The sequence below is a fragment of the Nannobrachium achirus genome (assembly GCF_963921795.1).
Source record: "Nannobrachium achirus genome assembly, chromosome: 12".
NCBI lineage: Eukaryota > Metazoa > Chordata > Actinopteri > Myctophiformes > Myctophidae > Nannobrachium > Nannobrachium achirus.
Genome location: NC_137832.1, coordinates 6,310,905 through 6,382,993, shown reverse-complemented (window position 1 = coordinate 6,382,993; position 72,089 = coordinate 6,310,905). Strand labels below are relative to the sequence as shown.

The 72,089-nt window shown below is 42.6% G+C and overlaps 2 protein-coding genes and 1 long non-coding RNA gene across 3 annotated transcripts; 1 reads left to right on the top strand and 2 right to left on the bottom strand.

The window, feature by feature from the left end:
* The first annotated feature begins 11,888 nt into the window (after positions 1-11,888).
* LOC308295975 lies at positions 11,889-15,970 on the top strand. Its single transcript, XR_013962597.1, has 3 exons — positions 11,889-11,974; positions 12,210-12,334; positions 15,853-15,970. It is a non-coding gene; the product is annotated as an uncharacterized lncRNA (long non-coding RNA).
* A 19,711-nt stretch (positions 15,971-35,681) lies between these two features.
* Positions 35,682-37,352, bottom strand: LOC308294924 (zinc finger protein RFP-like; the record flags this gene model as incomplete). The annotated part of the gene is made up of 1 exon (XM_080737864.1): positions 35,682-37,352. The coding sequence occupies one exon, from the start codon at positions 37,350-37,352 to the stop codon at positions 35,682-35,684; it is 1,671 nt and encodes a 556-aa protein (XP_080593990.1).
* Positions 37,353-55,979: 18,627 nt separating this feature from the next.
* Positions 55,980-70,336, bottom strand: rorb (RAR-related orphan receptor B; the record flags this gene model as incomplete). Its single annotated transcript, XM_080739115.1, has 10 exons — positions 55,980-56,144; positions 57,223-57,335; positions 57,560-57,670; positions 58,016-58,123; positions 59,790-59,922; positions 60,789-60,910; positions 65,348-65,809; positions 67,124-67,265; positions 69,161-69,246; positions 70,318-70,336. 10 exons carry the CDS (start codon positions 70,334-70,336, stop codon positions 55,980-55,982), a joined length of 1,461 nt encoding a protein of 486 aa, XP_080595241.1.
* Positions 70,337-72,089: the final 1,753 nt, after the last annotated feature.

Here is a 72,089-nt window from a genome sequence, read left to right as displayed (position 1 = left end):
GTTCCTGGCCGGGTTGGCGCTGCGCTGCCACCCCCAGCCCTACCTGCGGGCAGGGCACATCGTCTACTGTCTGGACATCATCTTCTGGTTCGTCAGGGTGCTGGACCTGCTGGCGGTCAACCAGCACGCTGGCCCCTACCTCACCATGATCACCAAGATGGTGGGTAACAGACACGTGCACACATAGACATCCAGGGACATGCTGGGCCCCTGATTCAGCCCAGGAAAGGCCCTCATTGCGCGCTATAGAGAGAGATCTCTCTCTATAGCTCTGCTGCTACTCAAAGAGTTGACATTTCAGATCATGACAAGTGACAAGCCAGTGGGCCAATTCCATGAGTTATATTTCATTGCTGTCGGGTGGAAACCTTGTATGTCCAAAACCGTTGTATTTATCATTTTGAAAATGATTTAAACTAGTGAAAACAGCCGATGTGCAACAGCCTTGTATGATGAAGCAGGGCTTTGCTTTGCGAAAAAATGTATATATTTGAAAATTGGAGATACAAGGTTTCTGCCCGATAGTGACGATTTACTTTGTTGGCTGCCCAGCCCCCAAAATGGAAAGAAGGCCGACATTTTATTTTAAATTTTTTCCTAATGGCCGGCCTGGACCGGCCGGGAATGAACCGGCTGTTCGGGAGTTGTCCCGCTTTTCCCAATGGCCAGCACGTCCCTGTAGACTTCGAAGGGGGCTTGAGCCCCTGCCCTTTTATCTGTCTGTGAAAAAGTGCCCTCTCCAGAACATCAATGCAGTTTTCACTATTATGGTGAAAGAAACGCCATTGCCCTCTTTCCATGCCATACCTGAAGGCAGCATTCAAGAGAATTTCCTTGTCCAAACTCTCCTGAACTTGAATGCAGCATATTGCATTCAAGAATTGCCCTCTCTGTGTAGAAATCCATGCCGTTACGCCACTCGCCACATCTCTAGTATTGACTTGATTATCCTTAGTTCAGTGTGGTATCGAGTACCGAAAATAGCTGACTTCCAAGATCACAAGCTCACAAGTTGTGAGCTTGGAGTTCTGCTATTTTCGACATTTCTACCAAAAGGCCCTTTTAGAAATTTCAGCCCCTGGGTTAGGGGCTGTTAACCCTCTCTAACATTCTCTGCACGTCCCTGGTGGGTAACGTACAACTTGTGGACATGGTGGTACTAGGAGGGTAGTGGGGGTGTAACGATAAATAGTTACTGAATCGAAAGATCTATTTTAATTTGCAACGATCTACTATATCGATATGCAAACGGCACAATATCGTACCATTTGGTATCGCTTTACAATGCAAATAATCGGTATCGAATTGTTTTGCAATGTAAATAATGGATTGCATGGATACTAAGTGCTTGTGCCTTGTATTTAGCAATTTTAAGACCACATATAACCACAGTCTGGAAGAGGTAAGGTAAGGTAAGTTTATTTATAAAGCGCTTTTCAAAACAACTGTTACAAAGTGCTGTACAATAAGCAATAATAAAAACAACATCACACATGAAATTGAACCACTAGAATACACACAAAGAGGCATTTCTTACCACGGTGCATACGTACCAACATCTTAAGGATGCCATTATACAGCTTGCTTACAGCTTGTGTTCATATTGGGAAGCCTCTGTAATGTCCATAAATCAGTTGTGAGAAGCCTGCAGATTGCAGGAATGCCCAATAAGCCAAGAGCTGATAAAAGGCATTGACAAAATTCTGTTCAGTGTGTGTGTTGTTGTCAGTGGCCATATATGGAGTTTCCCAAGCTTGTGCATCTACCATTGTTTGTGTTCAAGAATCTGTCGTGAAATGTGAACGGAAATAATGACGATAAGTTTGTGTGTGTGTGTGTGTGTGTGTGTGTGTGTGTGTGTGTGTGTGTGTGTGTGTGTGTGTGCGTGTGCGTGTGCGTGTGCGTGTGTGTGTGTGTCCACACACACACCATCCATCCATCCATCTGTCCGTCCGTCCGTGCGTCTGTCCAGACCAGGAACATGTTCTTCATCGTGGTGATGATGGCCATCGTGCTGCTGAGTTTCGGGGTGTCCAGGAAGTCCATCCTGTCCCCCCAAGAGGAGCCCTCCTGGACCCTGGCCAGAGACGTCCTCTTCCAGCCCTACTGGATGATCTTTGGAGAGGTCTACGCTGGAGAGATCGATGGTGAAGTTACTGAACTATATTTATATCTATATGACAGGTTTACGCTGCAGAGAGATCCATGGTGAAGCACTGCAGCATATTTGTTCAGTATACTGTGGTTCAACTGAAACATTCACACGTTCATTTATTTACTCGATTTAGTTCATTCAAAGCTGAGATCAATTAAGATCTGTGGACGATTGTACAAAATGAATGCCTTCTAAAATCACACCTAGTGTGAAGTGAGCGGTGCTAAGTTAATTTCACGTCCCGTGAAGATTGGCCAATGTGACCCTGGACGTACAACATACTTTAAGCACTTTGTGCAAAGATGTAAAAAAGAAGAAAACAGGGTTTCTATCACACAAAGATTTGGAGGACCCAGTGTAGTGACTCTGAGGACCCCCTAGGGGTCCCGGACCCTCTGTTGAAGACCCTTGCTTTAAAGGACAACTTTGTTTTTTTTACAACAAGGGCTCATATTTTAGATTGTTATAAGAGAAAAGAAAACACGAGTGCTAAAATGTTTTCTTTTACTTTGCTCTATCGTTTTAGCATGTATAGTCTTTTTATATAGTCTTTTTAGACACAATAAGCCTTTTTTTTTCTAAAACCACTTTTCTAAATGCTGAAATGAAAAACTTCTAAAATCTGTGTGTGTGTGTGTGTGTGTGTGTGTGTGTGTGTGTGTGTGTGTGTGTGTGTGTGTGTGTGTGTGTGTGTGTGTGTGTGTGTGTGTGTCTGTCTGTGTGTCTGTCTGTGTGTGTGTGTGTGAGCAGTATGTGCTGAAAACGAGGCTGACCAGCCCTGCCCCCCCGGAGCCTTCCTGACCCCCTTCCTCCAGGCTGTCTACCTGTTCTTCCAGTACATCATCATGGTCAACATCCTCATCGCCTTCTTCAAGTAAGAACGGAAACAAAACAGAAAACTAAATGTATTCATGAAGTTACAGTTTTTAATTTGATATTTGCATGTTTGAGTGAACCATTTAGCTCTTCAAACAAGTCGGTGTAAATTCACACCACTGTTTAGTTCAAAGTTCTAAAGAGCAAGGGTCTTCAACGTTCTCTCTGACCAAGGACCCCTTTAGCTGAGAGAGAGAGAGAGATATGAAGCAGTACAGTAAGTAAGCCTTGCCGAGCCATGGGCCTGTTAAGTCTGACATCATTTTGTTGGCAGAGGAGAATTTTTGCCCCCAGTGCCCATGAATCTTTTTACTATTTTTACTATTTACAAATTTTTCTTCTTTTTGTTGTTGAAAGGAAAGTGTTAGAATTATACTTTAGTCGTTATTTTTGTCTCGGATCTGTTGAAATAGCGAGGAACAGATATTGACAATAAATCTGCTTGGAGGTCTGACTACAAAATGATGTCACGGCTTAAAAGCCCCATAGAGCAAGAGCCTATCTCCTGATTCCCTAGCCTAGTGTGAGGCCATTTGATGTACCAGTACTGTAGGCCATGTCACAGGGATTTATCCCCAATCTAACCCTTGATGCTGAGTGCCAAGCAAGAGGCACTGGGTCCCTGTTTTATAGTCTTTAGTATGACCTGGCCAGAGATTGAATCCATGCTCAGGGACCTAAATTATCTTTTCTTGGATTCATGTTAATGTGTATTTTCAGACAGTTAACCTTTGAAACAAAGTCAACCTGACCGTTGGCTCTGTACTTGGTCTGCTCTTTTTCCCCTCTACGCCACTTCTGAGAAAATAGCAGATCTACAAGCTCTGCAATCGATCTATAAGCTTGTGAGCTTGTAGATCTGCTATTGTTTGGCAAATGTTCCAAATCACACAAAGATTGCCAATGTAACTCACTTGATGTAACCACTATTCGCCACATGGTGGTGCCAAACTACCAGACATAAGCAATTTGTGAATTGTGGACCGACAGTGTGGACTGAAGCAGTACAGTACACTTTATACTCAGACTCCACTACATCTCAGAGACAAATATTGTACTTTGTAAATTTAGAGTATCATTACCAGTAAGGGCGAAAAGCGACCTCGCCCCCTAAAGGGAGAGGTCGTGCAGAGGGCGAGGTCGCGCAGGACGGATTTCGCACATGGGCGGAATTCCTTATTATTATATACTAGAAGCTGCCCAGTGTCTAGTCGGCGACCTGGCCAACTCGGAACAATGTAAATAGGGAATGAATGCCCCGCCCTTTAATGCAAACCCCATTATACCTGTTTTCATAGGACCCGTTTTGACCATCTGTCTGCCTGTGTCTATTTATGCCCATATATGGAGATATCTGTCTGTCTGTCTGTCGGCGTCCATTTTATGTCCATATATGGAGATCACTGCAGTTATAGTTCTGGGTCCATTTTATGCCCATATATGGAGATATCTGTCTATCTGCGTCCATTTTATGCCCATATATGGAGTATCTGTCTGTGCCTCCAACTGTGTTGCAGACACAGTGCCGGTTCCCCCTTTAATGCAAACCTCATTATACCTGTTGTCATAGGACCCGTTTTGAACATCTGTTTGCCTGTGTCCATTTATGCCCATATATGGAGATATCTGTATCTGTCTGTCTGCGTCCATTTTATGCCCATATATGGAGATCTTTGACCATCTGTTTGCCTCTGTCCATTTATGTCCATATATGGAGATATCTGTATCTGTCTGTCTGCAATCCATTTTATGCCCATATATGGGGGCATTCATTTTATGCCCATATATGGAGAACGCGCGTGCCCGTGGGACGAACGGTTCTCGAGATACGCGGATTACATACATAATACATACACACACACTCACAGAGATTTTTTGTTGACTCATGTGGCGTACGTGATGTCAGAGCCTTTTATGAAGTGATGTCACAATGAGTCAGAGCTTTCGCCGATTTCCTCCGGAACAGCCTGATGTCAACAATCAACCCCGCATAAGGAGATTCCGAACGTTTCGCGCCGGTTCGGGAAAACCGCGCGTCGGGTCGGGTCGAGACCCGGCACTGCACTCCGTGCCGCGGCGGGGAACGCGCGTGCGTAAATCTGAAGCCGGTGGGACGAACGGTTCTCGAGATACGCGGATTACAGACAGACAGACACACAGACAGACAGACACGCAGAGACTTCTCGCATTTATAGATAGATTGGACCAGTTACCCATAAATGAGTATTATATGGAGATCCTTGTATATGGAGATATGGGCATATTGGTTGGATTGGCGGTTCTACAAAACAAATTGTTTCTTACAACTGTACATTGTGGAAGTACAGTAACGGCAGGGGAAGCAGCTAAGAACATAGGCAAAAATCTGAGCTATCCGTGTGCAAAAATTGGAGTCTGTAGAACCAACTGCGTGCTGTGAGACCCCTGACATGCTTACTCGGTTGCTCGTTATGTGAAAGTCCTATGGTGTCTGACATCATCCCTTTTATGCCCATACATGGAGATTCCTGTCTGTAGAGCCAACCGTGTGCTCTGAGACCCCAGACATTCTTCCGTGCGTGTCAGTATCTGTCTCTCAGTCCTTGTACCCTTTTATGTGCATAAAAGGGATTCTATTAGTGTGTTGCCCTAACAGGGCATCATCTGGGAATCAGATGATAGAGGTCAGCTCCATGTATGGAGATCCAGGGTTTGATCTTTGATGAGGTGATGTCAAAGTGTCAACAAGATGTGCCGGTTTACATAGTTAACTTCGGTCGCAAGTAAACATACACATAGCCTACATTAACCAATTAGAAGACGCACCCCTTCAGACTCCACCTAAACCCATAGCATTTTATTTTCTAGATTTTTTTTATGCATTTGATGTATTGATGTACCTTGCTTATTTGTATTGATGTATTATTAACTTGCTTATTGTAAGTTGCTCTGGATTCATTCTGTGCCAGATGCCAAAATGGCTCCAAGGTAGCTGTGCCGAGATTTTGTATGTTTTTCTTTACTATGCAATGAAAAAAAATGATTTTTTTTTATAAATTTTTTCCCCACAGAAACAGACACAGTTGTTGTGATTCAGTGGCAAAAATAATTTTGTCAATCGGACAAATGGTTCCAGAGATAGAGCTGTTTGAATGAAAAAAAGTGTCCATCCACTAGAATGGACACACATGAACACACATTTTCTCAATCAGCTAAACGAGGGAGCGAACACACAAACAGAGAAAAGCATCTCTCTGATCTCAGGTCATTTTGATATCTTAAAAAAAAAAAAAATGAAAATTGTTTTTTTTTTTTTTTTCTATGTAAAAAACACAAAAACCGTCATAAACCGTCATTGGCACACAGGGCTATTGAAAAAAAAACGTCAAAACCGTCATCTGGCACAGAATGAGTGAGCGTCTGCTATAAATGCCTAAATTGTAAATTGCTCATTTTATTTGAGTAAAAATTAAATAAATACATATTTCCCCCCACCCAGTAACATCTACTTTGACATGGCCTCCATGGCCAATGAGCTGTGGCGATACAACCGCTACCGCTACATCATGACCTATCAGGAGAGGCCCTGGCTGCCCCCGCCCTTCATCATCCTCAGTCACCTCAGCCTGGCCGTGAGCGCCATCTGCAGGCGACAGAGGGGAGAGGCGGAGCTGGAGGAGAGGGCCACCGGGCTCAGTGAGTTTACTTCATTCATCCCTTTAAAGCAGGGGTCCTCAACGTTTTCAGGCCGAGGACCCCTTAGTTGAGAGAGAGATGAAGGAGGGACCCCCTCCTTCATCTCAGCACAATCATCAGTGTATTTTGGATTCATGTCAATTTGTGTTTTCAGATATTTAACCAATTGAACTGTCAATACTGCTGTGAGGCATTGTGAGCTTGTAGATCAGCAATTTTTGCCTAAAGTTCTCAGAATATGGACACTAGTGTTCAAGTGGTTAATGTAAAAAAGAAGAAAAAACGTTTCTATCACACAAAGATTTGGAGGACCCAGTGTAGTGACACTGAGGACCCCCTAGGGGTACCGGACCCCCTGTTGAAGACCCTTGCTTTAAAGGACAACTTTTTAACTTTTTTTTTACAACAAGGGCTCATATTTTAGATTGTTATAAGAGAAAAGGTGAGTGTTAAAATGTTTTCATTTACTTATTTGACAATTTGGCAAATGTTTAATTTGTCATTTTAGAGGTATTAAAAATCCACTTTAGCAGATACCCTGCAGATACACTTAAACTTTATGATGTTTTTTTTTACTGTTGAGTGAGAGAACAATGTTGCACATTAAGATAATCATCTGGGGACCCCCCCAAAATAATTTGGGCACAGGTTGAGAACCACCGCTGTTATGGACGAAATGTGTTTGCTTCCCATCTTTCCCAGAGCTGATTCTTGGCCCAGACGACCGTAAGCGTCTGCATGAGTTTGAGGAGAAATGCATCGAGACCTACTTCGACAAGCAGCGGCTGCAGAGGGGTCACGTCAACAGGATCAAAGCCACCGCTGAAAGGTTTTACACTGAACATCATCTCAAGTCACAAACATCTTTATTGACATCTTAGACTGGCAGAGACTCCACATTTGGGCATGCCTGACACAGAAGTCCATAATGTGGCTATAAAGGGGTCGCAAACAGATACAGAAAGCTCCATTATGGGAATGAAAGGGACACAGACAGACAGACAGACAGACAGACAGACAGACAGACAGACAGACAGACAGGCTATTGAATAACTTGCTGGAGCATGCATTCCCAACTTGCATTGTTAGTAAAACAAATAAGATATTTATTTTGAGCTTGTAGATCGGCTATTTTGTGACACCGTTATATGCCAAAGGAAAAAAAAGAAAGGAAAAAAAAAAGTTTGAAATAGATAGGAGGTTTGTTGCGACCGTAGGTCACATTTACTACCAAAACCTTCACAGGCTGTCCGTGAGTGAGTCAGTCCGTCAGTCACACGTCACACGTCACACTCTTGCCCTGCTCATATCTCCGCAACCGTTGCCCCGATCCATGCCAAATTTTGCACACACACTCCTTACCTGCCAAACTACAACCTCCAAGGACCCCCGGAGCTCCAGGGACCCCCAGGTCCCTGGGGGGACCCCCAGATGTAAAAAATGACCAAATGTGCTAAACTGACCAAATGACCACCCCAACGGGGCTGCTCACGGGGAATTCCCGGGGACCACCGACTCCTGGTGCTCCAGAACGGATGCAAAAGTGGTGGCGCCCCCAGTGGAGGACCCCCTACACTGCAGCTCACATAAAATGCCGTTACTCCGGCTAGGAGCGACCGGGACAGCCGGGGCCGGTACCTATTCGTCCGCCTTGGCGGCGCGGAGACCCCAACCCTCATTTCTCACATGGCCCTCTTCTAGCGCCACCATGAGGCCGATTCTTGCAAAACACATTTTTGGACACTGCTCCTACAATTTTTGCCCTAAAATCATGCAAATCGGTACACAGTATGTCTACACTCATCCCATCAACATGAATCTCTCCCATATAGCGCCACCTCCAGGCCGATTTTTAAAAACACATTTTTGGACACTGCTCCTACAGATTTTGCCCTAAAATCACGAAAATCACTACACAGTATGTACACTCATGTCATCAACATGGATCAGGAAGATTTTGGCAAAACACATTTTTGCCCTATTTGCTACGGTCGCTTATCTCCCGATTAGGGAGTCTTACTGGTGTATGTGTGCCTTTGAATGTAAATAGAAAATGTTGTGACCCCCCCACCACCACACCAGGGCAGAGGAGATGTCCTCCATGGCCAGCGAGGTGTCAGAGAAGGTCCATTCCATCCAGGACAGTCTGGTGGTGTTAGACAGCCAGCTGGGACGGCTGCAGGACATGTCCGTCCTGGCCGTGGACACCCTGGCGCTGCTGTCCGCCTCCGACAACCTGCAGCACGAGGAGGCCCGCCTGGCCCGCTGTGGCTCCGCTGCTCCATCAGACAACCTGCTGCACGAGGAGGCCCGCCTGTTCCGCTGTGGGTCCGCTGCTCCGTCAGACAACCTGCTCCACGAGGAGGCCCGCCTGCACGAGGAGGCCCGCCTGTTCCGCTGTGGGTCCGCTGCTTTCTCGGACAACCTGCTGCACGAGGAGGCCCACCTACATGAGGAGGTATTACATTATCTGTACAATGCAACTATTTGCGGATTATAGGATGCCAGGTCTACAAATGAATCTGGCATCTGTCTAAATATCATTTTTTATCAAAATGTCGTTTTTATTTTTGCTAAAGGCCCATTCCCACTGGGCCAGATAACAGATAAAAAAATATATTTCTCCATTCAAGTGGATGGTAAGATACAGATAAAAATAATATATCTGTCACAGATAAAACATTATCTGTGACAGATATTTTTTTGTATCTGTATCTTACATCCACTTGAATGGAGGAAGAGATTTTTTTATCTGGAGAAAGAGATTTTTTTATCTGTTATCTGGCCCAGTGGGAATGGGCTTTAAGCCTGCAAGGGCGTCAAGGGCAGGGCAAGTGCTTTGATCAAGTAGGGCGTTAGTTCATTTATCAAATACACAAGAATATGGACAGGAGAGGTTTCTTCCGGCAGCAAAGTTTAGGTAACTATGTAGAAAAAAAGCAATTCTGGGAGATTGCAAGTGTGATTGCCGTTTTAGCATTTTCCCATTCAGTCAATGGGAAAATGTATTCACCAATAAATGATCTCAACTCATCTCTTAGCAAAAAGCAAGCATGTGATTTCCGATGATGCCTGTCGATTTGACATGTGAGTGTGTGCCGCCAAAACTGTGGGAGGAGAAGTCCGGTAAACTTTATAAAGAATGCATTTGGACTAGTACCACAGTGTGAACCACACTATATCAATCTATATATGCGAGAAGTCTCTGCGTGTCTGCGTGTGTGTCTGTAATCCGCGTATCTCGAGAACCGTTCGTCCCACCGGCTTCAGATTCGGCACACGCGTTCCCCGCCGCGGCAAGGAGTGCAGTGCCGGGCCTCGACCCGACCCGGCGCGCGTTTTTTCCTGAACCGGTGCGAAGCGTTCGGAATCTCCTTCTGCGGGGCTGATTGTTGACATCAGGCTGTTCCGGAGGAAATCGGCGCAAGCGCTGACTCATTGTGACATCACTTCATAAAAGGCTCTGACATCACATACGCCACATGAGTCAACAAAAAATCTCTGTGAGTGTGTATGTATGTAATCAGCGTATCTCGAGAACCGTTCGTCCCACCGGCACGCGTGTTCTCCATATATGGGCATAAAATGAATGCCCGTATGCGGAGCTGATGTCTGACATCAGAGTTTTCCGCAACCGGTACTGTGTGTGCAGAGATCTTCATATATGGGCATAAGTGGACAAAGACAAACAGATGGTCAAAACGGGTCCTATGATAACAGGTATATTGGGGTTTGCATTAAAGGGTGGGGCATTCATGGGGTTTGCATTAAAGGGTGGGGCATTCATTCCCTATTTCAATTTCGGCACGCGCGTTCCCCACCGCAGCAGGTAGTGCAGTGCTCGGCCTCGACCCACCCGATACACGATTTTCTGGAACCAGCACGAAAGGTTCGGATTCTGATGTCTGACATCAGGATTTTCCGGAACTGGCACTGTGTCTGCATAGATCTCCATATATGGGCATAAAATGGATGCAGACAGACAGATACAGATATCTCCATATTGGCATAAATGGACACAAACAAACAGATGGTCAAAGATCTCCATATATGGGCATAAAGTGGACGCAGACAGACAGATACAGATATCTCCATATATGGGCATAAATGGACATAAATGGCAAACAGATGGTCAAAACGGGTACTATGACAACAGGTATAATGGGGTTTGCATTAAAGGGAGAACCAGCACTGTGTCTGCAACACAGTCGGAGGCACAGACAGATACAGAGATCTCCATAATGGGCATAAAGGGACACAGACAAACAGATGGAGGAGGAGACAAACATAAGACAAGCAACAAAGAGTGTGACTGGGAGGACATCGATGATGCAGATTTAAATTACTTTACAGCTTTTGCTGAAGAGAACAAGGATCAGTAGTCGAGATCTGGGTTGGCTGAGGTGCAGACGGAGGAGACAAACATAAGACAAGCTAAATCAACAGCACAAGACTGACAAAAAACAAGTTCTCCAAAAAAACTCAAGCTGAATTCACTCTCCCGCTCCAAAAAAGAAAAAGAAAATAAAAGAGACAAAGACAAACATAAGACAAGCAACAAAGCGTGGGACTGGGAGGATGACTTGAATGATGCAGATTTAAGCAGGCTGCGTATTCTGCTTAAAGAAGAAACAAACAAAAAGCGAGAGAGATCTCATATATGGGCATAAAATGGACGCAGATAAACAGATATCTCCATATATGGCATATATGGGCATACAATGGACGCAGAATCACAAAGATCTCCATATACGGGCATAAAAGGGACACAGACAGACAGATACAGAGATCTCCATATATGGGCATAAAATGGACGCAGATAGACAGACATCTCCATATATGGGCAGAAAAATTGACCCAGAACTATATCTGCAGTGATCTCCATATATGGACATAAAATGGACGCTGACAGACAGTCAGATACAGATATCTCCATATATGGGCATAAATGGACACAGGCAAACAGATGGTCAAAACGGGTCCTATGACAGGTATAATGGGGTTTGCATTAAAGGGCGGGGCATTCATTCCCTATTTACATTGTTCCGAGTTGGCCAGGTCGCCGACTAGACGCTGGGCGGCCGAGCTTCTAGTAGTTCTAATACTAAAACTATAATATGGTCATCATTCCCCCAGGAGGAGGAACCATCCAGTGAGGACCACCACCGCTGTGAGGGCTGTGTTGTGACGGAGGAGACCCCAGGCTGGGAAGATGAAAGATCACCTTCTGGATCACCTTCTGGTTCCCCTCTCAGCCTCCACACCAAGGTTACTAGAGTTCTGACCGGTTTAGTGCTAGTTAAAAAGAGTTAAACAATGTGACGTGAGACTTTTCCTAATATTTTAGTTATTTTATGTAGTTTTGTAAACCCATAATACAGTATCACTTGGTTAAGGTATTTGTAAAGCCTCATTTTAGTTTTTATTTCAGTTTAACTAAATCGTTTACATTCTAGTTGTCACTAATTCATTGCTTTTATGATCTATAATAACCTTGCTCCAGACATATGTGGAAGAGGATGATGAAGAGGATGATGAAGATGAGGATGATGAAGAGAAGATCAAAGAGTTGATGGATCTAGAAGTGTCCAGAAGCTCCAGTCGTATGGTCCTACTGTCTGAACCCAGGTAGGCCTACAGATTGACCTCTGACCCCAGGTAGACCTGTCTGTGTGTCTGTTAGTTATCACTTCTCCCATAGACCAGGGCATACGAGCGGAGTGGAGCGCGAGCGGTGCGGGGAGTGGAGCGAGCCGTTTTTTAGTTGAGCGTGAGCGAGCGACTTTTATAATGGGTCTGAGCGCCGACCCTCCTCCGCTCCGAGCCGATCCTGTTGGGGCCACACACTGCTTGTTTCCAACAAAACAGTGGCGAGTGGACAGCTCTCCAAGTCTCCATCAAAGCCGAGGCTTACGTTACCGCAGCCATTTGTGTTGGGAACACACTGGCAAAGGAGAAAGTGTTTCGGACATGGTAGCAAACTACTTTTTTGACTCTGATTGACGACCCTGAGCGGAGCGTGGAGCGAGCGCGGAGCGAGAGATGCGAAAATCAAGTTGAGCGACGGAGCGGCGGGGAGCGGAGCGGCCCGGTGGCCGACCAGAGTGACGAGCGAGTGGGACAAGAGCCCTCTGGAGTGCAGAGCGGCTTTTGTCACCGCTCCACTCCGCTCGTGTGCCCTGCCATAGACAGGCGAGAAGTGAGAGCATGTATAGTCAATACATTTCAATTGTATTGACTATACTTGTACTGTTTTCCATTTTTGTCTAATAAAATATTCAGTCAATCAATCAATCAATGTTTGACCCATACAGGTAATATATGGGTGGGTGACGTGACGTAACGTTTTCGCTGTCCTCGGTGTCAAACATGTATAAATAAAAAATATATTTGTCAAAAACCTTCTGAATATTGTGCAGGACATTAAGCTTTATGTGAACTTACTCAAGATTAAAACATTTCATTCCTCATTTCTTCAGAATCTTCAACCAAACATGGCAAAACTCATATGGTGTGACTGTCCTGACCTTGTTTCTCAAAGTGGGAACTTGAATAAAACTAAGAAAAAGAATTGCTAAAAATCATTTGAAAATGAATTTAGGCTAAAAAAAATGTCTATTTTGAGCCTATATCTTTTCAAAGTCAAAGCATAATGTTTTCAGTCATTTCTGATCAAAAACATTTTGTCCCCCAACCCAAAATCATTTGGTGTGACACTAGTTTGGAAAAATTAAACAGGCAATTATTTGGACACCTATTGGCTAGAGAGGTCCTTCTTCTGTAAGGCTATTCAGCACTCCCAGCACAACTGCAAGACAGGTGTCTGAGGTGAGTTATGATTTTAACATTTTCATGAAATGCCATCTTGTTGAAACGTTGACAAACTCACCATTCTGGATGTCTTTTGGTGTGACACCTTTTCTTTAAAAAAAGCTTAAGTTATTTGAAGTTTTGGTCATATTTCCATGTAGATCTAGGCTGCTTTGTTATAGCTAGCATGCTGTTAGCATGCTAATGTGTACATAGTAGCCTCAAGGTAAACCTAAATGGAGAAAACAGTAATATGGTGTGACACTTAATCATATGGTGTGACATGTCTGCTTGTCACACCATATGACTTGACTGTCACACCATATGATTTATACTGTATTTAACTACAGATATAACAACAAATAACAAAGTTCCATGTTTCTTTTGTACATTTAAACATTTGTTTTAAACATTTTTACATAAAATGTAATTTAGCTTCATTCAGTGATACTTCAAATTCATCAGACAGAGCAGAAACCCCTTCACAGAAACCTTAACATATTGTTTCAATCTAAACAATATTTTCTCTTTGTCTTAAACTATACATTCCATTTTCTTTTGTCAGCTGGAAAATGACAAGTGCTGAGAGAACGAGAAAGTACAGGGAGAAACTAAACAATGACCCAGCAAGGAGAGAGGAGCCAAAGGGGCGAGACTGCATTTTCTACGAAGAGCAGGAGGTTGTCTGTGGCATAGCAGAACCTCAACAAGGCAGCCGGTTTGCTACCCTCACCAAATACGACTGGCTGATGTACAAATAATACAGTCTAAATGTATAATCTAATCTGATCTAATACTGTTGTACTTTCACTCACTGGACTGGACAGTGGACAGTGTTAAGGTAGGACCCGAGACAAAACTAGCGAAAATAGCTGATCTACAAGCTCTCAACACGTTGTGCTGCGAGAGCTTGTAGATCAGCTATTTTCAGAGTTGTGCAACCCAGCACTCTTTAGCTAGTGGAGATGTGGTGTAATGTCATGATTCCTAATTACATTTGTTCAACACAAAATGCTGTGTTCAAGTTCAGGAGACTTCGGAAAAAAAGCAATTTACCTGAATGCTGAGTTCTGTTTCCACTAATTGGTGTTAATAAAATGTTGCCTTCAATGCCTTGGCTCCAAGTGTGGCTATGCGCCTTATTGTCCCTTTAGGATCCTTCTGCCGTGGGCCGGCAGAAGACTTAGGTGTGCGTAGCATTCCTGTGCACATCCTCATCATCCATCTACTACTACAATTCTTTCTTATCCCATGTTAAAGCCCTACAATAATATCCTGTTCAGAAATATTAAGGCCATGTTATCCTGGGTAATTGTTTAATCAATCAGTAAAGTTCAGTACTCACTAATAGGTAGGTTAAAACACAGTTTGCTTTGACACATGAAGATATGATCATACGGTGTGACACTAAATCATTTGGTGTGACATTCCAAATAGTGAGAAATCATACCTTTATTAATGATTAAACCAAAAAAATGTTTATGGATTACATAGAGAATATTATCAGGAAGAGTCACAAATATTTGTGTAATTTTAGAGAAAGTTTTGACAGAATACATTTAAAATATGTTGTAAGATCATGAACATGGGCCTCACACAGAGTGTCGATTATGAAAAAAATATACAGATATAATTAATTTTCAAAAAACTATAGTGGATCACTGGTTAGTTATGATAAAGGACTTTGATAAAGTGAGTAACTTAAGAAAGATGTACTCCATTTTCATTTTATGAACAATTATTTTCATGTCACACCATATGACGATTTTAGGCACAAGTACAACAAACTGCTGAATAAAGTCTGATTCCAATAAAATATCTAAAAACAAAATGTATTTCCATAAGGTTGAGAGTGAGTAGAACAAAAGTAAATAACTTTTATGCCTGCAATTTAAAGTTTTTTTTAAAAACACATTTTTTGGGGCGGCACGTCACTGACCCATATAATAGAGAGTGGACGGCCCTGCCCCCAGCTATTAATTTCAATGCAAGTCCATTACATTTTGTTTGACGGTTAATTGATTAATGATTTAATTTGTTTTTGGCATTGAACATTTCTTGACATCTCATCACATTGACAAAGTACCAATAATCACAATAAATAATTTTACTGTATGGCCAATAACAGGCCGTGCATTTAATACATTCATACTTTCAAAAATCTGAAAAAATTGCTGATCTACAAGTTCACAATGTGTTGTCTCACAAGCTTGTACATCAGCTATTCTCACAAGTTTTCAGCAGATTCATTCATACAGGAGATGACGAATGGAAACGATTGTGACGATTTATGCAAAAAATAATGGCGATAATCCTGACTGGCCTATCACCACCAGGGACATCTCTGTGGGCGTGGTCAACCCCGCCTTCTCCCTGGACAGCCGCAGCCAACCGCAGTCTCTGCGAACACTCTCCTCCAGCCAATGGGGACGCGGCAGGAAGTGGGCGTGGCCGGCCAGGGACCTCCCCCACGGCCACTGCAGGTCTCTGTCGTCCAGTGTGGAGAACGTGGCGTTCTCTGGCGCCCCCGTGAACCCAGTGAGGTTATCCTTCCCCTTCAGGGTGGAGAGTTTCCCCTGTGGGCGGAGCCTGGCGGAGGACACCTCACTGCGACACAGCCGGAGCAGAGGTACGTTTTTTTTTTTTTTTAAGATTTGTTTTTGGGCTTTTTATGCCTTTATTTGATAGGATAGTAGACTGACAGGAAATGGGGAGAGAGATGGGGAATGATGTGGCAAAGGTCATCCGGATCGGGAATCGAACCGGCGACGCCAGCAGGCAAATGGAAATGTTTCGTTTTTTTATAGATTTTTCACACCATTATAATGTTCTCGTTTTTATCATTAGACCCAATCACTGAATATCGGTAGACCTACCGTACGTCTTCAGCTTCAGGATATGTATGATACTGATTTACTACGAGACTGTTGCATTTTATGAGTTCAGTAGTTTACAATCTAGGCATTTAGCAGACGTTCTTAATTCAGAGCGACTGTGGCTCTCAAAACTTTTATTTTGACCATCATAACTAAACATCATAACATAACTACGGCCATACTCTACCCTGATTGGTCGAGGACTGGCTGGCCACCTCTAAAAAACGAATCTAGCTATGCTCGTAACACGGGCCACGGTGGAAGTCCTTATATGGTCAGCACACATTTTAGTGAGGAGAATGAATGGGAAATGTACCAATTATATTTTTATTTGAATGAAATACAATCACTGAATATACCTTTAATTTGTCCGGATTCCTTGTTCCTTGTTGAAACAGCTTTTTTATGGGCCACAGCAAGGGTCGGTCCCGTCAGGCTCTGGAATCAAACCTGCGACTCAGGGTTGCGTCAGACAGACAGAATGTGGGTGTGAAGTGAAGTGTGAGGACATCGTGAACGTCACGCCTACAAGTGTGAAGTTGTTAGCTGCTGTTGACAGGCTTTTTAATTTGTTAAACTGTTCAATATTCTTAGGGATTATCATTTCTACTAGCACATAGCGCCAACCGATAGCCAGGTGGTTGATTGACTGATTGATTGATGATGGATTGATGGATTGATTGATTGTTTGCATACTTTATTAGACAGAAATGTAAACAGTAGGGCATTCACGAATAGTGATTTTTAGTATTCGAATTATTCGACCTCAAAGTATTCGAATAGTCGAATATTCGACAGGACTGGCCAAACTGTCAAATATTAAGTAAGCAACATTGTGAAAATAGCCGATCTACATGCTCACAACGCCTCGCATTGCGAGGCGTTGTGAGCATATAGATCTGCTATTTTCACAATATTTATCTGCGGAACCGAGTCACATTAAATGTAATACCTACAATTCCAAGTGCTTGTCAGGGTGGGGGTCCCCAGTTCAAATATGTTTATTTTGGGGGTCGCTGCCTAAAAAGGTTTGAGAACCCCTGGTATAGAGCATTAACAGATTCATCCACCAGGGGAATTGACAAAAAAATGTAAAGAAAAGAAAAAAAGAATATTCGACTTCGGTGAACAACGTCGAATAGTGACTTTGCTATTCGAATATTTGAATATTTGGTGAATGCCCTAGATCACTTGGGCACTAATTACACATCATGCCCCGACCAGCCTGTTTCCATGGTTCGATTCCATTTGCTGAATGTTATTCCCCTGGCCTATATGCTCTTCTGGCTCTCTGCATTTCTTTCTCCACTATTACTGTCGAATAAGGCTTACGTTACGTATCTACAGTATATGGGGGGAAAAGAATGTAACTAAATCGATGTCCAAAGGTAAATTTAATGGCGTCTCGAGCATAGAATGAACAGTTTAAAAGAGACAGACATAAACGCTGATGAAGGCCTGAGTATCCAAAACAGTCGAAACATCTGTCTGTCATGACTGCTGCTGCTAATAATAAAAAAATCACACCCAATGTGAAGTGAGCGGTGGTCGTGCTTGCATAACGTCTTCAGACTAGGATATAGGTCTAGGATGTAATTGGTGATGTAATACAGGCTACAGACACACACACTGCTATGGCAAAACGCTGAGGAAAAAGTGGCTACAGATAGGTCTAGGATGTAGTTTTGCTATGGCAAAACGCTGAGGAAAACACATTGCTATGGCAAAACGCTGAGGAAAAGTGGCTACAGACACACGCACAGCCACTCTATGGAGCGGTCTACCACCGCTCAAAAAAAAAGAAAACAAAGAAATGTCACCTTGTGAGTGTGGACCGTTTCTATAGACTAAAATAAAGACGAGGACAAATGTAAAGAAGAAGTGACAGCCACCCTCACAGCTTCCTCATTGAAATACCCAATACCTCACATCAGCGGAGATAAATGCACTTCCTAAAACACTCAGAATGACACCTTGGTTGTAAGAGAAGAAACCGTCGCTCAAAGTTCTCTTCATTAGAAGACCTGCACCGTACAGAGAGGATGTCCCTCATACAGCAGTACGGTACGTAGTTCATTCCTGTGATCATTTCCCATCCAAGAGTAATTAAGTGTTATACATTTTCTAGTGTTGTATTTGGTTGCTGAAATTGGGTATTTGAGTTGAGCTGAAATTGGTTATGCTGAAGTTTTCAAACTGTTTTGACTCAGGGCACTGTAAATAACTTTTTCCATCCACGGCACCACTGAATTACACTGTTCATTTTTAGAATCTTACATCTTATTACGTGACGTAAGTATGAATATCTTTCCACCTGAGATACGGAAAGCAATGTCACGGAGAATATCCAAAAACATCTTTATACTAGACGTTTAGCCACTTGAACCCCAGCATCCTATTCTGGGGGGGTTAAGGTTCACCAAAAATAGCCGATCTACATGCTCAAAACGCGTCACAAAGTGATGCGTTGAGAGCTCGTAGATCAGCTATTTTTGGTGAAGAGAGTTGGCTGCAGATGGCAAAAGAACTCATCAAGTACAGTGCAAATCAGGTCTGTTTCATTAAAGGAGGACTTCACCACTTTTCAACCTATCTTCATAATAAAACAGCCCAATTTTTTTCTACTCGGTCCAAGTCTCCTAGGAGAGCTGTGGGAAGTTCAGAATCCATCGTCTTGTGACATCATCATTTTCCCCCCCAAAAAATTAATCAATATTTTTGAAAAAAATATTTAGATTTTTATTATCGCGAGAACAATGGCTTCCACTTTAACATTGCAACTTTTCAGGAATAGAAAGCCTGCAGTTTCTATTAGCTTGGATTCCCAATCGATGATGTCACAAGACGATAGATAGACCATATTCACACCGCGGCCATCTTGGATCACATGACTTCCTGGGATAGCAGCCTGCATTACAAATCATTAGATAGATACCTTTATTATCCCAAGGGGGAAATTCAGTTGTCCAGTAGAAGCACAGCAGTATACAGTTATTTACAAAGTTACAGAGACGTAAGAAAAGATAGATAAGAGGAAAAAAACAAAAAAAAACAAAGACAAGAGCAGTACAGTACCAATAAAGAGAAGATGCAAACGGTTTTGGACATACATGGTTTCCAGCCGACAACGACAATATCCTTTATTTATCCAGAGAAGGTTTGCTGAGCACAACAACACACGCGTTCACGCACGCACGCACGCACGCACGCACGCACGCACGCACGCACGCATGCACACACATTTTAACCATTTATTTATGTCCACACAAAGGAGATGCATACAAGGACACACACACACACACACACACACACACACACACACACACACACACACACACACACACACACACACACACACACACACACACACACACACACACATATGTAGTCACACTTCTCTCTTTCTTTATCTTTCTATCATCAGTTTCCTCCCATAAGAGTGAAAAGTGCAAGAAGTGTCAAAATATGATAACAGTTTCATAATCCTGTCCATACAACACTGTATGGTTAGCAGAACAGAGTGTAATGGTCTGTACGTGGCCACTGGTCCCATAGACTATGATGCTGGGGGACTTCAGATTATATTTATTTCATAGCCTGACTCATCAGCTGATTCATGTGCTTTCACTATTTTATCATTTCTGTTCGTATTTCTATAAAAATAACATATGAGGGCCACTGTAATTTAAACTCCAAGGCTTTGGTTGATATGTGAGTTGTTTCCAAGCCAAGCCCTAAATTAGTCTTTAATAATCAGATGGCAAGAATGGTTCTCCACGACTGGAATTATTCATCAACCATGTATTGTATAATGTCTAATTGTATAAAGTCCAACAAATCTGAAAATGTGAATATTTTACAACACACTTTTAATTTGGTGATGGCTCTTTTATGCCAGTTACTGATTTTATTTGTATCAATTTTTTGGGCAGAAGGAAATCGACATTTTTATGGAAAATAAAAATAGAAGTTGCTCTGTCGCCTTGCCTTATGGATATATAGTACTCATAACACAAACACAAACAGCGGTCTTTGTAGAATGAATGTAACATAATGTGTACAGTTCGTTATTATTTGATGTTTGTATAGAACGGGCGTCTTCAACATCCCTAGGGGGGTCCTTCAAATCTTTGTGTGATAGAAACCTTTTTTCATTTTTTTTACATTAACCACTTGAACCCAAGACAAACATAGCAAATCTACAAGCTCACAATGCCTCGTGCTGCAAGACGTTGTGAGCTTGTAGATCGGCTATTTTCGGCAAAGAGCTTTGGTGTAGAGGGGAAAAAGAGCAGACTAAGTACAGAGTGAAAGGTCACGTTTATTAAGTATTGGCGGTTCAAGTGGTTAAATATCCGAAAACACAAATTGACATGCAAATTAACCCTAACCCTAACCCAAATAATGAAACTCTATGGAATCTATGAACAGGTTGTGGGGGGTCCCTGCTTCATCTCTCTCTCAACTAAGGGGTCCTTGGCCTGAAAATGTTGAATACCCCTGGTATAGAATGTAATGTAACATGTACAGTTTCCCCCCCGGCTCCACTGCAGCCATTGAGCGTCGCATCAGCGTCAACGCTGGGAACGTTTCCTTTTTAACCGATGAAGGGTGCTCCACTGCCGATGTTGCGCTCGGTCGTTGGACTCTCAATTCGCCCCTGTTCATTTTTTTTGCGCCGGCACGAGGCCGTCTTTTAGGTGGAGACCTGGGATAACATATTTGTTATTGTGGTTTAATGTTTGTGCAGAATGGTCCAAGTCGTCTGACTTCCTGGGTGGCAGACGCAGCAACCAGTACAAGAAGACAGTGAAGATCCAGGAGCATGACCTGGATACGGTGAGACACACATGTCCTCTAGTGCAGTGGTTCTCAGCCAGGGACGTGCTGGGCCCCTGATTCAGCCCGGGAAAAAGAGTTGTAGAGGCCCTCATTGCGCGCTATAGAGAGAGATCTCTCTCTATAGCGCTGCTGCTGCTGCTACTCAAAGATTTGCCATTTCAGATCATGACAAGTGACAAGCCAGTGGGCCAATTACATGAGCTATAGTTCGCCGTTGTCGGGTGGAAACCTTGTATATCCAAAACCGTTTGTTTTGTATTTATCATTTTAAAAATGATTTAAACTAGTGAAAACAGCCGATCTACAAGCACACAACGCCTCGCACCGCGAGGCGTTGTGTGCTTGTAGATTGGCTGTTCACTACTTTTGTGCGACGGCCTTGTATGATGAAGCAGGGCTTTGCTTTGCGAAGAAATTTACAAATTTGAAACTTGGAGATACGAGGTTTCTGCCCGACAGTGACGATTTACTTTGTTGGCCACCCAGCCCCCAAAATGGAACGAAGGCCTGGACCGGCTGGGAATGAACTGGCCGTTCGGGAGTTGTCCCGCTTTTCCCAATGGCCAGCAAGTCCCTGTTCTCAGCCTTTTCAGGCTGCGACCCCCACAATATTCATATTTTAACTGGGGACCCCTCACCCTGACGAGCACTAAGAGATGAGGAATTACATTTTCTATAACACGGTTCTATTGTGAAAATAGCTGATCTACATTGTGAGCATGTAGATCGTCTATTTTCACAATGTCTGACTGTATGATATTAAAGGTATTAAAAAGTCATTAAATTGTCACTTTTAAAAATGTACAGATACCCTCTATACACTTAAACTTTATGTTGGTTTGTTTACTGTTGAGTGAGAAAACAATGTTGCACATTAAGTTAATCATCTGGGGACCCTCCCCACAACTGTGGTTCCCAACCTGTGGGCGGGACCCCCGTGGGAGTCCTCACATGTTGTAGATCTGCTATTTTCCACAGTATTTATCTGTGGCACCGAGTCAACAAAATGTAATTCCTCAAGTCCTACATTCTAAGTGCTTGTCAGGGAGGAGGGTCCCCGTTTTTAAATAGGATTTATTTTGATGGGTCACGATCTGAAAAGGTTGAGAACCACCACTGTAGTGGGTGCACATTCAGTGAAAATAGCTGATCTACAAGCTAGTAGATGGACTGCTTTCGGCAAAGATTATTTGAATGTAGAGTGAAAACAGGAGGGACAGAGCCCTGGGCGACTCCAACTATAAGCATTTATACCGTTAAATATGATTATCCATTAGATGATCTGAATGTCAATGTTAATATGAACGAAATAAAAAGAAAATAAACAAAAATAAAAATAAAACAATTCACAGGAGGCAGGCAGTAATCACCCCATGTGCACAGTGCACATGGGGTGATTATGTTATTGATTATTCAGTGATATGCGATATCTTCAACACTTTATTATCACTTTGATTTTGTAAAAGATTATATCATAAAGATGTCTTTTATTTTTTTACCCTCATTGTCTTTCCCTTGCAGGATCCCTGGAGCCCCAGCCAATCAGCATGGAGCAGCTGGTCCAGATCACCTAGCCGTAGGTCCTCGTAAGTCTTAAATTATCTCTCTTAAAATACTATTAACATGGATCTAATATTGACTCTATGTTGTTTATGAGTTTTAAAAGGACCCCTGGCTAATACTCAGGGGAAATGCCTGTCGCAAGTTGATGATGTCATAAATGTCATGTGTCATTTTTATGGCATGCATGTGCAAAAAAAACACATTTGAAATATTGATTTGATGCTCATATTAACCAGAAGTATTATGTTTTTTCTTTATTTGCACATGCATGCCATAAATTCCATAGGGATAGATCACAAATTACATTTATGACATCATCAACTTGCGACAGGCATTTCCCCTATTGAGTGAAAGATTAGCTATTTCTTGAAGGAATCAAATCATTAAGGTGTTTTTAATTTTACATGGTATTTATAGAGGACAATTATAATGTATTAAGGCATATTTGTCTATTAGCCAGGGATTGAAGGTTAGACTGTGACCCAGGTGGATATCGCCCTCTAGTAGCAGTAATGTCAGACTGTGCTCTATGACTGATGCAGTATGACTATGATAAAGATTTGGGTCAGTGACGTGACGCCCCAAAAAATGTGTTTTTAAAAAAACTTTAAATTGCAGGCATAAAAGTTATTTACTTTTGTTCTACTCACTCTCAACCTTATGGAAATACATTTTGTTTTTAGATATTTTATTGGAATCAGACTTTATTCAGCAGTTTGTTGTACTTGTGCCTAAAATCGTCATATGGTGTGACATGAAAATAATTGTTCATAAAATGAAAATGGAGTACATCTTTCTTAAGTTACTCACTTTATCAAAGTCCTTTATCATAACTAACCAGTGATCCACTATAGTTTTTTGAAAGTTAATTATATCTGTATATTTTCTTCATAATCGACACTCTGTGTGAGGCCCATGTTCATGATCTTACAACATATTTTAAATGTATTCTGTCAAAACTTTCTCTAAAATTACACAAATATTTGTGACTCTTCCTGATAATATTCTCTATGTAATCCATAAACATTTTTTTTGGTTTAATCATTAATAAAGGTATGATTTTTCACTATTTGGAATGTCACACCAAATGATTTAGTGTCACACCGTATGATCATATCTTCATGTGTCAAAGCAAACTGTGTTTTAACCTACCTATTAGTGAGTACTGAACTTTACTGATTGATTAAACAATTACCCAGGATAACATGGCCTTAATATTTCTGAACAGGATATTATTGTAGGGCTTTAACATGGGATAAGAAAGAATTGTAGTAGTAGATGGATGATGAGGATGTGCACAGGAATGCTACGCACACCTAAGTCTTCTGCCGGCCCACGGCAGAAGGATCCTAAAGAGACAATAAGGCGCATAGCCACACTTGGAGCCAAGGCAACATTTTATTAACACCAATTAGTGGAAACAGAACTCAGCATTCAGGTAAATTGCTTTTTCCGAAGTCTCCTGAACTTGAACACAGCATTTTGTGTTGAACAAATGTAATTAGGAATCATGACATTACACCACATCTCCACTAGCTAAAGAGTGCTGGGTTGCGCAACTCCGAAAATAGCTGATCTACAAGCTCTCGCAGCACAACGTGTTGAGAGCTTGTAGATCAGCTATTTTAGCTAGTTTTGTCTCGGGTCCTACCTTAACACTGTCCACTGTCCAGTCCAGTGAGTGAAAGTACAAAAGTATTAGATCAGATTAGATTATACATTTAGACTGTATTGTACATCAGCCAGTCGTATTTGGTGAGGGTAGCAAACCGGCTGCCTTGTTGCGGTTCTGCTATGCCACAGACAACCTCCTGCTCTTCGTAGAAATGCAGTCTCGCCCCTTTGGCTCCTCTCTCCTTGCTGGGTCATTGTTTAGTTTCTCCCTGTACTTTCTCGTTCTCTCAGCACTTGTCATTTTCCAGCTGACAAAAGAAAATGGAATGTATAGTTTAAGACAAAGAGAAAATATTGTTTAGATTGAAACAATATGTTAAGGTTTCTGTGAAGGGGTTTCTGCTCTGTCTGATGAATTTGAAGTATCACTGAATGAAGCTAAATTACATTTTATGTAAAAATGTTTAAAACAAATGTTTAAATGTACAAAAGAAACATGGAACTTTGTTATTTATTGTTATATCTGTAGTTAAATACAGTATAAATCATATGGTGTGACAATCAAGTCATATGGCGTGACAAGCAGACATGTCACACCATTATGATTAAGTGTCACACCATATTACGTTTTCTGCATTTAGGTTTACCTTGAGGCTACTATGTACACATTAGCATGCTAACAGCATGCTAGCTATAACAAAGCAACCTAGATCTACATGGAAATATGACCAAAACTTCAAATAACTTAAGCTTTTTTTAATGAAAAGGTGTCACACCAACAGACATCCAAAGTGGTGAGTTTGTCAAAGTTTCAACAAGATGGCATTTCATGAAAATGTTAAAATCATAACTCACCTCAGACACCTGTCTTGCAGTTGTGCTGGGAGTGCTGAATAGCCTTACAGAAGAAGGACCTCTCTAGCCAATAGGTGTCCAAATAATTGCCTGTTTAATTTGTCCAAACTAGTGTCACACCAAATGATTTTGGTTTGGGGGACAAAATGTTTTTGATCAGAAATGACTGAAAACATTATGCTTTGACTTTGAAAAGATATAGGCTCACAAATAGACATTTTTTTTTAGCCTAAATTCATTTTCAAATGATTTTTAGCAATTATTTTTCTTAGTTTTATTCAAGTTCCCACTTTGAGAAACAAGGTCAGGACAGTCACACCATATGAGTTTTGCCATGTTTGGTTGAAAATTCTGATGAAATGAGGAATGAAATGTTTTAATCTTGAGTAAGTTCACATAAAGCTTAATGTCCTGCACAATATTCAGATATTCAATATTCTTCCTCTTTGTGTTCTTGCAGTTTGCAGAGTGGACTGGTGGTCCCTGAAGGTACATTTTATACCCTTCTAAAATTGAGTGCGTTCGGAAATGCGCACTCAACAAACTGGTGTGCCATGTTGTCGTTTGTTTGTTGGGTGCACTTCTTGGTGCGTTGTCATTTGGAAATCCAGTGCGCTGAGCACCGGGTGTGCTGAGTGCAAGCACTGAGCGACCCTACTCAGAAGATGGGGTTTGGCGGTGTAGTGCATCAGTGCGGTGTTTGATTGGTTGGTTTTCATGGCGGGCGGTGTCTCGTGCTTCTCAGCTGTGAACAATGGCGTAGGAAATGATAACAAAATGCCCCATTTGCTGCTTTATTAGTCCTTTGGGCTTTATTGTTACACACGCATCAACGTGTAAACTAACACCAGGAAGGCTAATGTTATGAATTAAATTACCTATCAATAGCAACGTTACGTTAGCAACTGCTGCCTTTTAGAAAGTTTTGCGAATGAAAAAGCGACAGCTGCCCCTTAACTGGTCGTTTGTAAATAAGCCACACTGAGAGCACTCTACAACATCACCGCCCACTGCACTTACTACACTGACCACACACCCGGTGCGCATTTCCGAACGCACCCATTATGTACTAGTCCTGTGCCTAGTAGGGGTGTGCGATAAGGGAATGTAGGAGTCTCAGAAGTAATGTTGGAGAACCCAGACCGGTGCACGTTGTGCAGAACAGTCACCATCCATGTCCAGTTGTGCAATAACCTTTGTATCCGTCTGTCTGGATGGCACTCTTTTATTCCCATGTATGGTGTTCCTTGTCCAGGCCAGTCTGTGATGTCATCTCCAAATTTGGGCACTGTAGTGATGTCAGTCAGTTGGGCATTGTTACCATGATGGCGAAACTGTGTAGTATCAGTGATGTCAGCATGCAGACAGACGGTCAAACAGCGGACAGGCGTAAATTTATAGTTAGATATATTTGCTGTTGCAGAAACCTCCTTATCATTTGTCAACGTTTTGTCATAAATGAATGTCTACTTTATCATACTACACTAGTGTCACACAATACTATAAAAAGAATAGCAGATCTCTGCGTTTTGAGCTTGTATATCTGCTTTTGCGTTTTTTTTATTTGAATCCTAACGAGTAATAAGCATTTAATTGGACACATGAGGTTTCCACCCAACAACGATGTTTTAAATCTTCATCATGTGATTGGTTCATCAGGTGAGGTTGTCTTCATAGCGTGAATCTCCTCTCTCTCCTGTTTCAGCCAATAAGAGCTCCTCGTTCGCCTCCACAGATGACCTGTACCCTCACTATTCAGGTACTGACATGGTCGGATGTTCTCCGTTTAGTTTTTTTAGCGTTGCGTTGTTGTGATGGTTTGCATCCAGTTCAACGAAGAATAAAACCCCAGTGAGCAATAGTCGGATATTAGACAACTGTATAAAATTGGTCTAAGATTGGTCTAAAAGTGAACGTGTTTTAGACCTAAGCTTAGACTAGACTTTGATTAGACGTTATTTCAACAGCTATATATAGAGTTATAGACGGTCTATATAGACGTCTAATCAATGTCTAATCTAAGCTTAGACATCTAAAAAACCTTCACACCTTCACTTTAGACTAGTGTTTATACGTATATTAGACGTCTAATAGCCCAAAGAATGCTCAGTGGGACAGAGCTTAAGCGGTGAATCAGACTATAGCTGTTTTAGTCAACAAAACGTCAATTCTGCCTCTATTATTCGAAAAAGTAATTGATAAAAGAGGTACAAAGATCTCTAAGAGGTGCGTGTGTGTGTGTGTGTGTGTGTGTGTGTGTGTGTGTGTGTGTGTGTGTGTGTGTGTGTGTGTGTGTGTGCGTGCGTGCGTGCGTGCGTGCGTGCGTGCGTGCGTGCGTGCGTGCGTGCGTGCGTGCGTGCGTGCGTGCGTGCGTGCGTGCGTGCGCGCGTGCGTGCGCGTGCGTGTGTGTGTTTGCGTGCGTGCTGCGTGCGTGTGCGTGCATGCATGTCCTCACAGCCATGGAGAGGAACAACCTGATGAGGCTGGCTCACACCATCCCCTTCACCCCTGTTAACATGCTGGGTGAGCTCCCCCTATTGGTTTCTATTGGTACTGCACTGTTTCTCAACCCATGCATGGTCTATGGGAGAATAAAACTCTTACCCAGAGTCAGCAGTAAACCTGAACTCGGGTCGATATAAACGGTAAATTATCACACAATTAAGAGTGCAGAGAGAACAATGTCGTTATTGAGTATTTCCAATTTCCAATAACCTACTTTTGCTTCTATGCCACTACATCTCTGATCCAAACAGTGTACTTTTACTCCACTACATTTATTTGAAAACTTTAGTTACTAGATACTTTGTAGATTTTGATTTTCATCACAAAACCACTTCAGCCATATACATTTTGGCCATTTTGCATTGTGAGCTTGTAGCTGAATGGTTAGGGAGCCTGCCTAGTGCCTAGGGAACCAGTTCCCCTGGTTGTCCCTGGTTCGATTCCCAGCCAGGATAGCAATGTCGATGTGTATCCCTGAGCAAGACTCTTAACCCCTAATTGCTCACGCGCTCCTTGTGGGCTGCGAAGCAGCTGGGTTGGGCTGCAAATTCTGAATTTCCCTCGCGGGAGGAGTAGGTAACTATTATTATTACATCTGTAATTTCAAATCATTTGTAAATATATATTCTGCATAATGAGTACTTTTACTTTTGGTACTTTGAGTACATTTTGATACCAACACATTTTTAATTATAGTCTTTTACTTGTAACAGAGTATTTCTAAATAGCAGCATTGATACTTTTATTTAAGATATGTGAGTACTTTCTCCACGACTGGTAGTTCCTCAAAGAAACAACAGTAGAACACCTGGCGGACAAAGAAATGAATGCTTCAGCCATATTGTCTCGTATCTCGTATCGTATTCCATATCGTCTCTGTCTGGAATGTTTGTTTTTTTTGCTGCGAAAACGGCAAAAGTAGCAGATCGACACGCTTGTAGATCTGCTACTTTTGCGTGACGCTGTAGAGGGGGTGTCCAAAAGTGCGGCCCCGGGGGCCAAATGCGGCCCGTTGACAAATTTTATGTTCCTAAATTGTACTATAAACGGTTCATCATATTAATGATGATAGTTAAATAAAATATTATAATTGTGATGCATATGTACAGTATGTGACTTTGTTATGGTCCGACTGAAAGTTCATTTTGTCAGGAGATGTAGTCGGCCCTTGGGTGTTTTAATATTTTCTAATGTGGCCCCCTTTGAAAAAAGTTTGGACACCCCTGCTGTAGAATGATCAAGTAGGCCTAGGGCATTAATATAAAACAAAAAAAAACACAAAAAGTTAAAGCATGGAGATGAGAAGTTTCTGCCCGGTGACAAAAATATACAGTAAAGTACATTTGTGTCAAAAAAGCAACAACAAACAAAGCCCTTCCTCTGTGCAGGCGGAGGCGAGGAGGTGAGCGTCTACACCCTAGAGGAGGCGGCGGCCCCCTGTGAGCCGGGGGTCCCCGGCGGGCCCCCCACCACCACGGAGTCCTGGTGGTCCCCGCGGGGCCTGTCGGCCCTGCTGCGGCCCCTGCCCGGCGGGGAGGAGGGGGGCACCCTGGACGGGGGTGTGAGGCGGCGGGGCAGCAGGGTGCTGTGCACCTGGGCGGAGGGCGAGGTGCTGAGGCCCGGCCTGGTCTACGTGGTCAAGGCCTTCCGACCAGAGATGGTCCGAGCCTGGACCAGGGTCTACCATGGCAGCACGGCCCTGCAGCTCTGCCTCAGGGTAACACACACGCACGCACGCACGCACGCACGCACGCACGCACGCACGCACGCACACACACACACACACACACACACACACACACACACACACACACACACACACACACACACACGCACAGGTTTGCAATTGCTACTTTGTGGGGACATTACACATAGTCTACTATCTTTGTGGGGACATTCCATTCACTTTTAAACCTAACCCTAACCCTAACCCTAACCCTTAACCTAACCCCTAAACAGCTTGTGGGGACCTATTAATTTGTCCCCACTTTTTTCTCCGATTGTACTATCTTTGTGGGGACATGAGGTCCCCACAAAGTAGTATTTCCCTGTCCACCCACCCACACACACACACACACACACACACACACACACACACACACACACACACACACACACACACTATTCAATTCAATTCAATTCAATTCAATTCAATTCAATTCAATTCAATTCAATTCAAAGGGCTTTATTGGCATGAGAAAACATACGGTTACATTGCCAAAGCACAAGTGTATACAATGGGATAATAAAGGTATAAAGGTATCTATCTAATACAATACAATCAGAACAAAATATGTACAGGTGAAAACAGTTTTCATGCATTAATGTTACGTGCAGGCAGAGCAGGGATGTACAGTATACAATGGTTTTTAAGGTGGTTGGGTTCCATTTGATATCCTTCTCCTATCGCAGCAGCTCACGAATCTTGCTGCTGTGTTTGCATATTGTTTTACTTCACCCAGCACAGCAGGTATGGGAGTTTTTCATCATTGGTCATATTTTCAAACTCTCCGTGGGTGGTTATGATCTGTGGGAAGTATGTGTCCCTGATGTCTTGGTACAGTGGACAGGTGGTTAGAAAGTGTAGCTCAGTTTCCACTTCATTTTGTGTGCAGTGGGTGTAAAGTCTGTTTTCTCTAGGGAGCCAGGTATGCCACACACACACACACACACACACACACACACACACACACACACACACACACACACACACACACACACACACACACACACACACACACACACACTGGACCAGGCACGTGCACACATAGACATCAAAGAGGGCTTTAGCCCCTGCCATTTTACCCGTCTGTAAAAAAGTGCCCTCTCCAGACCATGAATACAGTTTTTACTATGCGAAGAACAAGAAAAACTAGGTGCTCTTGAGGTAACAGCAAAGTTAAAAACGTGTGGTGGGTGTTTCTAGGATGAGTGGGTTAAAACTTGAAAAAGAGAGGAGCAATCTGAGCACTCAAAAAAGTAAAAAAAAAAAAGGAGGGGAACGGACGTAAAAACTGTGTACTTTATTTCATTACCAAATAATTATATGGTAATATTATTTGCTAATGAAATAAAGTACCCAGTTTTTACGTCCATTACCCTCCTTTTTTAACTTTTTGAGTGCTTGGATTGCTCCTCTCTTTTTCACAGTTTTTACTATGGTGAAAGAAATGCAAATGTCCCCCTTTCCATGCCGCATTCAAGAAAATTGCCTTGTCCAAACTCTCCTGAAGTTGAATGCAGAATCTTATGATGAAATATTTGCCCTCTCTGTGTAGAAATCCATGGCGTTACACCACATCTCCAGTATTGGCTAGATTATGTTTAGCTCGCTGTGGGATCAAGGACCGAAAATTGACGGCCTCCAAGCTCATAACGTGTCGCAGCGCGACTGGTCTTGTTTCAATCGGGGTCCTTTTTTAACTCATATACTGTGAGATTGAATGACAGACAAATAAAACACAGTATTATGCAGAAACTGCACTACAGCGTCACACAAAAGCATCAAAAGTATGAACCATATTGTATGTGTAGTTTCATGAATGAACTGTGTTGTATTTGTAGTTTTTAATGAATGCACTGTGTTGTATTTGTAGTTTTTAATGAATGAACTGTGTTGTATTTGTAGTTTAATGAATGAACTGTGTTGTATTTGTAGTTTAATGAATGAACTGTGTTGTATTTGTAGTTTTTAATGAATGAACTGTGTTGTATTTGTAGTTTTTAACGAATTGTGTTGTCTCTGAAGGAGATCCAGCAACAGAGAGCTGCTCAGAAGATGATGACAGTCTTCAACCAGGTCAAACCTGAGGACATACACCATGCCCCAAGGTGAGGACATACACCATGCCCCAAGGTGGGTGGGTGTGTGGGTGCAGGGGCGTCACAAGGGGGGGAAAAGTGGGACTGAGTTACTAGGGCCCAAGGTGGAGAGGTAAGCTTGTAGATCTGCTATTTTTGAAAAATCATGAAAATGTGCGTAAATCTTTGAATATAATATATTTTCTAAGCGAACATTTGTAACTCAAATTTTGCTTCTGGGGGGTCCGTGGAACTAAATATTTTGAGATGGGGTCTGTGGCCAAATGCATATCATTTTGCTTCACATGAAAAGGTTTGAGCATCATGCACTGACATAGAGAAACATGTTATTCAAAGACTTGCACAAATGTTCAAGATTTTTCAAAAATAGCAGATCTACAAGCTTTTTTTTCCGTAAGAGACTCGTCGCCCATTGCAAGATATTTAAAAGTTATTTGGGGCCATGATGATAACCCCTTCTTCCCGCTACTAGACTAATAAGGATATATATTGTCTGTGTTATTGTTTACAGCCACCATTCACGTATGGCAAGATTGCGGTTCCACTAGTTTTACTAGTAGGCTAGTGTAGCCGTAGAAGCCTTTTCAGAAGTTAATTTAATGTTTTCCATTTAATGATTTCCTTTATCGGATGTGATGTAGGGAGCTCGCGACCCTCCTTGCCCATCGGCCCCCACTGTTGCGCTCAGGGTCCCTGGGAAAAGTGCGGTCGCCTCTGGTGCAGTGACAGTGCACTCAGACGGCCACTGGCTGGACATACTGTGTGTGTGTGTGTGTGTGTGTGTGTGTGTGTGTGTGTGTGTGTGTGTGTGTGTGTGTGTGTGTGTGTGTGTGTGTGTGTGTGTGTGTGTGTGTGTGTAGGTTCTTAGACGTGTCTCTGGTGCTGTGGCATGCAGACGGCCACTGGCTGACCATCGAGAGGAACCTGGAGGGAGACTTCAGGAAGTACAACAACAACACGGGGGAGGAGGTCGCCCCCTGCTGCTCACTGGAGGAAACGCTGCTGGCCTTCTCTCACTGGACATATGAGTACTCCTGCAGGGAGATGCTGGTACTGGACTTACAAGGTGTGTGCGTGCGTGCGTGTGTGTTTGTCAGGGGTCATTAACATTTCCTTTATAATATTCCATAATGTCTTTGACAGGAGTGGGGGAGGAGCTAACTGACCCGTCAGTCATCAGGGCAGAAGAACAAAGGTTTGAGTCCCTCTCTGACTGTTTTATTATAATTATAGTCCACTGAAACTAACACTACTGTACTGTACTGTTTTATTATAATTATAGTTCAGTTATTTTTGAAAAAAGTCGTGAAAATGTGTGCAAATCTTTTTTTGGGGGGTCCTTCACATGAAAAAGGTTTGAGAACCACTGACATAGTAGTCTCTCAAGAACAGACTAACTGAGCTCCAGTTAAGTGAAAAGGATCTTTTCTTTGACAATGGCCGGCCAGATTGCTGACATAGAAACATAGGGTTTTTCAAAAGATCTTAGAAGGATTCAAAAGACACTTATAGAATCGGTTCAAAATTCAAATTATCACGATTTTTCAAAAATAGCAGATCTACAAGCTTGCAGCGCGGCACAGCTTGTATATCTGCTATTTTTCAATAGTTAAAGCATAAAATAATGATACACAATAATGTGTACCCATTCTAAATGGGTTTTAACCAATCAGTTATTACCTACGACGTTTGAACCCTCCCATCAGCCTGGTTCCAGATGGCCTGAGCCTGGTATAATCTTCCAGGCCGATACGTGCGATTTACGGGTACTATCGGACCAGGCTGAGGAAGAAACACCAGCAGAACCTGTCTTTTACCATGCCGCGCCGCGCCGTGCTCAAAGGCCTGGTGGAAAAGCGCTATAAATGACAGCGTTGTCTCTCCATCATCACTAGCAGCAGTACAAGTACCAGTGTTGGTGCAGAGATGCTGTTGGGTCCAGATAACCTGGGACACACGGCCATCAGTGCCTTCCTCACCAAACACTCCTGCAACTCCTGCTGCCACAGGCTGGGCCTCACGGGTAAGAGAGCGTACACACACGCACGCACGCACGCACGCACACACGCACGCACACACACACACACACACAAGAACTAGCACTAACACTGTGAATGATCTTGCTACCTCAGGAACTTGACCACGGTCAAACACAGCTGTTGTGGTTTGGCAGCAGTCATGGCTATGCTAAAAAGCTGACATTCTGCCCTGTAAATAGGATTTATATTCTCATTGCAAAACCGTTAATTGGTTTCTGGATTTTATTCATGTACTGTATCAAGTGACGCGCTTTTCCCCGGAAAGGGAACTCCTGGATTCTAGAACCAGCCATGCCAATCGGCCGCCTATCTGTCCGGCTTATGGGATCTATACTACTGACTAGCCAATGACAGCTGATGGCATGAGGAGATGGTGTAAGACAGAAAGTTTTCAAAAAACATGTTTTGTAAATCCAAACGATAAAATACCAAGGTGAAAGACAGAGAAATAGTCTGAATGTTACCATCAACATTTATTGTAAAACCACCAAATAACTATATATATATATATATATACATTTTTTTTTGTAATTATTTTGAGCATCAAGGTCTTCCTCACTAGCAAATCACAGACAGATAAAATAAATGCTGTCACATTTAAATCAATGTGACCACATACGTCAAAACTCCCAAATCCCAAGCCTTACCTATACTATACTATACTACTATACTCTACCAACTATAACAACGACCCTCTATACTTGTACACTGTACTTGTACCTTTTCCCTCTACACCAAATCTCTTCATCAAAAATAATAGCCCATCACAAGCTCAACAGGACACGTTAGCTTTTTTCGTTTTTTTTTTAAACCTTATAAAGTCAATGCAAGCTTCCACACCAAACGCAAATTTCAAAAAAGCTAAAAGGGGTCTGTTTTTTATTCGCTCTTGTGTCGAATTTAGCGAACGTTCGCAGGCGAACTCCTCTCTCTTTCTGTATCAAAGCAAGCTCAGAGAGAGAGACCATGGTCGAGGGACCATCCCTTTGCATTGAGCCCGAGGGGAACCGCGCGTGTTTCTCCTTCTCCTTCTCCGTCTCGTCTGTGTGGCTGCTTGTCAGTGGTGGAAAAAGTAGGCCTACTCGAATTTCTTACTGGTAAAAGTATTTATGTAGCCGTGGTTTTATTATTGGCTAATTTACTGTATATCTGCAAAAAGACTAATGTGTTAAAATAAATAGTTGGATATTAAATACAATAGGATCCGAAATTTAGTGGAGTAAAAGGAAATTACTGGAAATTTAACTCAAGTACAAATACCTACAAGTAGCCTACAGTAGGCCCTACTCAAGTAAATGTACGTTTAGTTACTTTACACCGCTGCTGCTGCGGGCTGCCTGTCTGCGTGTTGTCCTCTCTGCTGTGATGTAATGGCTGTGAGGCGAATTGTATACGCTTATTCGCGTCGCACTTTGGTGTGTATGGGAAAAGGCGTAAGGTGAATACTTCTTTGGTCGCTTTTTGGCGACGCTTTGCTAATTCGCCAGTGTGTAAAAACCTTAAATCTGCTGTTTTTGGTGAATGTTCTTCCCAGAACACGGATGCTAGGGCCGCTGAAGTGATTTAATGTCTGTATTGAAAAAAGGTGCACACAGGCATAATGAACATAATTACAAAAGCTGATTTCTTCGAAAGAATTTCCCATCCTCTACGATCGATAAGATCATAACAGGGAGCACGGTGGCACAGTGGTTAGCGCTTCGCCTCACAGCTAGAAGGTCCTGGGTTCGTGTTCCTCCCTCCGCATCATCAGCGCCCACACCCTAGGTGGGGTTGGCGATAGGGCCTTTCTGTGTGGAGTTTGCATGTTCTCCCCATGTCTCCTAGGGTAGATGCCCTCACAAAAACATGCAGTAGTCCTGGTTTCTATACTACCTCCCCCTAGCCTGCCAGGTGCTCCCCAATTCCCCTGACACGGCAGGGGGAGAGCGGAAACCAGGACTACAGGTTAGGTAGTTGGCACTGGGTGAGAAAATGGGTTGCAAAAAAAAAAAAAAACAACTACGTAAGATTAATATTACAACATAACATGAGATAATCATTGTAGAATCATTCTGTGTGAACGACAGGCGAGATGATCAGAGGGGCAGAGTTTTTAAAAATGTCGGGAAGCTCAGTACAGAGGTATGGGCAGAGTTTGTCAGTGAAAGTGCAGCCGGTGAAAGAGTAGAGGTGAACTCTGGCCTCCACGTCATAAAAGGAGACCAGACCCTCCTCACAATCCACAAACACTCCCACTGTCTGGAGCCTCTCTCTTACAGGGAGGGATACCTGTCGTGTACTCCAGGGTCGAGGGTCGAGTACTTCAGGGTTAGCATTAGCAACGTACTCATTTCCATTGCTCAAGCTTATAGTCCAGTAACCATAGCGGGGAATTGCACTGATTCCAGCCTTGTAGATGCACTCTCTGGCCACTCCTATCGTCCAGGCAGTATTCCCTTTAACCTGAACCTCATAGTAAAACCTTCCCGAGGAGAACCTTTGTTTTCCTAAGACAGAGGGCCAGCGGACGAATCTTGCTGCGTTGTTTGGGAGTTTCTTCTTAACATGTCCATGACTCACTTGTTTTCCATCTTCGGACAGGATGAGTTCACAGTGTGCTGTATCAGGGTCCAGAGTTACATCCACTGCATATTGCTGGATCCTCCTCAGTTCGACATCTTGCAGCTTCTCCATCTCTTTACCAAGTGTCTTCTCCAGCTGAGCCACAGCTGTCCTCACAGTCCCCATGTATGAAGACTGTTGGACACGGACCTTTGTCCAGTCCTTGGTGAGTGGAGTGCGGTTGATGGACTTGAAGTTCTTGAGGAGGTGGAGGTGGTCTTCAGTGTGTGAGAGCTGCTTCAGCTCAGAGCTTCTCTCCTTTAACCGAGTGATTTCCTGTTGCAGCGCTTTAACGAAGCCTTTAGCCCGTTTCTCTGTTGATTTCTGTTTCTTTTCAATCACATTAATGACCTCAGCCTGGCTCCTCTCAATACAGCTGATCAGAGCAGTGAAGACCTGCACGCTGTCTGCTATCTCTTTGTCTGCATCTTTCCTACCGAGCTCTGCTGAGCGTTTGACCTCCTGAATCTTCACTTGTCTCTCCTGGATCATCCGCTGAACATAAGCCTCTGTTTTTCCCAGCTCAGCCTTCTTCCCTTCATAAGCCTCTTCCATAGATACAGTTTGATGAGACTTGTGGTCTGACTCGGTGCAGAACTGACAAACACACATGTGGTCAGTCTTGCAGAACAGCTCCAGAGGTCTGTCATGTTTCTTACACATACAGTCTTCCATGTTCTTCACAGGGTCGACTAGTTTGTGTCTTTTTAACCCAGCGAGTCTCAGATGAGGCTCCAGGTGAGTCTCACAGTAGGAGGTCAGACACACCAGGCAGGATTTCAGGGCTTTGAGCTTGTTTTCGGTACAGAAGTCACAGGAGACTTCATCTGGTTCAGCAGGTTCTTGGTTTGAGCTGGAGGTTTGTCCCAGCTGCTTTGACTTCCTGAACTGATCAGCCATCTCCGAGAGAACTTTATTGACAGAGAAGTTTGGTCTACTGTAGAAGATTTCTTGACATAGTGGACACTGACACACATCACTGGTGTCCCAGTAATGTGTGATGCAGGTTTTGCAGTAGTTGTGTCCACATGGAGTGCTGATTGGATCAGTGTACACATCCAGACAGATGGAACACAGGAACTGCTCTTCAGACAGGAGACTGCTAGCACACGCCATTTCTACACAAGGAGAATACACATGAAATACATTTAGTTTTTGAATGCTACTTCTCACATCTTTATAGTTATCTCCGCCCCTGTGTGTGTGTGTGTGTGTGTGTGCGTGCGTGCGTGCGTGCGTGCGTGCGTGCGTGCGTGCGTGCGTGCGTGCGTGCGTGCGTGTGTGTGTGTGTGTGTGAGAGAGAGAGAGAGCAGATAATCTCTGGCACCTCTGGCAGCCTTTCACACACACACACCTACTGGCATAGGCCAAGAAAGAACCTCCACCTCAAATGCTGGCACTATAACAGGCCCCTTCCCTTTTTGGCCTAAAACTCTTAGGGTGACCTGTTACCCCTTGAATTCCTTGGATCATGCCACAACTTCCCAAATAGGCCCGCCCATTTGTGCCTACTGTACATGTGCGAAAAAATAAAATAAATAAATCTTCAAAACACACTTTTTGCTACTGCTACAGATTTAGTCACACAAATTGGTGCACATTATGTTCTTGATCTTGATCCTTGAGCTTGCAGATGTGCTATTTACGGTTATTAGTTATTTTATGATTAAAGAGTATTTGAAGTGATCAAATTAGAAGCATCTCCCATTGTCACTCTGGCCATGACAAACATTTGGGAGAGGAGACGAGGGTAAAGGGCAAGGCCTATAGGAATAATCAACTATAAAGGTTACTAACAGGACTTAATGAAAACGGATCCAATGCGGTGTGGAGTCAGTAAGTTAGTCAGTAGTGTAAAATGTGGATGCGTGAGGGAACACAGTGTAATGCAAGGCGTTGGGTGGAAAGTAAAGTAAAGTCAAACATAATTAAGGCCTAGAATTATTGAATGCTTTAACCAGTGAAAAATAGCAGATATACAAGCTCACAGTTCAGTGAAAAGGACCTTTTCTTTGACGATGGCTGGCCAGATTGCTGACATAGAAACATAGCTTTTTCAAAAAATCTCAATAGCAGATCTACAAGCTCGCAGCGCGGCACTCGGTGCCGCGCTGTGAGCTTGTATGTCTGCTATTTTTCAATAGTTAAAGCATAAAATAATGATACACAATAATGTGTACCCGTTCTGAATGGGTTAAACAGGGGCATGACGAATGGAGTGGAGGCTGGTTGAGACAATAGTCTAGTAATTCTAGGAAAAAAATCCACTCAGGTTGGAAAAAATTGTGTTATTTAGTTTCTCAACTGATTCTGACAGGAAATTAGGTCTACTAGCCAGGATAAAAAAATCTACCATAATCTGCTCACTGTAAATACCCACAGTGGCCAAATCAAGTTGGGCTCCCATCGACTTTCTATACAGGAGGAAAATACCCAGAAAGAAATCTGCTTTAAGTAGGATGTGAGGGGTCTAACTAGGGGTTTGTCATGATGCTGAATCCATTGCAAGCATTTGTTTTGCACAAAAAACATTCCTTGGGCTAAAAATGGCCCCAGAAAATGATGGTTTAGTGATGAAAAGTGATGAGTCATCACTTTTCATCAGTTTTGTGGGCGTTTTCTGGGGCCAATGAATGTTTTTTGTGCAAAACAAATGCTTGCAATGGATTCAGCATCATGACAAACCCCTAGTTAGACCCCTCACATCCTACTTAAAGCAGATTCTTTTCTGGGTATTTTCCTCCTGTATAGAAAGTCGATGGGAGCCCAACTTGATTTGGCCACTGTGGGTATTTGCAGTGAGCAGATTATGGTAGATTTTTTATCCTGGCTAGTAGACCTAATTTCCTGTCAGAATCAGTTGAAAAACTAAATAACACAATTTTTTCCAACCTCAGCTTTATTTTTACTGGACTAGGCCTACAACCGGTCTGTCTCCTCTGGATGGCACCGTGCCCAGCTGGTGCTCTCCGATGAGCCATTATAGGCCAGCAGGCCCAGAAACATAAGTACACACTGAGACTGTAGGGTGGGGCATCACACCACAAACATGAGAAAAATGTCATAAAGGCAAGGGTTAATGCCACAAATCTGTGATTCCTTCCACTGGTCGGCTGTATGTGGAAAAGCAGCAACTTAGCTTTAGAACGATAAGGATACCTAAAACATAATTATTAAACTCTTCTTTATGTATCTGCATTACTCACCAGTGTTTTTGTCGAGTAAACGCTGTGTTGAAAGAAGGCTTTGGAGAGAGAGGCACCACACTACTGTAATGTCTCTGTTAGCTTTCGTTTCACAAGATTTGCGTCATTGAGAAACTCCTCCTTGTGCTGTAGCTGTTAACCCTTCACTGCCAACACCAGTGGGTGGTAGAAATAGCAAAATGCTTGTAATCATCAAAATGTACTCACCAAAGTAAAAGTACACAACATGTGTAAGACTTTTTATAGCCGATCTACAAGCTCCCAGCACGTTGCATCTCCACATGCCATAAATGATTTAATGTAATTGTACTGTTCTTCCCCCTGATTTGAACCTACTGTAGATCTGCAAAATGCTGAACTTTTTACCATTGAGCTAATCGAGCCTGTCTGCTTGCTCAGGGGAGAAAGATAATTGTTTACCTTTAGGTCCAAACAGGGTTGTGTTTTATATGTTGTGTCCAAACCTACTGTAGACACAGGATCTAAAAGTGTCAATAGAAGAGCAGGGATACCAAATACAACCACCACAATTGGATACGTTATATTGTATTAACATGCTGTACAGATTGTATAGGTTACATCATATTAACATCTCTACCTTACAGATTATATTGTATTAACATGATGTACAGATTGTATAGGTTACATCATATTAACATCTCTACCATACAGATTATATTGTATACAGATTGGACAAAATCACATTAATTTATAAAAAAAAAACACACACAAATGCGTCCTTGCGTGCGTGCACGAGTTGGGGGGTCTCAGTATTTGTCATAAGTAAGAAGGGGCGCGCCAAGGCAAGAAAGTTGACAACCAGTGTCTACTGTACATCACTACTAGTAATAACACGGTAGAGGAAGAAAAGAATACAAATTGGTATTCAGACTGATCTGTCCGGTGTGTGTGTGTGTGTGTGTGTGTGTGTGTGTGTGTGTGTGTGTGTGTGTGTGTGTGTGTGTGTGTGTGTGTGTGCGTGTACGTGTACGTGCGTGTTCAGAGTTAATATACACACGCTGGTATGAGCGTGGTGTGTGTCACCGCGGTGTCGTCACTCAGGAGACCAGGTTGGCTCACACATGAATCCTCATCCTCTTCAAATGAAGACACGGCTCCCAAACAGCGCTGCTAATTAAGCCGCCGGCGCTTCGTTTATTTCTATGACAACAGCGGTGTTTGGAAGCGCGCCGGGGGGGCCACGGGGGAGGGGGGGAGGGCGGGGGTTCCTTTGGTTTGTGTGCCGCTCGCTGCTCAGCCTTTGATTACGTATTAATATTGTGGGTTTGTGTTTTTCTGTTGTGTTTTTTCTTTTTTTTGCCGGCGAGACATTAGCTTTGATTAGCTATTAATTAGCGTCTCTGGGAAGACGGCGCTACTGGAGTCTGGAGGGTTAGGGGTGCGTGTGGGGGAGGGGGAGAGGACCACGCAAAACAAACAAACGCAAAACATTCACACACACATACGTGCGCGCGCACACACACACACACACGTGTTGTTTTGATATTTCACAAGGTGCTTTTGTGTTTGCGTCTTCCTGTTCTTGTGTCCTCTCCAAGAAACCCTCCCAATCCCAACATATCAAACCAAATTATTCATAAAGATGTGATGATGATGAGAGGTATTCTCTTTCTAGTGGTAATTATGACTGCTGTTTTCTTAGGGATGCAACTTATACTCTCAATTACTTTTTAGATGAATTGAAAAGCATGTTCACATTACTGTCTCCCCCTGGCCAGCCGGGGCACCTGATGAAGGAGACATGAACTGGTTGGAATAACGTGTTCCTTCCACGTGCTATACAGGGACGTACTGGGCCCCTGATTCAGCCCGGGAAAAGTAGTTGGAGAGGCCCTCATTGCGCGCGGGCATCGGTCACGCACTAGATTATTTTGCCTTCCGGACCCGCCGCAAGGCCCCAAATACTAACTGATGAACGGTTACTGTGATTTTAGGTCTCATTGTTTATCTGGTACAAAGAGAGTCTAATGATGTTGTATGTAGTTGTAGACCATCCAGGAGTAGTCAAGGAAGCTAGGGAGTAGTGGGAGATATTCATATGATAGACAAGCCAGTGGGGCCAATGTGATGGCTCTGTGGGCTGCTACTCAGCACTATAGAGAGAGATCTCTCTCTATAGCTGCTGCTACTCAAAGATTGTCCATTTCAGATCATGAGAGACAAGCCAGTGGGCCAATTACATGAGTTATATTTACTTTGTGGGCCATTTTTTTTTTAATGGCCGGCCTGGACCGGCCGGGAATGGACCGGCTTTTCGGGAGTTGTCCCGCTTTTCCCAATGGCCAGCACATCCCTGGTGCTACATACGTCTAACCGGGGAAGCTCCCCATGTCAGGTGATAAGAAACGGCTTGCTCACTCCTCATGCACTGAAGGAAGCATGAGCTCAGTCCGTTGCTCTCCCCAGGTTGGCAGAGGGAGAGCAGAGCTCAGGATTACAGCTTAGGCGATTGGCACTGGGTGAAAAAAAATGGGTTACACAAACCTGTGGGATTTTCTTCCCTGTTATTCTTTAAAAACAACAATAATGAATCAATTCATTTCATGAAGTTTGTTTGTGTTGGTCAGAGCTGAGGGCCGGAGCAGAGAGGAGGAGGAGCCAACACCACCAGGAGGCGGAGCCTAAGGAGGAAGAGGAGCCTGAAGAACCAGGCCATGGACGCAGGACTAACTGACCTCCATTTTTTTTACCTTTGAAGAATTTTTGAAAAATGTTTGGAAATGTTTCTTTTGCGATTTAAAAATATTATATATTTTGTCTATAATGATGATAGACCAAGATGTTTTAACAATCTGATTAATTTATGTGTTGGGGTTTGTTCTGTGTATTTATTTTGTTGTTTGTCTATTTTATTTGTTTTATCCTTTTGACTGCGTGGTGTGTAAATGTATGTACCGTAATGTCAATAAAGACAATAGAGCACCAGGGTCACCGTGGAACATTTAACCCATTTAGGCCTAGAATTATTGAATGCTTTAACCAGTGAAAAATAGCAGATATACAAGCTCACAGCGCGGCACCGAGTGCCGCGCTGTGAGCTTGTAGATCTGCTATTTTTGAAAAAGTCGTGAAAATGTGTGCAAATCTTTGAATATATGTATTTTCAAAGCGAACGTTTGTAACTCAAATTTTGCTTCTGGGTGGTCCCTGGAACTAGATATTTTGAAATGGGGGTCCGTGGCCAAATAAATATCATTTTGGGGGTCCTTCACATGAAAAGGTTTGAGAACCACTGACATAGTCTCTCAAGAACAGACTAACTGAGCTCCAGTTAAGTGAAAAGGACCTTTTCTTTGACGATGGCCAGCCAGATTGCTGACATAGAAACACAGGTTTTTCAAAAAATCTTAGAAGGATTCAAAAGACACTTATAGAATCGGGTCAAAATTCATATACAAGCTCACAGCGCGGCACTCGGTGCCGCGCTGTGAGCTTGTATATCTGCTATTTTTTTATATTTAAAGCATAAAATATTGCGTCATAATGTGTTCCATAACTCATGGTGTAACCAAATGGACCCTTGGTGTGCTAACAGAGAGGCCATTGAGCGTCGGCAGGTTAGCATCACCAGTATCCCATCACCTAAACCTAACCTTAACCCTAAACCTAACCTTAACCTTAACCCTAACCCTAACCTCAGACAATTTGTGTTAATACCTCTAAAATGACAAATTAAACATTGGCTAAATTGTCAAATATTAGAGGCAGAAAGTGTGAAAATAGCAGTTCTACATGCTCACAACGCCTCGCATCACGAGGTCATTTTGAAGTAAAGAATTCATTTCTAAAAACCTAAAAAATGCTAACTAGCATGTACATGCACGGTACATCATTATCAGATTGAAATTTACCCTTCGACTTCTTGTTTATGCCCCTAGTGACAGGTTTTGCACCAATTTCTAGCAACTGTATATTACTATATTATTTATTAATTGTCAAAAGTGCAAGCATGTTCTACGTGTGTGTGTGTGTGTGTGTGTGTGTGTGTGTGTGTGTGTGTGTGTGTGTGTGTGTGTGTGTGTGTGTGTGTGTGTGTGTGTGTGTGTGTGTATATGTAGGCCTATATGAATATGTATACACATATACAGTATATGTTTTAACATTTTGGGGGAAAAAATAAAATCAGCTCAAATAAAATCACATTTCAACCAGATTTTTTCTTTTTGGTTTGAGAGAGGACAAGAAAACAAGATAATTTTCACCCATAAAATTTACTTTATTTTTCTTCCCACAACAAAATGTCTACAAAAGCCATAAAGAGTTTAACAAATAAAATAAAATGAAATTAAATACATCACTTCAGACATTGACTTGGTATGTACATGGTACACCTACAGCATGTGTACTGTACACACACACACACACATGTACAGTATATATACATGTACAAGACGCTCTGAACTTCAACCAATGAGAATCAGCAAATACACTTAGTTGTGGCCGATACATTAGCGCGATGTGCGCGTGCACGCACACGCCTATGCAAGCACACACAAACACTTTCCCGCATGCATGCACGCACGCAAACACTCACACACACGCACACGCACACGCACACTCTCTCTCACACATACAATGTTCACAGTTGCAGAACAATCCACGGCATAGTTCAGAGTTCAGCTCACCGTGAAATCCTCCATGTTCATTCAACACAGAAAGCGTAAACATTTTTAACCATTTTTTACTTTATTTTACAAAAAAAAAAAAAAGATAAATGGACACAGAGGATTTGTTTTACTGTGCAAGCCCCCCCCCCCCCCCCCCCCCCCAAAACAAAAAAGAAAAGAAAAAGAAAAAAAAGAAAAACAAAAGTAGTTTGATGTAATCATGTGTAGCGTCACTGGTCTTGGAATTCCTCCTGGTTGCTTTTCAAGTAAACTCTCACAGTAAAGTATAAAACAGACTGATAGAGATATGGGACGTTAATCCTTATTATCGTTTATCGCTATTAAAAAGAAACATAGTAATAATCATATTTCGGAGCTTTTAACTTATTGTGAAGTTGTCCTCTATCTCGTTTCACTATGGACCGCTTTTTTTGGATTTGTAGGTCTATACTAGTTTTAACAAAGCATTATTTTTTGATTATCGCGATAACATCGCTAATCACAATTATTTTGGCCACAATGACGTGACGTTAACATTTTTATATGGTCCCATACCCATGGGCAGATCTGCCTCTCCACACAATAGCTATGGCACTTTAAAAAACATAAAAAAAAAGGTTTCTGTGTGTGTGTGTGTGTGTGTGTGTGTGTGTGTGTGTGTGTGTGTGTGTGTGTGTGTGTGTGTGTGTGTGTGTGTGTGTGTGTGTGAGAGAGAGAGAGAGAGAACAGTTTTGTAAAAAAAAATCCCCCCAAGGTTTCTGTTAAGTGCCCTTTTCCGGCTTTTGTTTGCATTTACACTTTTTAAATTGTTTTCTTTCCCTGGGACTCAAAGACATTCTAAAAAATTATAAATGAACAAATCCAACTGCATGCTTTGTGCAACGAAACACGGGGCTACCAATGTTTTACAAAAAGAACCGCCTCCCGCTTCCGTCTCTGTTTTGGACGCATTCTCTTGTCTAGACGAACGCATGCATAGGGCATTAACGAAACAGTCGACAAGTCGACTCAGTCGACTTCATTACACAAGTCGACTCCCACCAGAGAAAGTCGAAGTTGAAAAAAGAAAAACATTCTATTGTGAAAGTAGCAGATCTACATGCTTGAGCATGTAGATCTGCTATTTTCACAATTTCTGCCTCTATATATTTGACAATTTATGATTACAGTTGAGTGAGAATAACAATGTTTCACATTAATTTAATCATCTGGGGACCCCCCAAAATAATGTTTGTGTGTGATGTGATGAAAACGATAAAGTCGACTTCAACTCGACTTTTTTACTGAGTCGAGTCGACTTGCAAAAATCACAAGTCGTTAATGCCCTAGCACGCACGCACGCGCACGCACTCACAAACAGATTGTCACAGGAAAAGGAAGTGTGTCGGCAGAGTGCGTTTCACTAAAAGCATGAAATGTGTGTTTTGTTTTAAAACCAGGTATATTATTTATATACAAAACATGTATAGCGCACTTTGTTTAATAGGTCAGAGGGGTCACAGGTGTGGTGACCCCCGCCTGGGTCTGCGTCGGTGATGGAGGTTTAAGAGGATGTTCAGGTGAACAGGCTGCTCCATAACATTCACATCAATCACATTAAATCCCTCCTCCAAAGCACTGGTTCTCAACCTGTGGGTCAGGACCCCCAGGGGGGGTCCCCAGATGATTAGCTTAATGTGCAACATTGTTTTCTCACTAAACAAATCAACATAAAGTTTAAGTGTATAGTGGGTATATGCACATTCTTTTTAATACATTTTTATCCCATGATTTTGTAACCCATTTTCACCCAGTGCCAATTGCCTATGTAATCCTGGGTTCTGCTCTCCCTCTGCCGCGCCTGGGGAGACAACGGACTGACCTCATGCTTCCTTCTATGCATGAGGAGTCGCGTGACGTAGCGCGTGGAAGGAACACGTTATTCCAACCAGTTCCTTTCCCCTCCATCAGGCGCCCCGGCTGGCCAGGGGGAGGCAGTATAGAGACCAGCATTACTGCATGTTTTTTGTGATGGTAATATGCACATTTCTAAAGTGACAATTTAAGGACTTTTTAATACCTCTCAAATGACAAATTAAACATTGGCCAAATTGTCAAATATTAGTGGCAGAAATTGTCCCCAGTTCAAATATGATCATTTTGGGGGTCACGGCCTGAAAAGGTTGAGAACCACTGCTCCAAAGAAACTAGGGCGTTATAGTCTGGTTTAACAATAAGGCCTGCAGTTCAGCAAATAAAACAATTAAAAGAATACAAATAAAGACTTTCAGTTCACTAAGTGGTTTAAATGTCAACTTGCAAAACATTCACATTTGGACTGAACCCCCCATATGAGAGACCACCAACCACTTCTCAACTCACACATTTTAAATAGATTGCATATAAATAGAAGCCTTTTATTAAAAAAAGAAGAAAAAAAGTTCTCTTGAAGAAAAAAAAAAAGCTTTTGAATTGACTGAATTGAAGTGAAATTCCCACTCCTCCCACTAGCCCCTCCCCTACCGCCCCCCCCCCCCCCAACCCACAATATCATGGGAAGAAAAAACAAATGAATGCAAATAAAAATAAAAACACAAATCAGCCCCAAATGTTTCATCATCGTCATCATGAAACGTCATGCAAATAGAACCGAACAACGACAGGATAATAGTAATAGAAGAGTAGTAGTCGTAATAAGAACAATAATAATAATTATAATAATAGTAATAAAATAAAAAATAATCTTACAATGCAAACGTAAGGGCAGTAGTAAATGCCTCTGTTTCTTATTGCTACATTATCTTTTACTTACAGTGTTATTTTCAGTTCAGCTGTCTGCAATCATCATCATCATCATCATCATCATCATCATCATCATCATCATCATATCCTAAAGAAAAAGCCAAAGCTAGCGATTCACAGTCTAAAGAGCCCTCATTCGTGCTTTTGTCGCACGCCGGGTGCCGTCGCGCACCAAAATCGTGACCTATTTAAGCTTGTATATATACTGTACTGTAGGTCGTCGATATTTGCCGCGGGACGCCGATCGATACAGCCTGGGATCCAACCTGCTTCTTGCTTGCCACGTTCAGCGTTTAGTTTTTCTCGCTTCGCTTTTCCGTCTGGAAAGCCTCCCATCGTGGCTTGTGATTGGTCTGGGGGGGGGGCGGGGGGCGGGACCAGCGTTGTCCAATGTTAAAACTCAGATCACTTCCTGGCTTGCCAGGTACGTAATGGAAACATGAGTCAAATATGGACCCCTGTTGGCCAGAATGAGTGAAGTGAAGTGAGAACAAGACAAACGTAGCGCATCAGGCTCTTTATCACATGACCACATGGGGTGGCAGCCTGCATCACAAACCGTTTTAAACAATGGATCGATGGTCCCAAGATATGAGTTCTGTTCAACCAATTTCTTTTTACCAAATTGACAAATGGGCAGATGACAACATCAACATCCCCAAAAGCATTAAATGGAAGCGCTACAGTAACTGGATGGATTACATCCACGGTAACGATATTCAAATTAGGTTGCAACCTTAATGTGTACAAAGACTTGCTATCTGTGTGCAGTGCTTGCTCTGCCATCATATTATCTATTTGTTGTTAGATTGTTCCTGATTAATATGCAAAATCACAATACAGTAAGTTAATATGATGGCAGAGCAAGCACTATTAGTCTGTACAGATACATTGCAACCTAACTGCCATATTGTGGATGTACCCTTCTATTTGATCCTTTTGGGGATGTTGATGTTGTCATCTGCCCATTTGTGGATTTGGTCAAAAGAAATTGGTGGAACAGAACACATATTTTGGGACTGTCGCTCCATTGTTTACAATGGTTTGTAATGCAGGCTGCCACCCCAGGTGGTCATGTGATCCAAGATGGCCGCGATGTGAACACGGTCTATTCCAGGCTTAGCCGATCGATCGCGGCGACGGAGCAGAAATTAGGGTATTTTTTTTTTTTTTTTACAGAGAAAAAAAATAACAAACAAGTCACAGACACACATTATTGGAAGAGTCGGGTGTTTTTTACTCACTGGTCCACGTGAACTTGGGGAGGGCGGGGTTTGGTCATTGACTGACAGCTTATTATTCAGCGGCTTTTCCGTGGTTGGAACCACGAGCAGCAAAGATTAGACAGCAGACAGATATCAGTGTACAGTAATTATTACAATAGAGACTAATATTGACTTTACTGTTGTTCTTTTTTTTGTCGTCGAAATTGTTGCGGTAGAAAAATCACAAGTGCCTGTTATATAGCGTACAGCTTAGGTTCGGACAGTGAATTCACTCTCCCCGTACACACGTGCGCGCGCGCACACACGCGTGGACGTAGCTTACACAAGGGCACACACACACACACACACACAAGTTATCAAAGCCTTGTCTGGGGATAGATTTCCATTTATGGCGTAACGTACATACACGGCAATGTTTACACTCTAGTTGTTGTTTTTTTTTATTCATTTTTGATCTCCAAAAGAAATACTTTCATAATTGATATATTTTTCTTTAATTCTTAAAATTATTAAAACCCTTCTTTGTAAATTACAAAGACAGATAAAAGCGTTGCTCCCTGAGAGATGCTATAGTGTAGTGCATCGAGCCTTTAACGAGCCTTTAACGAGGCGTAACGAGCAAAAAGTTGATTGTCTTAACGAGACACTGGGTCAGGGGTCAAGGGGTCATGGGAAGGGTCGTGGAACGGGGGGTGGGAGTGGGGGGGGGGGGCATCATGGAAGAGTCCTGCGATGACATCATCGGCCCAGACACTGAGGACCACCAGGGGGTCCCCAAATGGAGTCGTTTGGTTCCATTTATACCCTCTGAGGGTTCAACAAGAACTGGGGGTTTTACAGCGATCCCAGAGAAAAACCTTGTCAAAATGGGGGTCTAATGCATGGTCTCTGCCCTGTGGAAACCATCATGTCCAAAACTGATACTTTTCAGAAACTCAAATAAAACAAACTAATAGCGGATCTACAAACTCAAAGTGCGTCGCTTTGCACCACATTCCCAGAGTGCCGTGCTGCGAGCTTGTAGATCTTGTAGATCGTGAAAATGTGTGCAAATCTTTGAATATTATGTATTTTTAAAGCGAACATTTGTAACTGAAATCTTTCTTCTGGGGGTCAAATAAATATAGATCTTTGGGGTCCTTGTGGTGAAAAAGTCTGAGCTCCACTGGGCATCGTACGTTGTTCAAAAAACCTTTAGAAGGATTTTGAAAATATTCAAAGACTTGCACAAACGTTGTAGCCTACTTGGTTGTACGACAATGGCATTAAAAAGTAGCAGGGGGAAGGAAGCAGATCTTCAAGCTTGCAACGCTCATAGATCTGCTATTTTAGCTTATTTCGCTTAAAAACAATTTATTTATTGAATGCTTTAACCAGTGAAAAATAGCAGATATACAAGCTCACAGCGCGGCACCGAGTGCCGCGCTGCGAGCTTGTAGATCTGCTATTTTTGAAAAAGTCGTGAAAATGTGTGCAAATCTTTGAATATATGTATTTTCAAAGCGAACGTTTGCAACTCAAATTTTGCTTCTGGGGGGTCCCTGGAACTAGATATTTTGAAATGGGGGTCCGTGGCCAAATAAATATCATTTTGGGGGTCCTTCACATGAAAGGGTTTGAGCACCACTGACACAGTAGTCTCTCAAGAACAGACTAACTGAGCTCCAGTTAAGTGAAAAGGACCTTTTCCTTGACGATGGCTGGCCAGATTGCTGACATAGAAACATAGGTTTTTTCCAAAAATCTTAGAAGGATTCAAAAGACACTTATAGAATCGGGTAAAAATTCTAGTTTTCAAGATTTTTCAAAAATAGCAGAAAAAATAGCACTCGGTGCCGCGCTGTGAGCTTGTATATCTGCTATTTTTCAATAGTTAAAGCATAAAATATTGCGTCATAATGTGTTCAGGCCTAAATGGGTTAAAAACAATTTAATAATAATAACAAAAGGAACACTTTCACCGATAATGACATGCCCAAAATAGGGATGCCAGGTTAAATGGGAGAAACAAATATTAATATCAATAATATTGAACCAATGAGAAAATAATCATCAAAGAGCTTGTAACTATTGGTTTCATGAAAAGTAACCGTTTTGGAAATACCAGGTTTCCAATCAGACAGCGTCAATTCCCGTTTTAGCGTTTCAACGTACGGTCGATGGAAACAATAATCCTTGTAAGGAGCTATAGTGATTTTGGCCACTGTGCATTATTTATAATGAATATGTGCATATGTGTGCATTTATAATGAATATGTGCATATATGCAAAGATCAGAAAACCTTGCTTGTTTGTTAATTACCACTAGACCAGAGTGCATCAACATTGTCTTAAAGTCATTATAATAAGTGCTTTGTCAATCAATAGGGGTTCCTTCTTCAGTATAATTCTGCAACACCAATTTACATACTTGCAATTTACATTTTTTTTTATCGAGTTACACTTGTTGTTTTAATTATACTCTACATTACTCTATGTTATTGAGTGTGTCATGTCAACTCAGTTATTTGCCATTTAAAGGACAACTTTAGTTTTTTACAACAAGGGTTCATATTTTAGATTGTAATTAAAGAATATAAAAGATGAGTGTTAAAATTATTTCATTTGCTTCTTTCTATTGATTTAGAGATTCTTATTGCAGTGGTTGGGGGCATGCGTACAAGTGGCTAAATATGTCATTTTACACAGAATAAGCCCATTCCCAAGATACAACGCAACCTTTCATGGTTGGATGTGACTTATGGGGGCTAGAAATATTACAGTAAATAGCAATAAAGAAACTGCTGGCTTATTGTGTCTAAAAATACATATTTAGCCACTTGTACGCATGCCCCCATGCGTACGCATGCCACACATTTTAGCACGGTAAACAGGATAAAACAATAGAATGAAGCAAATGAAAACATTTTAACACTCACTTTTTCTTTTCTCTAATAACAATCTAAACTATGAACCCTTGTTGTCCTTTAAAAGCACCACCTGTAATTTTATTTCATGTTTCCATCAGTGTGATGGTGGATGACGGTCGATGGTGGAGTATTCAAAGAAAACATTATGCACATCCTCCATTGTTTGGTGCTGGCTGAGCTGAAAATGCCAAAGCAGTTTTACTAAGAACAAGAACGTGAAAACGTTTTGACCGTTTATAGGTCTTCTTCAGCATGGTGAAGAAGACCTAAACAGTCATAACATTTATCACTGCTTGTCACAAATAAATATTGGAGCTCCCAAAAGTGATTTGCGAGCTACCTTTCTTGTTCAATGGTGGAAAGTATACATTTATAGGCCACTTCTACTCCACTACATCTTAGATGCAAATCGTCGTTGTCGGGTGAAAAACGTGTATGTACAAAACCGTTCGTTTAGCCTTTATAATTTTAAAAATGATTTAAACTAGTGAAAACAGCCGATCTACAAGCACTGTAGATCGGCTGTTTTCACTACTTTTGTGCGACAGACTTGTACAATAAAGCAGGGATTTACTTTGCGAAAGAACGTACACATTTGAAACTTGGAGATACGAGGTTTCTGCCCGACAACGACGAAATATTGTACGTTTTACTGCACTTCGATCATTTGACCATTTAAATAGTTAGTGACCCCTATTTCATATTTCAGCCGATCTACAAGCTCACAACTCGTCGCATCGTGGCACATTGTGAGCTTGTAGATCGTCTATTTTCAAAGAGTTGGTGCAGATACATAACAATTTGAATATAGGACTTTCACTTGTAAACAGAATATGTCTACATTGTGTGGTATTGATACTTTTACTTAAGTATAAGAAGAAACAAAACTGTAAAACTCAAATATGATGGATTGTGATTGCAAAAGCAATGCACACACAGCAGCATCTAGTGGCAGAATGGAGAACTGCATGAAATGAACTCAAACTTGAACCCTAACATTAATTCATATCCATGAGCCTAAACGTACTGTAAGCCAGGGGGTTTTAACACTACAGGCCCGAGGGGGGAGCAAATATATACACATGCAATCAACTGTAAACCAATAATGCCCAATAACACCCAATGTCATGCTACGCAGTGGCCAAAAAGTTGATCAACATAATATTTATTTAAAAAACAAAAAGGAAAAAAAGCATTGACAATCTACGTGTGTCAATAAATATGGAATGACTAACAAAAAAAAAGGAAATAGAAAATAAATAAAACACACTAAAGTGATTGTCTATCACAGCTTGTCTATACAGGTAATCATAATAATATTGCAACTGTAAAATGGCATAAGGTTTTTCTTTCTTTTCTTTCTTCCTGACAGAGGCTATAAGCCAGCTTCCCTTCACACGCGGCTTTTATTGTGGTAGGACAACTTTTATTGTCCTAAGGCCTCCTCACTTCCTGTCACATGAACAATGCTACGGAGTTCACGGAATGTCTTCAAAAATGATTGCTGGACGTCAGTACTTCAGTTCATACTGTACATACAGTATATAGTGCATTCTAGCTAAAAGGGCTACGCTTTGCTGCCCAGCTGAAGGGGGAGGGGGGAGATTAAAGGGATATTTCACTTTGAAACAGTCCTGGGGGGGATCATTTTAAACGTATACGCTGGCTTTCGCGTGCACCACCGACCCCAGATAGTTTTTACGTTGCCAGATTCAATAATTGATCCTTCGTTTGATGATACTACATTAGAAAGACAACACCAGTCAACAGAACCTGGGATGTCATGTTTGAAATGAGTCTAACGTGGTTGAAACTAAGTTCAAAATGGAATGGACTAGGGGTTAACTTTTCTGTCTCAGTGCACCCCATTAATATTTTTTTAATCCGAGGCACCCCTACATTATAATTTTCACTCAGCTTATATTTATATCATATCATCATTGAAGGGTGGAGACCTTGTATGTCCAAAACCGTTCGTTTTGTATTTATCATCTATAAAATGTACTAAACTAGTGAAAACAGCAGATCTACAAGCACACAACGCCTCGCATCGCGAGGCTGTTTTCACTAGTTTGTGCGACAGTACACATTTGAAACTTGGAGATACGAGGTTTCTGCCCGACAGTGACGATATTTTAGTGATTATGTTGCGAGGAAAACGTTGAGATAATAGCCATTTTGGTTGGAACTGACTGAAAATAACTTTGTACTTCAAGTTTAAAATGATACTAAATATTTTGTTCAAGTGTCCAAATGAATTCCAAATATTAAAACATTATCTCGCGGCACCCCAGGGTGCCCCGTCACCCACTTTGAAAACCCCTGCTGTAGGCTATAGGGGTGTGTGCGTGCGTGAGATGAAAAGTATATCATTTTATCTAAATTGAATCAAGCAACTTAAAACGAAAACGGTCCATGGTGCAACAAAGGAACCGTAGACATTAAAATGTCTAACCCCAGAAGTGTATTTTTATTATTATTATTAAGGTGAACTATCCCTTTAAGATCAGAAAGGCAGTGTAACAGTTATTATTGCTCCTTGGATAGAGGTCAGGGTGGGGTGAGGGGGGGGGGGGGGGTCCTTCATATTGACAGCCCGGTACAGGGCCGGATTGGGTCCTTCATATTGACAGCCCGGTACAGGGCCGGATTGGGTCCTTCATATTGACAGCCCGGCACAGGGCCGGATTGGGTCCTTCATATTGACAGCCCGGTACAGGGCCGGATTGGGTCCTTCATATTGACAGCCCGGCACGGGGCTGGATTGTGCAAAAAGAGGGGTAACGGGAGGGGGCGGGGCTTACAGGAGGGGTGGGGCTAGTACAGTACAGTGCATTGATCTGTTAAGTCTCTAGATCATCCAATCTCAAGGTCTTGTAGATCTGTGAAGATTGGCCAGCTTTAAGCGTTAACTAGGGCTGTCACCATCTGGACACTTTACTGTCATGTCATGTCATGGACTTGAAAGCTTGTGCATTCGACTTTCCTTTTATTTATTTTCGATTTTTCGCTTGAATTGCAACTAATGCACATTGTATATATGGTTTTTGGTTGTCCAAAAGAAGTGGAAATAAACTGAGCTCAACTGAACTTAGAGGACGATTTCACCACTTTTCAACCTATCTTCATATTAGTGATCCTCACTAATGTTCAAGATAAAATATCATAATTCTGAGTATCTTAGGGGAGCTGTGGGCAGTTCAGAAACCCATCTACCATCATTGTTAGGCAGATTTTTTCAAACAAGATATTTAGATTTGTATTATCATGAGAACAATGGCTTCCATCATAACATTGCAACTTTTCAGGAATAGAAAGCCTGCAATTTCTATTAGCTTGGATTCACCATCGATGATGTCACTGGTAGACGGGTTTCTGAACTGTCCACAAACAGACAGATTAGGAAAGAATTGTGCTATTTTATGAGTGAAAAGTGATGAAGTTGTCCTTCAATGGTCAACTCATATGCTGTAATCCTGACAGCCCTAGCATTATCCTTCACTTATGGCTCCAACGGGAGGGGGGGAGGGGAACACATTTCATGGGTGTTACACCACTACTGGTTTATTTCATCGAGATCAAGTAAAAAAGCCCTGCAGAGCAAAGGGACGGACGGACGGGGGGTGGTGTGAGGGATTCTGGGTAAGAGGCGGGATTTACCGTGAGGTCTCTCGATTGATTGGCTGATTTCTGATTGATTGTTCAAGAGCAGTCCAGTGTCTTTTTTTTTTAATTGGACAGAGTTATTGCAGTGAAATGATTGATAGGACGGCACATCTGCCAAGATTATGTTTCTCGCAAAATAGAATATTTACGTATATATAATATTCACCTTGAAAAGTAGAAGCCATTACTTTCTTTTCTTTTTTTTTTTAAATCCTTCATATCTTTTCTACACTTGAGTTCTCGTATAGGAAGGATGCCGACACCCCTCTTTACATAGCGACAAAATCCAGACAAGGCTTTTTTTTATAGAACAAATTAAACCCCAAATCAACTCCCACGTTTACCCCATAATTCTCGTACAAGTCTCATTTTCAACTTTACAAATTCTGTACACATGAAACTATCAAATCAAAAACACAATAGACAAAGGTATATCCGGGCCATCAAGGGCTACGGTCATTTTTAAATTAGGGCTAACTTATTTTTTTTTCCTTTAACAGAACAAGAAATAATACTGGAATCTGCTCTGCGCTACAAGAAAAAATATCTACAAATAGCTTTGACTAAAATCCACACAAATTCCCTCCCCCATCCAGCTTCTTCAGGCTCGTAACGCCGTCGGTGTCAATACAAAATAAAAACGACAAACAAACAGTTTTCTTTTTTTTTTTTCTCTTAGTTTTTTTCCCCCTTCAAAGTTAAAAGAAAATAACTTACCCAGTCTGTTTGTTTGTTTGTCTTAAAAGATTGACAGCTTAAAAATTGTTCCTAGGTTTGTTTTGTCTTTTTCAAAGTCTGTACATTTCTGGTCACTCAGTCCGTTCAGGAGAAGAGAGGAGAGAGCGCCCTCTTCAGGTCGCTCGCTACAGGGGAAGCAGGGGTCGCATGTTTTTTTTTTTTTGTTCTCATCATCATTATATACATTCTTCAGACTGTATCGGTGAACAGGGGGTCGGACAGGACGGTACGTTGGTTGGACGTTTTTAAGTACTGGACATTCCTAGTATTGTTGGCGGTAACCGTACGTCTGTGGCGGCTGCTGCTGCTGCTGCTGGCTCCTTGGCTGCTCCGCGTTGGCGCCCTCCCCTGGTCCGCCGCTGCATGGTGGCAGTGAGCTCCCGTCGAGGAGCGCGGGGGAACCTGCCGCGGCGACGCAGTCGACGAGCGCCGCCAACGCGGCCTTGTTGTCGCCGACGTCTTGGCGGAGGTGCCAGACCACGTGGTGGTCCTGGTGGTAATCAGGTGGTGGCGGTAGTGATGGAGGGTGCGGTCCTTCTCCCACGGCGGCGGTGGCGCCGGGGGCAGTAGGGGGACCGCGGGCGGGCAGTCACTTGGGCATGGCCATGGCGGAGTTGGGGTCCGGGTTGAACAGCTCCTTGTAGAGCGGGGGGAACAGCACGCTCACTGTCTCGGGGTGAAGCTGCTGGAACGCCTGCAGCTCCTCCGTGTGCAGCGTGCACAGAGCCGACAGCGTGGGGATGCGGCTGATCAGCTGAGAGAGAGACATAGAGAGACAGAGAGAGAGAGAGAGAGAGAGAGAGAGAGAGAGACAGAGAGAGAGAGAGAGAGACAGGGATGAGCGTTAGAACAGTGGTCATACAGTGGTTTGGAGTAAAGCCCTTTGCACACAGGACAGTTGCGTTTTTTTTCCGTTTGCTGCATGAATAAAACGCATTGGATTTGGTGTGCAAGGCTGTGCGGAATCGGCGCTGCGGATCCCAAAAGGAGTCATAAAAGGAGTGATGAGTTTTTCACTGCATGCAACAAGACGCACAAATCGAACTGGGTTCGATCGAGAAGAAAACACACGGCCGCAGCCACTCGTCGCACGGCTAATTCGGATCCGGTGTGCATGAGGTCGTAGAGAATCATTGTTTTCTTTTAAAAAAATGAAATTGTCCGTTTTATCCGTGCGGATAAACGCGCCTGTGTGCAAAAGGCTTAAGGCTGCAAGATATATCGAAAATGTTCCTTCGTCGAGATTTCATCATGGGCGATATGCATATCGAGAGAGGCGGCATTTATCGAGGTAAATAGAATATTGACCAACTGAACGTTTTCTGTTGATATCAAGTACTTTCCAGTAATCCCTCATGAAACTACTTCTCCCCAAAAGGACACATTTATTTCCATCCTGAATGGTAGCAGGCCTAATGTTATTATTGCATTATTGCATACTGCTATACCTAGTACATGTGCAATAATGCAACTGAAAGTCAAAGTTCAGAGGCATTATATTTCCTTTTGTTAGGCTAGATATTTGTTTAAATTTCTTGAATTAATATGTCTTTAGTTTGCAAAACCTAACCTAAAGCAAAACATTATATTAAAACTATATACTGCATTTTTTATTTATTTTTTTAATTATCGTGAGTCATATCGTTATCGAGGTATTCAACAACGATATCAAATATTGACTACTAGTCCTACTGACTGATTGTACCTTACAGTGATCCTACTGACTGGCTGTACCTTACAGTGAGTGATCCTACTGACTGACTGACTGACTGACTGACTGACTGACTGACTGACTGACTGTACCTTACAGTGATCCTACTGACTGACTGTACCTTGGCCAGTGCGTCCTCGTCCATGTGGTTCTTTTGCATAATGTGCTGCAGAGCAAAGTAGATCTTCTCCTGGAGCTTCTGGACCTTCCTGGGTTCCATGAGCCACGGTCGATCTGGAACCAGAGACAAGCGAAACGCATTCACAAACGGAATCACTTCGATGCGTTCTTTAGAGGGGTTCAAGGGTTTTAATTCCTTGCTATGGACTAATTAATACAATATTTTCTACTATTTTCTAACGGAGCAGCCCTATTTAAGTTCTCTGTCTTTATTTCTTTCCCACTGTGATGCCTGCAAAGGAAAGGAACTTAAACGTCTTGAGGTCCTGAATGCTGACCTGTGGAGATGAGCACGGCTGCTGAGAACAGAGCAATCTCCTCCTCGGTCAGCTGCAGTGAACACAGGCTCTTGGCGAAGTCGAACACAGCGCTCACCAAGTCGTCACAACCTGAGCACGACGGAGACACACACACACACACACACGTGTTGTTATTCAGTTACTTCTGGACAAAACAAGATCAATATGAATGAATATATTTGGGATTAAAGCACAGCAGCGTGCACCGGTTAGTTCAACAGTCAAACTATTCCGTTTAATTGATAATGAGATTAAAAGATAATTGATTTACCAAAATAGTGAAAATAGCAGATCTATGCATGACACTGTTTTACGACTAAGTATAAAATACGGCTTACGTCGATGATTAAAAAGAAAGTCTAACAGGATTTCTTTGTGTCGATTCGTTGATAAATAAATGATACATGAAGTATAAATAAGTAGTGAATGTCTCACCTAATGCTTTGAACATCTGCATGCCTCCATACTTGCCCTCGAAGAGCACAGTGTTGTTGAGGGGGTTGAAGGCTCGGCACATCCTCACCAAGACCACCTCTAGACAACCTGTTAACAACACAATGTCATGAAGTACAATAAGACCAGCTCTAGACCTGGGGTTCCCAAACTTTTCTGTCTCAGGGCACCCCATGAATATTTGTTTTAATCCGAGGCACCCATACATTATAATTTTCACTCCCAGCACCTTATATGTATAGCATATCGTCCTTGTCGCGTGGAAACCTTGTATGTCCAAAATCGTTCGTTTTGTATTTATCATCTATAAAATGTGCTAAACTATTGAAAACAGCAGATCTACAAGCAAACAACGCCTCGCATCGCGAGGCGTTGTGTGCTTGTAGATCGGCTGTTTGTTTTGTGCGACAGTCTTGTATGCTGAAGCAGGGCTTTGCTTTACCAAAAGACGTACACATTAGAAACTTGGAGATACAAGGTTTCTGCCCGACAGTGACGATATTTTAGTGATTATGTTGCAAGGAAACCGTTGAGATAATAGCCGTTTTGGTTAGAACTGACTGAAAATAACTTTGCACTTCAAGTTTAAAATGATACTAAATATTTTTTCAAGTGTCCACATAAATTCCAAATATTATCAAATGATCTCGCGGCACCCCTGGACTGCCGTCGCGGCACCCCAAGGTGCCCCATCACCCACTTTGAAAACCCCTGCTCTAGACAACCTGTTAACAACACATGTACAGTATTGGACTTATTGCCGTGGTTCTCAACCATTGATCAGGACCCTCCCATCTGACCACTTCCACAGCCGGGTATTAATTAATTAACTCATCCGCCTCTGCCAGGGATCTTCTGTATTTTTACCTTATTTTCGGATCTCTACACAGAGAGGGCAATTCTTTCAACATAAGATGCTGCATTCAAGTTCAGGAGAGTTTGGACAAGGCAATTCTCTTGAATGCTGCCTTTGGGTATGGCATGGAAAGGAAAAGGGGGGCATTTACATTTCTTTCACACCATGTAGGGAAAAAAAACTGCATTCATGATCTGGAGAGGGCCCTTTTTACAGATAGCTAAAAGGGCAGGGGCTCAAGCCCCCTTTGATGATGTCTATGTGTGTCTGGAAAGCAGAGTGAATGACATGACCTTGACCATGACCTAGGGCATTCACCAAATATTAAAATATTCAAATATTCGAATATCAAAGTCACTATTTGACGTTGTTCACCGGAGTCGAATATTCGCTTATTTTAATTTTTGTATTGTTTTCTCTTTAAAAAATCTATAGTTTATAAAGCTTGGCTAGATAGGAATTCATAAGAATGAGTTGTCAATGCCCCTGGTGGATGAATTTGTTAATGCTCTATACCAAGGCTTCTCAAACCTTTTTAGGCCGTGACCCCCAAAATAAACATATTTGAACTGGGGACCCCCACCCTGACAAGCACTTGGAATTGTAGGTATTACATTTAATGTGACTTGGTTCCGCAGATAAATATTGTGAAAATAGCTGATCTACATGCTCACAACGCCTCGCGTTGCGAGGCGTTGTGAGCATGTAGATCGGCTATTTTCACAATGTTCGCCTCTTGCTTACCGTACTTAATATTTGACAGTTTGGCCAGTCCTGTCGAATATTCGACTATTCGAATACTGTGAGGTCGAATAATTCGAATACTAAAAATCACTATTTGTGGATGCCCTACCATGACAATATGATGAACATGACCATAATGATGAACACGATCCTCACCTGACTTGAGCAGCAGGATCTGGTCGTTCTGGCACAGCTCCATGAAGCCAGAGATGCGCTTGGCAAACTCCACCACGTACTGGATGGCATGGGTGATCTGGATGGCACACTGCTGCCACAGCACGTCCCGACTCTGAGGACAACACGCACAAGGAACTTAACACATTTGTTGCAATCAATTAAATCTCTTTGAAGGTCCATGATGCCATGGTCTCCATAGACTTCCATGTAATTCATAGTGCACGGATCATGCTCTCCCATGCCTGGATCATGCACCACGTGTGTGCACGCTGTTCACAGCTTTCAAACAAAAAAATCTGCTTGGAAATCCGTTCAGGCATTCATGAGATATCAGCCATTATGTTTTTACATTATGTAAACAAACATGGCTGCCATGTTTGAAAGATGGGGTTTGTTATGGGGGTTAAACATGCAATTTTCGTGTACCCTAAAAAAAAAAAAAAAAAAAAAAGGATCCCCTTCAAAAACGGCCCAAACTCGGGCAACTCGGGGTTGGCACAGGTACGGTACGTATACAAACTCGGGGAACTCGGGGTTGGCACCATACGTATGTGTTAAGAACAAAGGCTTTCTACAGCGCGCCTCAGTCCAGACTTGAGGATTGGTCAAGCTTCACATGACAATTTGGCCCTCCAGATAAAATCATTCAGAATTCATAAAAATATAGAACTAAAGCACATAGAAAGTAAAATGTATAGATCTAGAACACAGAATGTATAGATCTAGAACACAGATTTCATAGCTCTAGAACACATAGAATAAAAGTTCACCACTTCACTTCGAACCGAGGTTTGATTTAATATGACAATAATTATGATGGTGAAGTTAACAATGTAACAAAACCTCGATGAATCTCAGGATTGTTGTCGATGAGTCGACGTATTGTAGGTACATCTACAATACGTCTCGACAACAATCGTGATGAAATCGAATCGTGAGGTCCCTCTCACACTCACACACACACACACACACACCCACCTTGGTCTGGTACATCTTCACCTCCTCGTAGGTGTGTGTCTGCCAGGCCAGCTGCTGCAGCTCGTCGGCCGTGTACTGACACGTCTCCAGGTGGGACTTGATGATGTTCTGAGCGATGCGGTCTGCAGGGACACACAACCATTAAGGGTTAACTATGGTAATATGATGGTCTGCAGGGAAATACAACCATTCATTCATGGAACTTCTTCAACGTCATCTTCATGTCAAGGACCCCCAAATTGACACTTATTAACCTGCATACCCCCCATTTGAAAAGATACGCCAGGGACCCCCTTAAGGTAAGATTTTTACAGCTCTAGCAGTGATTCTCAACCATTTTACTTCCTACAAGATGCACACCCTTTATTTTGAAATATTTCCTTCAAAATATATTTTTGTGTGTCCATATCCATTCTAGGAGAGACACTAAGGACAAGATGCATACTCTACTTTTAGAGACACATTTATCCCCCTGGAACCTCTGAATGACGTCATATTGTAGTTTAGACAGAGCCAAACCGAAATAAATTGGGCTCTAAAAGTGCAGCATGCATTGGCATGTCCTTACAATGGGAGACACACTAAGGTTTATGTCCCATGTCCTTACAATGGGAGACACACTGAGGTTTATGTCCCATGTCCTTACAGTGGGAGACACACTGAGGTTTTATGTTGTTGTCAGCTGGCTGTGTGTAGTATAAGCCTGTCTGATCTGCTGGCTCCTATCAGATTAGCACCGTGACTCACTCTGTCACTCTCTCTGCCTCCCTCCCCCCTTCCCCTCTTCCCCCCCAATCACCCACTCTGTCACTCTTCCTCCCGCGACCGCGGTTTTCCCAGGGACCCTGAGCGCGACGGTGGGGATCTGTCAAACATGATAGAGGCACGACGGAGAACGACAAGAGTTACAAGACGGAATAATGCTGCTATTGTCCCAAAGGTGACTCTATGTGTCCCAATCTCCCCAGGAGCCAGTCATTGCAATTTTTTTCATTTTCATTCTTTCATTTCATTTGAAAGCTGGGGATCATAGCTACAAAATGATATATTGGTTGTGGAGATTGACCCAACAGTTTTGAAGATATGGCTTATAGAATGATGCCATGCTGAAATAGGACTTTTGAGATATTCAAGTTTTAAATAAATTTCTAACCTGCAATGACCTGACTCCGCCACATGGGGAGCAATCTTCAATTCAATCTTCAATTCAAAGAAGCTTTATTGGCATGAGAACACAAACGTTTACACAGTGGTGGAAAAAGTACCAACATTTTATAATAAAGTAAAGTATCAATTCTGCAATGTAGAATCACTCTGTTACAAGTAAAAGTCCAGAATAAAAAATGTACTTGAGTAAAAGTACAAAAGTATTGGTATCCAAATGTACTTAAAGTACCAAAAGTAAAAGTACAAAATGTTTGAAAATAGCAGATCTACAAGCTCACAACGCGTCGCACCGCAATGCGTTGTGAGCTTGTAGATCGTCTATTTTCAAATAGCCTTGGTATAACATAGGGCTAAAGTGGTTTATGTATGTTTTAAACTTTAGTTATTGCTCTCTAAAAAGATAATGCCACAACAGCATCTCAAGCATTATTGGGCTAAATGTAAAGACGCTACAGTGCGCCAACCGTGAAGCAGTTTAACCAATTTGCTACATACGTCTACACAAACGGTCAGATTACAAAGATAAATTGCTTAGTGAAGGCTCACAGATGTCACCATAGGGTACGCTCCAGCAGAATGTCCCGTAATGATCGTATTATTTAATGAGGAGCATTTTAATCCGATCGGTCGTCGTTTCCTTAAAAAGGTATTAATGTATCTAAGTGCAGTACACCTCGCAACCGATGGGGTCGCATGGCTGAAAAACAACAGAAAATGGCATCTGATCGGATTAAAATGCAGTTTATTAAACAATACGAAAGATACGGGTAATTCTGCTTGAGCGTACCATACTGTGACATCTGTGAGACTTCAGTAAGCACGTTATCTTTGAAATATGAAGGTTTTTGTAGACGTACGTAGCAAATAGGATTAACTGCTCAACACGAGGTTGAAGTGAATTTATGACGTGTGCAACAGGGCTAACTGTGCTAAATGTAGCATAATCAGTGTTTGTGTAACTTCAGCCAGAAGGATTATTTGACCTGATAATAAAACACAATCTACAGGCTTAACCGCCTCGCGTTGTGAGCTTGTAGAAGAGAGCAACAATAGAGTTGGGTCACGTTTTATTTGTTTATAGCCTGCAGCTAGCGCTGCAGCTAGCGCTAGCTAACGCTAGCTAGCGTTAGCCGTTAGCCACTCATAGCCAGTCAACCAGAATAGTCTACTCTAAAGTCAACTTTCCGACGGCGAGTGAACGATTGCATTCCATCCATGTTTTCTTGGCTGTCAATTTATTGTCCAAAAAAACAAACACCCTGAACGTTAGAATTAGATAGTTTAGGACGACGCTGATCTATTCAATGCTAAGCTAACTCAGTGACAAAGGAAGCTTCCGCACCGGAGCTTCACAGAAGGCAAACGCATACGTCACAGACGCCTCCAGGCAGGAACGGATCATTTCACTAGCGTAGAAGAAGAAACAGCGGAAGAACGGCGGAAGAATAATAAATAATAATACACAAAATCATACATTACGTGGTTAATAATTGTTCATTTGGAACACACGTGGCATTAAATTAATGGGATAAATACTGTGGGTTGCTTCGCTAAGTAATGGAGTCCCGATATTACCGCATTTGGCTACAAACGGCTAACAAAGGCTGGCTAGTTAGCATTTTAGCTAATATAAACTGGGAGGACTAACAGAATTATGTACCGATCTCTCACATTAATTAAAAAAAGTCTTATTTACATGCAGAGTTAAGCTCTGGCGTTTAAGTGAAATGTAGCCTAGATATTATGAGATGCTGTTGTGGCATAAAAAAAAAAAGAGCAAAAAAAAAAAAAAAAATCATTTTGGCTACAGGGAATAATGACAGTCCCCGAGATGACTAGCTGCTGGGGGTGCTGGGACACCTATATTCAAATACAGCTCATTTAAATTGAATTGTTATTGTCATCCACTTTGTTACAAATACAAAACCAGCACAATGACTCTGCGTTTCTAATTACATGTGAACACTTTGCTTGCAAGGTTGTATTTTTCCCATGGTTGATTTTTGATGGACGTATTTATTAGAAGTATTCCATAGGAAGGTACAGTTTCGTGACAGTAAACTAATATCATTGGTTCACTTGATTAATAGTGTAATATGTACACGTCAGGAAGCATATTTGGAAAAGTAAACGTATCATGTATTTTAGGAATAGCTTTGTATGCTACTCGGCTTTCCATTTTTGCAAAAATGCCTAGATGAGGAACGCGCCCCTGATATAAAATGATGAGAGGCACTCTTGCCGAAGAGACTCGTCGCCAATTGCAAGATATTTAAAAGCTATTTGGGGCCATGATGATAACCCCTTCTTCCCACTACTAGACTAATAAGGATTCATATTGTCTGTGTTATTGTTTACAACCACAATTATTCACGTGTGAATAGTACCAGTTTTATTAGTAGGCTAGTGTAGGCTTTTCAGAAGTTAATTTAATGTTTTCCATTTAATGATTTCCTTTATCAGATGTGATGTAGGGAGCTCGCGACCCTCCTTGCCCATCGGCCCCCACCGTTGCGCTCAGGGTCCCTGGGAGAAACGCGGTCGCTTCCCCTCCCCACCCCACCCCCCCCCCGTTTCCTTGTAAACCCATCACTGACCAGTGTCACTCTATACCCACTACCCAGACAGCCATCCAGCGCTTCATACAGTATTTACACATCCTTGCTGTCGGACCGAAACCTCTTATCTCCAGACTTTAACTTCTTGCGTTGTTGAGCGGTGCAAACAGCTCCTACATTTCACTTTGTGTGTATTAGCCACATTTATGGATCTCCATGTATATGATCCATGATATTAGACAAGCATATCTAAATCCGTCATTACGATGCCATCAAGGCCTGAAAAAATGCATTTTAGTTGACTGAATCAACTGTAGATTTAGTCGCCTAAAATCTTATGATATTTAGTCGACAAAAATTAGACTAAAACTAATACTTTTCAGGTGACTACATTATGATTAAAACAAAATGACATTTTATTCAAAAGACTATGACTAAAACTAAATAAAAATGTGCTGTCAAAAACAACACCTCTCCGCGCAGCATCTTACCAGGGCCGGTTCCTGGCATAAGCAACATAAGCGGCCGCTTAGGGCCACAACCAATAAGGGGGCCACATCACAGGAAGAAGATATTTTTTAAACATATTGTTACATTATGTCATGTATCCCCTATCCAAAAACTAGCGTTATTATTTTAATATGCGCTCCCTTTCCTCCTTCCTCATAATCCCAAACTTCACTCTAGGCCTGGCTGCCTGTACTTGATTCATGAGCAAGTCAATATGCCTCCAGAAAGAACATTTCGATCTGATGCTACAGATTATTTTAGGTGGCCACCTAAAATAATCTTGCATAGGGCCACTAGAGTCCTAGAACCGGCATTGCGTCTTACCCAGGTCTCCCATGCTGGCGTTGTTGGACCCCAGCTGGCTCTCCTGGTAGCCTCCGTAGCTGAACAGGTTGGGCACGGGCGTCAGGTCGTAGACGGGCTCCTGCTTGATGTGCTTCATGCCCGACATGTCCAGGCCCGACTGGTCCGGGGAGGGCTGGGTGGACTCCATGCCGTGGTAGTAGGTCAGCCCGCCGCCGCCGTGCCCGCCTCCCCCGTTGGCCAGCGCGTGGCCGCCGCCGCCGCCCTTGGGCAGCTCGATGACGTGCCCGTTGGCGTAGGTGCCCCCGATCTCGTGGTTGAGCGTGGAGAGGCCGTTGGTGAGGCTGGAGGAGTAGACGCGCGCCAGCGCCTCGGCCTCGCCCGTCTGCTGCTGCCGCTGCTCGGCGATGCGTGCCTGGTGCTTCTGCACCTCGGCGTAGAGCGAGTCGCGCTGCTTCTTGGACATGCGGCCGAACTTCACCGCTGGTTGAGAGAAGGGGGGAGGGGGGTGGATGAGGACATTCAGTCAACAGACTGTATTTGTAATCTTTGCACGGTTCCGGTTGTCCTCTCATAGACTGCGTGTGGAAATGGGAAAGTGGAGTCACATACCACCTGAGCAGCGTGTATGTCAATGTGAGACTGGTATACAAAACTAACAGCATACAGCATATCGTCGTTGTCGGGTGAAAACCTTGTATGTCCAAAACCGTTCGTTTTGCATTTATCATTTAAAAAATGATTTAAACCAGTGAAAACAGACGATCTACAAGCACACAACGCCTCGCACCGCGAGGCGTTGTGTGCTTGTAGATCTGCTGTTTTCACTACCTCTGTGCGACGGCCTTGTCTGATGAAGCAGGGCTTTACTTTGCGAAAGAAACATACAAATGTGAAACTTGGGAGATGCGAGGTTTCCGCCCGACAGTGACGATGTACTGGTGTGTGTCCCCTCACACAGGACATCAGAAGGAAGTATGGACTTGAGTTTGATGATCTGAGCTCAGTCTTTGTGGGAACTAACAGAGAAACTTTGCGTATGCTGCATGCCTGCCTGTCACTTTTGACAGAAAGTTGAGTAAAGGGATTTTGTGTTGTGTTGTTGTTTATTTTAATGTATTGTAATTTGTACTTTTTAAAGTTTTTATTAATGGGTTTTCGGTTATCGTTTGGACCCATTGTTTCATAGAATTGTGTCAATAAAGTAAACTAAACTAAACTAAGCAAACAACAAGGTAAATAGTCACAGGAGCACACAGTGCAGGGAGAAACCTTGCCTCACCAGAAATTCTAACGCAGAGGAAAGCCGGTTAAAAAAAGAAGAAACAAAAAAGAACGATAGCTCCGGTTGGCATCGCATTCATTCGCTACATAATGCAAAACAATTAGATTATTCTCACCAGTCGCGCTACGAGTTCCAATAAAAGCCACCAACCACTTTAGCCCTATTTTATACACAGGCTATATGAAAACAGCTGATCTACAAGTCTGAGTCTGCAGTTGTGACCGCAGTGGAGAGTTTTATCCTGCAGTTTGTGCCGCGAACCCTTTAGCGGCGTTCAAGTCAGCCCATATCCAGAGAGGGTTAAGACCCAGCATGACCTAGCTGAACTAACACACATGTTGGGTTTGCAACAGTGGGCCTGTGCCCTGCCCAGTGTAAACATGCGGGCATGCAATACGCATGTACAGCCATAATTATGCACGTGTGCATATCTCTCCCTCTCTCTCTCTCTCTCTCTCTCTCTCTCTCTCTCTCTCTCTCTCTCTCTCTCTCTCTCTCTCTCTCTCTCTCACCGTCTCTGGACATGCCCAGGGCGAGGCACTTCTGGAGGCGGCAGTGTTGGCATCGGTTGCGGTTGGTTCTGTCGATGAGGCAGTTCCTCTGACGGGGGCAGGAGTAGGACGCATTGTTCTGCTGACTCCTCCTGAAGAAACCCTGCATGAAGGAGACATGGTGGAGAACGTTAAAAACCCATTTAGGCCTATAATTACTGAATGCTTTAACTATTGAAAAATAGCAGATCTACAAGCTCACAGCGCGGCACCGAGTGCCGCGCTGCGAGCTTGTAGATCTGCTATTTTTGAAAAAGTCGTGAAAATGTGTGCAAATCTTTGAATATGTATTTTCACAGCAAAAGTTTGTAACTAAAATTTTGCTTCTGGGTGGTCCCTGGAACTAAATATTTTGAGATGGGGGTCCGTGGCCAAGTACATATCATTTTGGAGGTCCTTCACATGAAAAGGTTTGAGAACCACTGACATGGTGGTCTCTCAAGAACAGACTAACTGAGCTCCAGTTAAGTGAAAAGGGCCTTTTCTTTGATGATGGTGAGCCAGATTGCTGACATAGAAACATAGGTTTTTCAAAAAACCTTAGAAGGATTCAAAAGACAGAATCGGGTCAAAATTCTAATTTTCACGATTTTTCAAAAATAGCAGATCTACAAGCTCGCAGCGCGGCACTCGGTGCCGCGCTGTGAGCTTGTATATCTGCTATTTTTCAATAGTTAAAGCATAAAATAATGATACACAATAATGTGTACCCGTTCTAAATGAGTTTTAAACACCTGAAACCCTGCCTGATGGAGACATGGTGGAGAACGTTAAAACACCTGACCCCTCATGAAGAAACCCTGGTGGATAGTTCACACCATGGAGACTTCAATTCATGGATTGTTTTTGTCATAAGACACTTTAAAGGACTCTATTTTGATTGTCTTAAGTACCAGCCCTTATGCCTTAACTTAAAGGCCTTAAAGGACTGTCTCCGACCACCAAACTTTTCGTCGGAGAGTTCCTACTTTCCGACGTGCAGCTTTCCGAACTCTAATTCAGGGTAATGCTTTTCAGAAGATGCGAGTGACGTCATTTTGTAGTTGAACCGGACCTTTCAGGAAAAAAAAGTTTGGTGGTCGGAGACAGTATGGACAGGCCTTTAAGTTAAGGCATAAGCGCTGAATCAAAATACAGCCCTTGTGTCTCCATAGGGAACCACTGCTGGCCATCAAATGATTGGCTTAGCAGTGTGACAAATACAAAATATATCTATATATATATCCATGAATTCAAGTCTCCTGGAACGCATATTTTAAGCTTTAACTATTGAAAAATAGCCAATGGCGCGATGACACGGCACGTTGGTTCATCTGAATGGCTGAAACATTTTGTGTTCTGTCACCGTTATGGATTGGAAAGAGAGAGGGGGGGGGGGGGGGGGAGAGAGACATGTTGATAAAGTAAGAGAGAGAGCGTGAGAGAAAGAGATTTTGATAAAGTACAAGAGAGAGAAAGAGGGAGAGAAATTAATTGAGATAGAGAGAGAGAGAGAAAGAGAGAGAGAGAGAGAGAGAGAGAGAGAGAGAGAGAGAGAGAGAGAGATTTAGATAAAACAAAAGTTAGAGGTTGCACACTCCCTTACTGCCACCTCTGAGAAAAGTAACCAAATGGACCCTTGTGGGGACCATTAAGGGTCCCGCCCTCTCGGGGACCATTAGGTGACATGATGTACAGGCTTAACACGACAACAGCCAGGCTTTTATTGTGTGCGTGGCAGAAGACGAGGTGCCAACGCAGGGCGGTGACGGGAAGATAGCGCTCACAATGACTGAAGTAATGGAAATGCAATGGGATTAGATTACCATTATGTATTTGACAGAGAGAGAGAGAGAGAGAGAGAGAGAGAGAGAGAGAGAGAGAGAGAGAGAGAAGGAAGGAGAGGGAGAGGGAGAGGGAGAGAGAGAGATCGCGATCGCAAGATGGCATCTTATTCCTGGAGGAAATGAAAGCAGGGCTGTGTGTGGCGGGGAGGAGGACAATGCGGGGAAGGCTCACCTTACAGCCCTCACAGGTGATCACACCGTAGTGGATACCTGACGATTTGTCTCCGCAGATCTTGCATGGGATGACTTCGATTTGGGCTGCGGGCAGGAAGAGAAGAGAACAGAACAGAACGGTTACGCAACCACGCAACGGCAAGGGTTATGTAACAGCAGGAAATGAAAAGAGAATAAATATATATATATAAATATACAGTATATATAAAACGCAGACTTTGTGTCACGTACAGTTTACAGTTTACAGTTTAGGCATTTAGCAGACGCTGTTAATCCAAAGTGACTTACAATGAGCAGATAATACACATCAGATAATACACATCACAATACACATCACGGTAATACACATCACTATAAGCAAGATAATATGGCAGTACATTAACAACAATACAACAAATGCATGAGAATATCAACAATTATTATTATTGTTGCAAAACATCCCCCCTAACTTTTATTTTTATTGTGTGTGTGTGTGTGTGTGTGTGTGTGTGTGTGTGTGTGTGTGTGTGTGTGTGTGTGTGTGTGTGTGTGTGTGTGTGTGTGCATGAGCATGTGTACGTGTGCGTGCGCGTGTGCAGGCGGTGAAAAGGATACTGTGACACCTTGACCCATTACGGTGCTCTCCTCTAAACCACTGGTTCTCAAAGTAGGGTCCGGGGACCCCCAGGGGCCCATAAGAGGGGGTTCCAGCCAGGGGGTCCCCAGGAAACCGTTTGAAAACACGTAAGCCCTGTTAATTGTTTCCGGCTGTCCTAAATCAAACATTGCCGATCTACAAGCTCTCTTGACAAATCTTCTCTTATGAGGGGGTCCCTGGCTCTAAGCCTTTGTAATGACATACACACACACACTCACACTCACACTCACACTCACACTCACACTCACACTCACACTCATACAGACACAAACAAGAGCACCACAGGCTATACGCCACGATGACAGCCATGTCGTGTATGACATAATTTCTATAGGAGAACGCGAGCACACATTCACAGTCACACAGTCTCACACACACACACACGCGCGCGCGCGCGTGCACGCACACGCACACGCACACACACACACACACACACACACACACACACACACACACACACACACACACACACACACTACACACACACACTACACACACTACACCACTAATTGACTCACAGTGTATGGGCAGGTCCATGCAGACACAACCCAAAGGCACGGGACGACGACGGCGCTACGGTACGGTAAGTCAGCCTACTGTACCCTCATGCCTCTGGTCCCGCACACCACAGCACTTCTACATTATTACTACAGTAGGACAACAACACAACTACAGCTATAGGTCCTTCTCAGAGATACCAGATGTACATAAACTCTACTGTATGTTTGGAACTTAAAGATACTATATTTACAGATATTCCACGCTAGTCCACAATGCTCTACTACGATGTGTCCTTGTACAGATACCCTACGCGGTGTCCTTCTTACATGTCCAGATACACTATTATGTCCTTGACCTTCTCAGAAATACTGCTTGTCTAGGTATCTACAGATAGTCTAGGTGAGGTCCTGCTAGGTCCTTATCCATCTACAGATAGTCTATAGGTGAGGTCCTGCTAGGTCCTTATCCATCTACAGATAGTCTAGGTGAGGTCCTGCTACAGGTGGGTGATGCACTGCCGGTGTGCTGAGGTGGCACAGTGTCTATAAAGAGATTAGACGGACAGATCTAATCCAAATTATTTTATTTCCCTGCGAGGTATTTTCCTCTGCTGGCCGCGCTGTGGGCTTATAGGCACTGACTGGACGTACTGTAAGCTGCACTATACATGCCGACCAGGCCGGATGTTCAGGAGAACCAGGTTCTTCAGGAGAACCTTCTCGCTACCACTGGTGAGAATTAACAGGGTTGGGAATGGGATCTGGACACTGGCACGTGCACACATAGACATCAAAGGGGGCTTGAGCCCCTGCCCTTTTATCCGTCTGTAAAAAGTGCCCTTTCCAGACCATAAATGCTGTTTTTACTATGGTGAAAGAAATGCAAATGCCCTCTTTCCATGCCACACCTGAAGGCAGCAGAATTGCCTTGTCCAAACTCTCCTGAACTTGAATGCAGCATCTTATGTTGAAAGAATTGCCCTCTCTGTGTAGAAATCCATGCCGTTACGACACATATACAGTATTGACTTGATTATGTCAGAGCTGGTTATGGTTAATTACAAGGACCACCATCAGGGGGATGTGAGGTGGCAACTCTGTTCTTTTTTCAATTATTTCCATAATACTTCTCTGTAACTTTGTAAATATCCTTATAGTGCTGTGCTGCCTCCGGGCGACTGATTTTCCCCCTCGGGATAATAAAGGTATCTATCGATCTAACTCAAGAACTGAGAAACTAAACCTCTCTGCTAAATTTTCTATGTGACCTTCTATTAATAAATCTGACATAGATCTGTACCCAGCATGAATGTAGGCATGTCTAGACATCAAACATGACGGCACCTCTAGGACAACCAGGTCTTATTTTGTTGTTGTTTGGGACACGATCAACACAATCCTGAGTTATTTTTTGTGTTCAATCTGTGTTTTTAGATATTGTAGTATTTCAGCATGCAACAACTGGTCATATGATGCAAAATGCATCATAATATGACCAGTTGTAGCATGCTGAACACAAAAAATAACTCAGGATTGTGTTGATTGTGTCCCAAACAACAATAAAATAAGATCTGGTTGTCCCAGAGGTGAGGTGGTCCTTTAAGTCCAACAGACAGCAGGTGAGCATCCAAGTGTAAATAGCAAGAAAGCATCACATTTCAACTCCGAGAGTGAAGAAATGAAACCAAATTCCATTTTGTACACTCTTAGAGTTACAGACCAGTGTCCTTTTGCATCCCTCCAGTAACCTATAGCTATAGCTGTGTGGATGTGATCTCAGCCTAATAGGG